At 32.6% G+C, this 72,089-nt stretch overlaps 2 protein-coding genes across 2 annotated transcripts; both read left to right on the top strand.

The window, feature by feature from the left end:
- The first annotated feature begins 10,808 nt into the window (after nucleotides 1-10,808).
- Nucleotides 10,809-20,847, top strand: LOC141535160 (uncharacterized). Its single transcript, XM_074254984.1, has 5 exons — nucleotides 10,809-11,352; nucleotides 11,929-12,204; nucleotides 12,344-12,493; nucleotides 19,437-19,714; nucleotides 20,002-20,847. The coding sequence occupies exons 1-5, from the start codon at nucleotides 10,809-10,811 to the stop codon at nucleotides 20,845-20,847; spliced, it is 2,094 nt and encodes a 697-aa protein (XP_074111085.1).
- A 16,966-nt stretch (nucleotides 20,848-37,813) lies between these two features.
- On the top strand, nucleotides 37,814-40,070 carry LOC141535066 (uncharacterized). Its single transcript, XM_074254839.1, has 5 exons — nucleotides 37,814-38,473; nucleotides 38,612-38,789; nucleotides 38,868-39,081; nucleotides 39,163-39,342; nucleotides 39,419-40,070. The coding sequence occupies exons 1-5, from the start codon at nucleotides 38,388-38,390 to the stop codon at nucleotides 39,574-39,576; spliced, it is 816 nt and encodes a 271-aa protein (XP_074110940.1). The 5' UTR covers nucleotides 37,814-38,387; the 3' UTR covers nucleotides 39,577-40,070.
- The last annotated feature ends 32,019 nt before the right edge of the window (nucleotides 40,071-72,089 follow it).

Consider the following 72,089-nt stretch of genomic DNA (forward strand, 5'->3'; position numbering starts at 1 on the left):
ACTTTGTTTCTAAGAAGTCATTAAAACTTTTGAGATCTTTGATCTGCCGTATGATTTTCTTGACAAAAATATTGATTTATGGTCTACTGATAAGAGTTATAATGAAAATAAAGAATTTTCGCACAATTGAAAGTTGTTAATGATGTGGCAGAGCGAGGTGTCGCATTAGTAAGTGAATATAACCAATGCTTAACGAAAGACGAAGAGCAATTTCAATTTTTATTGCAAGTTGTAAAAGAGCATCGAAAAAACTACCCTACTTGCAACAAAAAATTGTTTGAAAATAAATAGCTCAGTTGAAAATTGAAATAAAAAACTTTCTTATAACTAATTGGACATTTTTTTCTCTAAAACTGAAATCATAATATATTTATAATGAAAACTTTGCTTTTTTTATTGATAAATAATTAACTAAGCGATAAATAACGTACAATTTATTTTTTTAAATGTAGATAAAAATACATACACATAAAAAAAAGCTTGAAAAACATTTTGAAGTTTCTCAGTTGATGAAAAAAAATTTTTTTCGTGTAAATTTTCTCAAAACTGATAGATTAAATTGAAATTTTTTGATTATTTAATCAAAAACTCTTAAAATCGATATACATGAAAGTTTGATGGTGAATTTCTTTTGAACGATTAATTTAATCACCAAAACATAAGATACCATTTTTATAGAGCAGTTAATTTGCTACAAAAATTTCTATTGCCCATTCAATAATAGCCATTTCTTGTCGAGTTATAAAATTCATAAACAAAAGTGACATTTGACTTAAAATAATCAATCTTAAATCTTCAATATTAGTGAAATGGTGAGGTTTACGGAAAAAACATTAGATACCTTTTTTGTAGAGCATTAAATTTCCTACAAAATTCTTAAAAAATTTTTTTCTGTACGACCAATTAATGATAGAGGAATGAATTTTTTTCTATTGGACTGAGAAAAAAATGAAAAACTGCGACGCGGAGGATCTTCCTATTAAAATTAAGAGTTCATATTTGGTGAGAATTTTTTTAAGGTGCCTAGTAACCCATTTTTACGTATTAATTGTAAAAAAAAAAATAGTTGATTTTTTTGACTCACCCTAATGTTCATGCATCACTTGAGAACGGCTGGACCGATTGAGCTAATTTTTCTTTTGTTTTCAGAATTTTTAGGCAGAGATTTGTATGTAAAAAAATTTTCAAAAAATCCTCCCTCAAAGGGAATTGCGAAGGCGTTAACAATGAATAATTCCCGTTTGTAAACTATAGCTCATATAGCTCCCAAATTTGGTAGAAATCTTTCCTGAGAGATATATAAATAATCTATGAACGAATTTTACGATAGCTCGCTCCACAGGGGGTTGCGTGGGTGGATATTATCAATGAAAATTTTTAACTTCCAAATTGTAGATTCTACAGACGGCAAATTTAGGTGGAGTCTTCTATATGTAATGCGGAAATGATCTAAGAGCGGATTTTACAACAACCCACCCCCAATCACGATTATGGGGGTGGGTGTTAGAATGTTAAATTTCTATTTCCTCACTGTAACTTGTAATATAGACTTTAAATTTGATAGAAATCTTTTATTTGACGATAAATAATGCAAAATTTATTACTTATAATTTTATTAATTTTAATTATTGCTCTAGATTAATTATTTTTGTATTAAACTCATTGTTCGAACTTAAAAATTAAATGATCATTATAATAAAATAAAAAATTATAACAAAAACTTGAGTCATTTTGACTGAGGCTCAGCGAAGTGGACCGGGATGCTAGTATATATATAATGAAAATAATAATAACGTAATTTAAGAAAGTTACTTTTTAAATCATTTTTTGTCTTGGAAAAAAATGCAGAGATTCTTAAAGTCCCAAGATACAAGAATTAAATAAAAAACGAGATAAACATAAATATGTGATTAGAATACAACTCTAGATCCATGAAATTATGTCAATATGAAATAAATATGTAAATTGTCATTATAATAATTACAAAAATAAATATCACTGATTAAAATATTTTATTAATTATATTATAGAGCATTGAAATGAAATCTACTTCTATTTTGGCTGCCAAATGGCATTTTTATTTTATGAGTTCGCAAAGATGAAAACCCCGTAGAGGGCCCCTTGATTAAGACAATCGATCTCAGAAATAATAATAATCATAATTTCCACTTACTATTGCGTATCTTGACTTTAACGATGATTCTTTGTTTGATTCGACTTTTATCTTCCTCCTGCTGGACTGGAGGTTGAAGGTAGAAGGTTGGGTAGTGGGTAGCTTCTCAATTTATAAATGATGGAACACTTCGATTCGGGTTTTTAGTCTATATACTCAGTTTAAAGGCCCTATGGAGCAACACCTCTTAATTTACACAAATCATTTATTAACTATTGTGACAGTCTTGCTTTCCTATCTAATTGGCCTCAAATCAATTAATAAACAAACTAAAACTTTAACAACGGACTACAATAAATATTAGGACGCCACCAGGTTTATTATAACGGTTCCTGGAACCGGTCCAGAGCAGAAAAAACTTATCTTAGTATAGAAAGAGTGAAGGAAGGTGCTGTTGAACAATAAAAACTTAATTAACAAATTGGCAAATATTTATTAACAATGAAAGAAAACTTACTAATATCGCGACTTATTGAAAATAACAAATTTTACACTTACTCACTTACACTGTCCACACTTAACAATATCCTTATTCCCGTTGTACCCCCGTCTGGGCGTCTATACAATGGTTTCTAAAGCCTTATACTCGATGAACCCCATTCGGCGTCTACCCGTCGATTTCTGACACGTGCCGTGTTATGGTTGGTCTATTTGGTAGTCCATAACCACATATACGATATCCATAACACGTGCCCATTTCGGCGCCTACATGTGAGGGGCTCCTTTTGGCGTCTAACCGTATAAAAATTAATAAACTAACTAAACAAACCAAACTAACTAAACTGTTTAATCACCCTGCACAGAGACCAATCGTATGCAATGGATCGTTGACTCGGCTCACAGGAATAACAGCCCAGTGACCAAGCGTAAACCTAGATACTCTGCAGCTCACACATAACCCATACTAATCATACACACTGAGACTACTGATTGACTTTATTTTAAGATTTAATATCATGACGAATTCTATAAATTTATTTTGATCTTTAAATTTTTAAATTAAAATATTCAATCATTAGTAATTTAATAAAACAACTTATTCAAATAAACGAACTAATCCCAAAATAACTTTGAACTAAATATTTTTAATTTTTAAATTTCAATTTCTGATTACTATTCTTAACTAATTTGTTGCCATGGTCTTAATGATGCAACAATGAATATATTATTACAAGAGGTTTTCCTGTCTTGAATTCATAGATTAAAATATGAAGACAGAGGTCTGTATAATCTGCCGACATAATAATTGTTCTGTCTGGGATTTTACAAGACTTTTTTTCGACGAATTAATTTAATCTCAATAATAAATTTTAATAACTAAATTCAAAAATTATTAATTTAAAATTAAGAACGAAAATTAACTAATTATAACCAAATTTTCCAGTTAAATTCTTCAACATGAAGTAACTAAAATTCCGAGGCTTAATGTCCACGATGATAATTATCAATTTTTCGTCATTAAAGTAATTTGAAATTGTTTAAATTCCACAAACTTAAGTTGAAGTTAATTAACACATGATAAATTAACTTGCAATACAAAATAAGTTCCACTGAATATTTCTAATATAAATTTCGACAAAATTCTATGTAAAAATTATCAATCAAAAAAATCGACAAAAGTCGAACTAATCAATTTTTAGACGGTAGAACATTCGCTAGTTTAGCTATTTTGACCATGGGTCTTGGAATTATTGCGACGTAAAATATCTACTGACGCTTCACCAAAATTCCACAAGAAAACACTTTCCGTTTTTGTTTTTTTTTTAAACACAAAAATTAATCATTCGTTTTTTACCGAATTGATTGTTTATGAAATTATACCAATCAATAAAAAAAATTTCAGATGTTAAATTGATTAATTTTAGTTAATTAAAATTTCTCACTAAGAATGTTAAAAGAATTTATCCCTCAAGGTCGACTGAATGACTCTCGGGTATAACCCCCCTTGAAAATCACTCAATCCAAACTAACGAATATTATCAAATCCTGATTAATCAAATAATTGTCTATTAAATGTGTTATGTCCACCCCAAAATTTTTTTCTTTAAATTTAAATCACCCGCGCAGATGGAAGACTTCTCCATGCGCGAAAGCCATAATAAAATATAAGCTACGCGACTGCTGGTTGACTAGCGGGGACTTCTGCAATCTCAGCACCGCGAGTATTTAAAAAGGCGATCAACAGCCAACGCCTTGTCTTTGAGCAAGTAATTTGATTTCCGCGTTTACTTGACGGGCCCGTGCCTTGTAAAAGTCACTCATCTTAATTTGCGCTACACTTAAGACGAGTTCAGACTCGGTTCAACCGGCAGGCCACGTATTGGTCTTTGAGCAATTAATTCGATTTCCGCGTTTAATTGACGGACCCGTGTCTTGTAAAAGTCCCTTATCTTAATTTGCGCTGCACTTAAGACGAGTTCAGACTCGGTTCAACCGGCAGGCCACGTATTAGTTATTAATTAAAAATCTAGAGAACCGGAATCTCAAAGTTCTAATTTGCCCTGCACTTAGGCGAGAATCCGGGCAGTAAGTTTAAATAAAATATCTCTAAAAAGCTAAATTTGCGCACTTTACCCTACGGGGGACTGGAGGACGTTAGCTCAAATAAATAAAATTAATTAATATAATTTCGATTAAATAAAATTTGTGAAAGTGTAAAAGTTTAGGTGTTTATTAAAATAAATCTTAAAAAGAAGTGAAATTCCATTCGAGTTCGTTAATTTCGTAAGATAAGAAGCCCTTAGAATAAGCAGCCCAAATCCACCCTACTCCATCCGCTGCGAGAACCAACCAAAGGGCCCAATCAAGGAACAGGCGCTAACGGCTGCCCTAAAACCACGGATCTGACCATCAATAAAGTTCCTGTAACAGTAAGTACATCTACTCTCATAAAAATCTGTCAGTCTCAAACGAAGGCGTGGTAAGTTCGTATCTCGAAAACGTCCCACATAAATAATTAAAACAACGGAATTAAAACCTCCGTTGCGTATTCTGTAAACTGTTAGTCCAAACCTCCACCGTTTACGCTACCGCTCTAAAAACGCCCTTGGACATAACAAATGATCCAATTAATAAATCGAAAGGAGAAGTTAACGGAATATTAGGTAAACCGCAGTCTACTTCTTTCCCACAGAGTAATAACTGATACCTTGACGAATAAAACGATGATCTAGCTCATTGCTTACGGATGAAGTCCTAGTTGTAATTGGCTTCCTTCGTCTCGTCACTACTCTACGGATCGGTATTTCTTGCTTTTCGTGGCTCTCTGTCTGGCGGTCATACTACTTCCTTCTTTTTCACTGCACAGCCGACTGGTAATAACCCAAAACTACCCCTTCCTATTCTCTCTTTAGGCCCGAAGATTGAGACCCGCCAGTGCTGCGTCGAATAATTATCGAAATCTGGCGACTTATCGATTTAGGATAATCTTACCCTGTTACTATATTAACAATATAAAATAAATGTTGAAAGTATAAGTTCGTAACCGGAATAACGACTCCGGCAAACAAAAGTTTGCCGTTAATAATTCACAAAGAATATAATATAATTTTGATGGTACCAGGTCACCGGAACTGCGGGAATCTTGAATATCGTAAATACGAATCGTGGCTTGAAGAATCACAATCACATGACTCGGGACTATTGTTAAGAAAATCAAAATGAATCGAAAGGGAAAAGTGACTAATTAATTTAATAATTTAAGTCTGCCTACGCGTAACGGGGTGTAGGACTCACCCGGGCTCTAAGGCAGAACTATTTCCTTGTAAGTCAGCTGACAATTCATGGTGTTCGCGGTTTTTATCACCTCGGTCGCAATTTACAAGAGGGGCTACTAATTAAACGATTGGTTCATTTCGATAAGGTATCAATGCGCGTTAATGTGGATTCTTTGGTCACGAGTGAGTTGTCGCGCAGTCCAGGTGGCTATTCCCTAAATATGCAAGCGCTCCACTTTTCAGCAGGAATGGGAGGCCCTGCATTATTGATGGTATGCCGGATATAACAGTGTCAAAAAATCAGCTCTTTTTGCTTTTTATTTTAAACAAATGTTTGTTAACAGTTAATAAATATTTGTTAAGTTCCATGATGTGAAAAAATTACTTGTTAACAGTTAATAAAGCTTATTAAATGTAAACAAATTCTTCTATCAGTGTATCTATAATAATGATATCTATATGTAGACTTACAAAATTATCTACTTATATATAAAATCGAATAAATGATTCAACGAAATTTTAAAGGTGCTCCGTTGTTTTAGAATTTATAATCATTTCAAAATTAAGAAAATACTATATGTAGAGTCAGAATTAAGGAACACAATTTTGATGGAATTATTTAATTAGTATATGGAACTGTAAATCGGTGGAGGGCCTGGGTAACAATTCTTAAACTTGACAAAACTATTAATTTTTGTGAAATTTAATTTTCTTATAAGTTAATACAGTTTCTATTATTTCATTCGCAAGATACTATAGATTAAAATATTATTAATCATTGGAGGGGCATTCCATGCGAAGTAGGAAAATGACAAATTTTAAAATTTCTCTAGTTAATTCAGTCTTAATTTATTATTAAAAGTGTATATTTTACTAAATTGCAGAGAAAATTTTCTTCAACCAATAAGTAAACCGATTTTTCTCTCCTAGTCACTTTTCAGTCGTACTAAGTAGTATCCAGGCCAAATGTTGTTTGAGTCGGTAACACATATTTTTAATCATCTTATCAATTCCAGCTTGTGACTCATTTTATTTAAGAAAAAGAATTGAATAAAGAAAAGAATTACGTTTTATTCAAACGAAAAGATAGGTTAGTTTTTGTATCTTTAGTATTTAAACATAAGATTATCACATGTAACCGGTACGTTTTCTATTTTTAAAACAACTAATTGACTAATTTCCCGATTCGAAATTTACTCGCCGGAGTCCAGGGTCATAAGCGGGGATTATATAAAAAAAACACTGTATATACACAAAAAATTTCATTTTAAGGGTACGCAGTAGCCTATCGGATCCAGCCCTTGCTGTCCAAAATGCATTGGGCCGGGTTCGAGTCCGGCGTACACCAATGAATGTTATCAATATTCAAGTGTATTATTCTGCTGAGCCCAAAAAGATGAAACAAATTTCAATCTCAAAAAGTTTACCCTCTACCGTAGTCGCTCATGACCTTCGTCGTTTATGCGATTTTGAATAAACAAATAAGAAAAAAAACTTTATTTTAATTAATAAATCAAAGAAAGAAAATCTATTTATTGACTTGATCATGTTAATCAACAAGATGAAAAATATCATTAAATTAAACAATATAAACAATCCATAAGAACACTCATTACACACATTCGCGGTTCAAAATCAATAACGCCGTTCCAAAATCAATAAACAATATAAACAAAATAACCAATATAACTAAATACGATAGAACATTGTTTTTCAAACATACACGACGGTATTCACAGTTCAAAACTCAAAACACGGTCTATACACACACACTAGTTTCTACATAACAGCTCCCCCCCCCATCCCAGGGTGACTAGCCGTCCGCCCTGGGCCTAAACTCTTCTCCGAAAGCGTTATTGTTATGACGAGGTCATAATACAATAATGAAAATTAGTGAATAAGCGTCATAATAATCATAACAATCATTTCTATTAAATTCTAACTGATGAATAAAAATAACAATGACTCCTTCTAAAAAGATAGCAAAATTATTTCTCCGACCTCAAATCTGACTTGTTCAATTTTTTTTTTTTCGTAGAAGTAACGATTAACATGATAAAAATGATTAAAACTTTTTGTAACTGCCAAACAATCCGAAATATAATTTTCCAGATTATTTAAGATATGTTTTACCAGTCACATGTGGCTTACATTCAATGCATCATAGAATTTAGTTCAAGTATTGAAATTTATCGCTTTGTTTCTCTTAGTGATCTTCCCGAATTCCCTAATTCACTAATTTAGCGATTTTTCTTGCTGAATTTGCTGGAGAAAGAATTTGCTGAAAGAAGTGGGCCGCGGTTAACCTAATACTTGGTTGACGTCTCTTTTAAATTTACTAATTTGACCATTTAATCGACAAAAGTTATTTATTTAATTAATCAAGATTTGATAATATTCGTTAGTTTAAACTGATTGGTTTACATGGGGAATTATACCCGTGAGTCATTCAGTCGAACTTGAGGTCAACAATCTCTTTTAACATTCATAGTGAGAATTTTGAATTAACTGTAATTAATCAGTTTAATTTATTTAACATCTGGAATAATTTTATTAATTGAGTTAATTCCTAGAATTAATTAATTTAGTAAAACGAATGATTTATTATTACACATGAGAAAAACTGACAAGTGTCTTCTCACGAATTCTTGATCGAGCGTCAGTAGAATTTTACTTCGTGGTTAATCCAAGTACCCAGGTTCTAAACAACCAACTAGCGGATGTCTTGGCATCTACTTTACTAACGCAACTTTTGTCAATTTTTATGATTGAACATTTTTTCGTAGAATTTGTTAAAAGTTATATTGAGAATTATTTTAATTGAATTGATTTTATGAATTATTGCGAATTTATCTATGTTACAAAGCGCAGACTATTATTATTGAATTAATCGATTTTATTGGAAATTTATGTTGTTGAAATGTGTAAATTATAATTGTTGCTTATGCGAATAGATTGTAAGAAAATCGATTTTAAGTTGTTTTTCATTATTAAAATTGTTATCGAGATTAAAATAATTATCGGAAAATAATTTGTAAAATCTCGGACAGAACAAAGACTGTGTCGGCAGATTATTAAGACCTCTGTTGTCATATTTTAATCTATTCTGAAATCGAATTGAAAATTAAGAATATTAATTTCGGAGTTACTTCGGGATTAGTTCATTAATTTTGAAAAGATATTTTATTGAAATACTAATGATTGAATATTTTAAATGAGAATTTTCAAGGTTGAATTAAATTTATAGAATTCGTCATGATTATAATTTTTAAAATTAAAGCCAATCAGTAGTGTCAGTATATAAGATTGGTATAGGTTATGAGTGAACTGCAGAGTATCTTGGTCTACGTTTGGTCACTGGGCTGTTACTGCTGTAGCTGGAGCGGGTTATGAGAGTGTGCTTCAGAATATCTAGGTCTACGTTTGGTCACAAGGCTGTTGTTCTGTAGCAGTGCGTGAATAAGCTGCAGGAGTATCTAGGTCTACGTTTGGTCACTAGGCTGTTACTCCTGTGAGCCGAGTCAACGATCCCTTGCATACGATTGGTCTCTGTGCAAGGTGATTAATACAGTTTAGTTTGGTTTGGTTCTGGTTAGCCGTTAGTTAGGCTATAATTTTTAAGTGATTATAGTGTGAGTGTGTGAGTGCTTAAATTAAAATTTGTTGTTATTAATGAATATTGGCCGTGTTAATTGAACTCTTGTTATTCAACAGCCCCTTCCTTCACTCTTTCTAACCCTAAGATAAGTTTCTCAGCTCTGGACCGGTTCCAAGAATCGTGGAAAAAAAACCTGGTGGCGCCTTAATAATTATTCTGGTTGTTGTATATTTTTCTAGTCTTGTTTATTAACTGAGTAGGGACCAATTCGACAGAAGACAACACTGTTACAAATTATATATAAGTATTAGGGTGCTTTTTTTTTGCGACTATTTTTTTTTTCGCTCCCATCCCGAAATTTTGTTGGAAATACACCCAAAAAAATTCCCTGAAAGTTTGAGCCCTTAATATTAATATTAAGTACTCCTACACAGCGTGTGAAGATTTCCCATTTGAAATATACCAGAACTTTCATTTTTTTTTTTTTTAATTTCTATAGCTCAGTGGCATTTCATAGCATCGCTTTGACCATGGACGGGTTTTTTTCAGAATTGAATGCTCTACAAAAGTGTCCCTTGTCGCGAAGTCGTAACTCATACTGGTGGGGTAGTACGGACCGCCAAACCGAATTTTTCATAGAATTCTTGTTTTTTCACTCATTATCTCATAAACAACAAGACATACAGAAAAAATGTAAATGATAATTTTGTATGAAATTCAATTCTCTACAAAAAAGGTCCTTACCACCAAATCACTAAGATCGATATTTTCTGAGATATTAGTCATTGAAGTTTACGTAGCATTGAATTTCCACAAAATGTTGAATCAAATCTTAAAAATATTGATTTTTTTATTCGTATCATAATTATAATTAGTAATTACTTATTGATTAAGTTGCAAATTCAACGAAAAAAATTTTTAATTGTATTTTTCTGAAGTTTTTTTATTTTTAAATAAATTTCTCATTTAAATCACACCATAATATTTGAATTTATCATTTAATAATACAATTTTAATGAAATTCTAGCTAAAAATATATTGTGTATGATCATTACGAAGAATATGGGATGTTTCTTTGTTGCTGTGTATTGTGATACTGATTAATTGCGGTTTATTTTTATTGCTCTAGTAGTACTACTGAGCTTTCACTTGACCTTGAATGCGTTCAACAAATTTCCCCTTTAATTGCAGCGCTTTCTTTGTTTTCGCGTACTAATTCCGCGAGAGTAACAACAAAGCTTAGTGTGCATTGATCAGTGTGACGCCGTTGTATGTATACTTTGTTAAATTTGAGGTTAGATCAACTTTAACGATCATTAAAATGAGTGAAAAAATTGGTAATAAAACTTGGAATTATTTAATTGGATTTGAAAGAAGCCAAATAAATAATAATAAGCTGCCTTCGTATCGTGATTTACTGAATTTGTTTATGTATAAACATCAGTCTTTAAAATTAACTATTCGAAATAGTGCTACTAGTGTTATTAACGATACTAATACTAGTTGGGCTAGTTTCAAGATTCCAACTATACGTCCTCAGCACAGTCTTGCGAAGTTGGAAAAATTTTATGCCGAATATATAAAAGTGAAGACACATCATAAGAGGGAGAAAAGATCGAAAGCACAAAAACAGAATGTTGAAAAGTTTAACCAAAAACTAGATAAATTGTTCGATATTTCCAATTCCACAATGGTTAAGAATTTGCCAAAAGAGCAGCAACAATTTCTGAATGAGTGTCAAAAGGGAAAAAGCAATCTTCACTCGCCCGTTACTACTTTCTTGCCGGTGGAAACTTTTCAGAATAAATCTGATACTGAACAAGAGATAGCAAATGAAGATAATGAGAACAATACAGACGAATTTGGTTAGTTTCTTCTCACATATAACTATAAATTATCAAGCTCAACAATCAATCATTTTTTAATAATCGAAAACAATTTCTTATAATTTAGACTCATATTTTTTCTACTTACTTGTAAAATTTAATTCGCATCAAAATTCTAATTTTCTTAACCTCATTTTCTGAAAATTGAATTCTATATAATTTTTCAATATTTTAAAATTTGTTTCTAGATTCATAACTTTTTTTTCTAATTATTAGTCTATCATTTTTGGTAAAATTTCTATCAAGTAAATTTGAATAAGTGAGATAAATCAAAATTTATTTAATTTAATCTAACGCGTCAAAAGAAGAATAACTTCAAAAAATTTGTTTTCGATTTTTTTGCAGTCGAAAATCCCCACGCTATAAAAAATTGAAGTCACTGTAACCAATAAATTTAAAATACATATCATTTTATCTTATTTTTATTGGGGAAAATTGACGGAAACTCAATTCAAAGAATATCTTTGCTTCTGAATAACAGAAGCTGAATATAAAATTTGAAAAATGTTTTAATCGATTGGGTTTATTTATTTAATTCTGAAAAAATTGTTTTAGGCATGAAATTATCGCAACATTCGATGCCAGCAAGTTTTTGTAGTCTATCATCAAATTCCAGTGGGTTGAAACGAACATATTCTGATTTTGAGAATGAACTCCCTGTACCTCGTAAAAAGAAAAAAATCAATATTTTAACTCTAGAACTTGTATCAGCTTTAGATCGCACTGGAACTAGTAATAGAGATGCAATGTTTATCATTGCAGCTGTTATAGAAAGTCTGGGATTAGTTATTGATAAATATAATGTGAGTTATTCTTCTGTTCGCAATGCACGTATTTCTAAGAGAAGAAATTGTCGATGCAATTAAAAAAGAAGAAATAGACGAATCTTGCGTAGTTCATTGGGATGGAAAAATGCTACCTACAGGATAAGGAACATCAAAAGCAGAACGGCTCTCGATACACATTTCAGGAATAAGTGGCGAAAAATTTTTAGAAGCTCCGTTGCTTTCTGACGGCACAGGTATAAGTCAAGCTTCAGCCGTATTTCAGGCTCTGACGACACGCAATATTTGCGATAATATTAAAGGAATGTGTTTCGATACGACTGCTTCAAATACAGGTAAATTGTCAGATTGTTAAATTACATTTTCAAACCTACGCTAGTCATAATAATTAAAGGATATAATAAGAAGTCTAAATTTTTGGGTGTTTTTCAACGAGCTGTAACTTCGAATAGAATGATTGTAGAGCAAAAACAAAAAAAAGCAAATAGTAGTTTTAAGTGTCTAGTTTTTAGATACGACCATGACAATTTTTTTAACACGTTTGAGTCTGGAGAAATGCTGAGGAAACTACAAGAAAAAAAATTTTCCAAATTTTTTCTTGTCTAAAAAAAGGTCTACGGGTTTCAAAAATGTTTTTCCATTCTTTCACTCAAAAACGCTTGCAAAAATTTTAATGTCCTTTTATTTGACAGAGATAGAAAGCCTGTGCGATGATTTGCCGCGGAGTTATCGTCAATCAAAGCAAAGAAGTTCTTTTTAACTTTGATAATTAATAACTCTGGGAATAATGGTCGTATGAGAAATTGAAGGAGAGTTTTAAAAACTACACGATATTTTCTATGAGATTCAGAGAATGGCTTTTGACAAAAAAATTTTTTTTTAATTGAAAATCCAAATCTCAATGAAAAAGATTTTTTTCTTAAGAATCTTTATTTTTTCGATCAAAAAGATTGATTTTTTAGAAATTTGAAAAAAAAAAACAAAAATTTCAAGAAAATAAATAAAAATTGAGAAATTGCTCACAATGGCGATTTTTGCGAAAACAAAAAATTTGAAGCTTCGGGACACTATGGAACAAAAAATCGCAGCACTTTGAATTTTCCAGGGATTTTAGGAGATACTTTAAGGTTAAAAAATTACCCATGAAATTTTTCGTTCATCCATTTTATCCAAAGTTATACCAAGTTATCCAAATATCTTTAATTATGCAAATTTTTGTCTTTTTTTCAGTCAAAATTTTCAATTCAGAAAAAATTTTCTCGTCAAAAACAATTCACTGTATCTCATAGAAAATATCGTGTAGTTTTCAAAACCCTTTTTGATTTCACATACGATCATTATTCCCAGAGTTATTGTTTATCAAAAGTAAAAAGAACTTTTTTGCTTTGATGACGATAACTCTGCGGCAAATCATCTCACAGGCTTTTTGATTCTGTCAAATAAACGGGCATTAAATTTTCTAAAAGAGCTTTTGAGTAAAAGAATGAAAAAACAGTTTTGAAGCCCGTAGACCTTTTTTTAGACAAAAAAAAATTTAGAAAATTTTTAAAGTGAAACTTTTATCTGATCGTCTCAGATTTTTTGGGCTGTGTGTCGCATGTCGCGTTACGGTCGGCCGCGGAGTAGGGATAAAGTGAAAGGCGCTCTTCAGAGCAGCCAAGGCCAATATGGCGGTGCCTACAGTTTACAGCAGATGAGCGTGTAGTGTATAGACTAACACTTATATATTATTGTGCCAGTGATCCACGCTATTTTGTTCGTTTTAAATTGAAATATTTATTTTGTCAGTGTTTAATGTTAATATTGTTATTAAAAAAACTGATCAACGAGGAAAAAGCAAAGAATAGTGCAAAAATGAATGGTGATAAATTATAATGAAGATGAAATTGATAATATAATGGTTGAAAATAATTGAAAAACCGATCAAAATCACTCAACTATAATGAAATATAGTTTTCAGTTTTTTTAATAAGTGTATTTTATCTAAATAATTGTTACGTATTATGTATGTCGTACTCTAGAATCTTAGCTAACACACAGAATGTAATAAAAATTATAAATCAAATGAACTTACCTGTAAGTGAAGTTCGATTATAATTATATGAAAGTCTCGTTCGAGATGATTACATTGTAGTACCGCTACTTTCCCTTAGATTTCAACCACAATATTCAGAGTAACTAAAATTTACGCGGGCTCTCGACCCGCCCTCCACCGGTGAATCTTCATATAGTTTAAAGCTAAGAATTTTTAAATAAACAAAAATCTTATTCAATTATTTTAATCAAGTATACTTACATGAGACCTGAGGGTGGGGAGTGTTCCTTAAAAGGGAACCAGGGTGGGTTGTAATCATCTCGAACGAGACTTTCATATAATTACAATCGAACTTCACTTACAGGTAAGTTTGTTTGATTTATAATTATATTTCAAGTCTCGTTCTTCGAGATTACATTATAGATGTTTAGAGTTTCTAACTAATAATCTTTTGAACCTTTATTTTTGTTTATTGTTGTATTACTTTACACACCTTGTTATAATTATTATTTATTTGTCTTTTTCCTTATCTAGAAATAGTGACGTTACAAAATTACCTTGGTCAATCTCAATAGGTCTTTTGTAAAATTTAGCGAACGTCTTAGACTGTTCTGACCAACCTGCTGTGCTTTTAATGATGTTGACATTTATTCCTTTAATTTCTGCTGCTGACGTAGCAGCATGTCTGGTACTATGGGCAGTAAAGCGTTTATCTATGCCTGCGGATATTAAAGACAGCTTGATCCATCGACTGATCGATTGGGATGTGGCCTCGTGATGGGGTTTTTTGAATGTGATGAACAAATTATCCGTTTTACCTCTTAAGTCCTTTGTTTGTTTGATATAGAAAATTAGGACTCTGGTTACGCATACTGGTTTTCTACTATTTAAAAATGGCAGGATAAACACTGGTTGTGCGGCTCCGACTCTTGACGTTTTAATATGATCCGTTATCCTGACTTTTGCTCCACTTTCCGAAATGCCAATATTTTTTAATTTGATCAGCGACAATATTTGGACCGTGTGAGTTGTCGCTAACGCAAGTAATGAGACTAGCTTGAGAGTTAGAAACTTCAAGTCTAATGACTCCAGAGGCTCCAGTGTCTCTGCCCAGTTAAGAACTGTCTCCGAGCTCCAAATAAAGTCATATTTCGGCTTGAGTGGACGCATTTTAAACACGCCCTTAAAGAAACGAGCTATTAACGGGTCATTACCTAAGTCTATTGAACACAACAGGTTGATTGCTGATCTTTCTGTATTTAAGGTGCCATAAGCTGCCCCTTGTTCAAACCTTACTGCTAAAAATTTTAGCACAGTCTTAATCTCTGGCTTCAGCGGATCTAATTGTACTCCATTGCAGAAACTCCACCAATTTTTTAATGCTGAGCTGTACTGTTGAATAGTCGAATCAGTTAAAGAAGATGTTAGAATGTCCAAAGCTTCTTCTGGCAGTCCTCTCTGTTGGTATGCTTCCCTGAGAGCTTCCCTGCAACCAAGGTAAGCTGTTCCGCCAGTGGATGAATCAACGACCTGCAGGGAGATAATAATAAGTTAGTCGATGGTGAAAATATCAATGGGTTGTCGATTAACATTTCCTTTAATAATGGGAACCAGGGTTGTGTTGGCCAAAGAGGCACAACTAGTATTCCCATTGCTTCCTCTAACTTAATCTTTTGTAGGATTCTTGTGATGACTGAGAAGGGAGGAAAGGCATAGAAAAAATATTTTTCCCAGTTAATTGTGAATGCATCAATGACTAACGCGTCTGGGTCTCTTTTCCACGAGCAAAAGTTTAAAACTTTTGCATTATTTCTAGACGCGAATAAGTCAATATCCGGTAACCCCCATCTGCTTACAATTTTATCAAAATAAGACACACCAAGTTCCCACTCAGTGTCTATATTGGTCCTTCTGGACTCTCGGTCTGCCTCTGTATTTTCCTTAGAAGGAATGTAAGATGCGAAGACCCAGATTCTCCTTACTTCACACCAATTCCAAATATTCCTCGCTAATCTATTTAACATTGGATACTGTACTCCTCCCATTCGGTTAATGTAAGAGATTGCCGTGGTGTTGTCGACTCTAAGCAGGATCTCACAATCTACATATTCTTTAGCAAAACATTTAAGAGCTAAAAACGCGGCGATGAGCTCTAAATGGTTAATAGGGAGTATTCGTTCCTGAATTGACCAGAACCCATGTACGCTAACCTGGTTACAGTGTGCGCCCCAGCCAGTAAGGGACGCGTCAGAAAAAATTTCTACTTTGAAATTAAATAATCTAACGGGGTTCTTGGCCTTCGGAATTTTATTCAACCACCAATTTAGGTCATTATTTACGCACGAGCTCACTAGCATTTTCTTATCAAAGTCCTGGTCATTTATTATTAAGGCCTTCAGTTTTTCTCTTTCTAAGATCTTTGTATGCAGCATGCCATACGGTATCGCTGGGCAAGCTGCTACCAGTAAGCCAATCAACCCTGCTAGTTCACGAATTTGGCATGCCTTTTTTCTCGAGAACTCTATTATTGCCTTTATTATCTTAGTTCTTTTTTCTCCCGGTAACGATAGTGTCATATCGACTGAATTTATAACAAATCCTAAATATTTGCAAGATTGGTGCGGACTTTGTAAGCTTTTATTTTTATTGATAATGAAACCTAGTCTATTTAGAACCTCTCGAGTTATGTGTACATTTGTTTGACGAAGGGAGCTGTACAAAGTCCAAAAGGTAAGCACGTAAATTCAAACAACTGGCCCCTGAATTTAAAGCGTAAGAATTTTCTGCTTTTCTTGCTTATTGGGACTAAGAAATATGCGTCCTTGATATCAAGATTACATAAAAAGTCATTTCTACTAATTAATCTTAACGCAGATCGCAAATCCTCCATTTTAAAATGGTGAGTTTTAATAAATTGGTTTAGAAACTTAAGGTTTAAAATAAATCTTTTGGATCCGTTCGGTTTTAGTACTAAAAAGAAAGAGGATAAAAATTGGTTTTCTACTGGATTGCATCTGACTATGGCTCCCGAAGACAACAATTTCTCTATCTCTATCTCTATAAACCTTTCATCGTCCTTAGATAATATTATTTCTTTAGAAAAACTTAATCCTGATGGTGGAATCGTGGAAAACGGAATTTCGTAGCCGTTTATACATTTTAGGACAAAGCTGTCATTAGTAATGTTTTCCCATTCGTGAGAAAATTTACTAAGCCGTCCGACTATCGGGCTCACCTCGTTATTTATTTCTTCTTGTCGCCCTGCAAAAAGCGGTTGGGTCTCGGCTGGTTCGCTGAGCTGCTGGACGTCTTCCTGCTGGTGTACTGTCCTGATCTGGGGTAATTCGTTTGAGAAAATTTCTGGCCCTGATGCTGAGTCCCCGGTCTCGCATACTGGTCCCGCCAACTAGATGAAGGCCTACTAGATGATGGTTTTTGAACTTGTTTCTTTGCATTAAATGAAGACGTTGCTGATGATGATGGAGTTTTCAGTTCTCGGCCAATTTTTTCTACCGATTTTGCTGTCTTTATCTTTTCTGATAATTTTTCTCCGTAGAGTAAGGTTCCTGGTTTCGTTTTTTGCAAAAGCTCCTTCATCTGCTTGGTGAGAACTGGCGCGATGAAGGACTTCCTGGCAGATAACACTTGGAAGTGTAACTGTGATAGCAATTTACCTCCATCGGATAATTTCTCTAGCAATTGGACTTGATCAACTGGCTCCTCCTCATCCTTTAGGATCATGGTAATAGCTTCTCCCAAGGCTGATAAAGCTGAACCTGCTAGGTTCTGTTCTGCTACGAAAAGCTGATCTCTTTTCGTACTCGCCTCGTTCAACGTAGACACAATTTCTTCATTGAGCTCGGGAGCCTCTAGGCGTACGTTGCCGCTGAGCGGATATTTTTCTATCAACTCTTTCTTCGTGTCTTCGGGCAGCCCTTCTGTAAGCCATGTTGACCATCTTGGAACTAGGCTAGGATGCACGTTGACTACCTTCTTTTTAGGATTAGTCGGGTCTTGACCTAGTACACTCTCCAGCTCTTCATCAAGTGTTACCACTTCGGCTGTAGATTCCACTTGTTTTGTAGGATCAGCCACTGACGTGGCAGGTTTCGTAATATCTGATGGAGATTCCCCAGTCTGTTGCGAATCTGATTTACCTGACTCCTCTACGGGGTCAGTAATATCTGCACTGGGCGTAGCAGGATCTTGTGCATTCTCAGCGACATTTTCTTTATTGGAATGATCATCATCTGTAAAAATCAAGATGAATGTCAATGGCACTAGTGGTTATTGCCTCCTTCGTGCAAAATTTACTAGCCCTGATCCCACGTCAATGTCTCATTCATAACGAGTACATGACGCCGAAAATGAAAAGTCATAATGATTATGCTCAATAATAATTAAACAATTATTTACATTTTTTAGATGACTTTGTTTTTTGAGAATCTAAAAATAATTCCATCATTTTTTCTAATCTACGTAACCTCTTATTTGTCTCGTCCTTCTCTCTTTCTCGAGATCTGCTTCGTTTTTTATTTTTTGTCATTTTTTCGTTGTAGCTGTATTATTGAATATTATTTTTATTATATTTAAACACTTAATTAATTTTTAAATCGATAAAAAATTTTTACAAAATTTCTAAACATGTGACTTTGTCTAGCACAAAGAACGTTATGGAGATTCACGGGTGGAGGGCGGGTCGAGAGCCCGCGTAAATTTTAGTTACTGTGAATATTGTGGTTAAAAACTAGGGGAAAGTAGCGGTACTACAATGTAATATCGAAGAACGAGACTTGAAATATAATATTAGTTGGAGACTTAGTCTACTTTCATTATTTCCCATTATCATTCCAATTTTCCAAGTATAAAATTAAGATTGATAAAGCAATTTTTATACCCTTAACGGAATATTATTCCAAAAATTTTTAGTCAAATGTTTAGTTAAATGTTTCACTTTTACCGTGGTTTCATAAAACCACACAATTTTTTTTTTTTATAGTTTCCTTAGGATTTCTTCAGACTTAAACGTAATAAAAAATTGTCATGATCGTATCTGAAAACTAGACACTTAGAGCAACTATTTGCTTGTTTTCTGTTTTTGCTCTGCGATCATTTTATTCGGAGTTACAGCTCGTTGAAAAATACCTAAAAATTTAGAATTTTTTTATGTCCCATAATTTTTGTGACTAGTGTATATTTTTATCAACCATTTCAATCAAAACAGATAATGTTTTTTTTTTAAGGTGACACCAAAGGTGCTTGTCCTTTACTAGAGAAAAAAATTGGTCGTGATTTATTATACCTTGCTTGTCGTCATCATACGTCAGAGTTGATGTTACGAAATGTAGCAGAGGTTGCTTGGCCAGCCACAAATGGTCCAAATGTACCTATTTTCAAACGATTTAGAGACAATTGGGATAACATTGATAAAGTAGTATATGAAATCGGTTCCAATGATGAACATATTACCGACATTTTGAACGACAAAAAAAAAGACATTCTCGATTTTATTGACAATCAATTAAAGGTATGAATTAATTCAATTTTACATTAATAATTGTGTATTTAAATGATGAACTAGTTTTTGACACATTTTTGTGTGTATTAAGGACTTATAAGTTTTTAATTGATAAATTTCAAATATCTTTGTGCTCTAATATTTTACAAAGTGTATTTTTTCATTAACTTTATTTACAAATTTAACTAATTACATTATCATTCACTATTAAAGAAACCCATTTGGTTGCTGATAATGATTACAGTTTTCTCACTTTTTTATTTTTCTTTCTTTTCATATTTTTCAATAAGAATCATCATCCAAGAGACGACTATAAAGAATTACTGGAACTAAGCAGTATCTTTTTAGGTGGTGGAGGTGATAAAGTTCAATTTAAAGCCCCTGGCGCTTGTCACCATGCAAGATGGCTTTCAAAAGCTCTTTATTGTTTCAAGATATATTTATTTCGTAAGCAGTTTAAAGTACCAGCGAAAGAAACAGATGCTTTGCGAAAAATTTGTGTTTTTGTTGTGATATTTTACGTGAAAATATGGTTTACTGCTCCATATGCGATAAAAGCCCCAAACTCAGACTTACAATTAGTAAAAGATCTTATCGAACATCGAAAAATTCATCCGGAAATCGCTAATGCAGCTCTTGAAAAATTATCTAAACATCTATGGTATTTGCATGAACAACTTGCTTGCTTGGCGCTGTTTGATAATACAGTATTACCAGAAGAAAAATTGAAAATTGCGAAAAAAATTAATGGTATTCCCGCTGTAAAGCAATCGAATAAGCATTACTCACAGCCTTACAAAACAATTACTTCACTCAGTGAAAAAAACATCAGTGATTTTGTGACACCAAATTCAGTTTTCATCTTTAAACAGTTTAACCTTTCATATGAATTTTTAAATTCTGAATTTCATACATGGGAATCAAATTTTGAGTACCAAAAATGTTCTGAAACATTCAAAAAGTTAAAAGTAGTAAATGATACTGCTGAGCGAGGAGTAGCTCTGACTCAAAGATTCAATGAAGCTTTCACCCGCAATGAAGATGAACGACAAAAAGTTTTTCAAACAGTACAGCAACACCGTTCGCAACATAAACTGTGTACTAAATCAACTTACAGCATAAAGAAAATGGTGTGAAATATTAAATTTATCGTATTTGATCATACATGTAGTTGAGTTCAAAGTTACATAGACCTGATATCTTAGTAATTTATTTACAAATAAAAAAACTTCAGAAAAATACAATTAAAAATTTTTTTCGTTGAATTTGCAACTTAATCAATAAGTAATAACTAATTATAATTATGATACGAATAAAAAAATCAATATTTTTTAAGATTTGATTCAACATTTTGTGGAAATTCAATGCTACGTAAACTTCAATGACTAATATCTCAGAAAATATCGATCTTAGTGATTTGGTGGTAAGGACCTTTTTTGTAGAGAATTGAATTTCCTACAAAATTATCGTTTACATTTTTTCTATATGTCTTGTTGTTTATGAGATAATGAGTGAAAAAACAAGAATTCTATGAAAAATTCGGTTTGGCGGTCTGTACTACCCCACCAGTATGAGTTACGACTTCGCGACAAGGGACACTTTTGTAGAGCATTCAATTCTGAAAAAAACCCGTCCATGGTCAAAGCGATGCTATGAAATGCCACTGAGCTATAGAAATTAAAAAAAAAAAAAATGAAAGTTCTGGTATATTTCAAATGGGAAATCTTCACACGCTGTGTAGGAGTACTTAATATTAATATTAAGGGCTCAAACTTTCAGGGAATTTTTTTGGGTGTATTTCCAACAAAATTTCGGGATGGGAGCGAAAAAAAAAATAGTCGCAAAAAAAAAAAGCACCCTAATAAGTATATACAATAATATATAAATTTTTTAACCCGGATACATGAGAGATATGTAATTCTCCTTTACATTTTAAGTGATAAATGTATTAGATTTTAAAATTTTAATCTTAATACTTAGAGTTTCATTCAGTTAACTCAATTAACATTTTTTTTATTTATTCATTAAAAATATCTATAAGAAAATGAACTGCATTTGTCATTGAAGTATCTTATTTGCTCTGATAGAATTGGGTGAAAAATGTGTATTGAAAAGTCTTATATAAAATGACAAATATGGTCAAATAATCTGTAAGATTTTCATCACATGAAAATTATGATTCCAACTTCTAAATCTTACTTACTGAAGAGAAAAATTTTTGTGATTGAGATTGTATAAGTATAATCTTATACCGATAAACTCAATGAGTCTCATAAAGAAGGTGTTAAAAAGAAACTTACATAACTTTATAACAGTAAAACTTTTTATTTAAACTCATAAAATTCGATGGAATTAACTTGTGAAATATTCTGACAGATTAAATCTTAATCATTCTTAGTTAAACATTGCCGGAAATTTCTGATACTAAAATAACTCAATTCTATACTGATAGATTCTGTTAAAAATCGCTATCAAAAAATTTTTCGATTCTTATAAATTCTTATAAATTTTGCAAACTTATAGATTCTGATGAAAAATTTTTAATATTTTATAAGAATTTATCAGATCTTTTCCTCAGGGATGGCTTCTCATGAGATAGATGAAGAGATTAGTTATTTATTTTATTTATTTATTTAATTCTCGTTACAAAAAATTTCTATAGAGGTGCGCATGACACCTGTGGATAGAACTAGTACATTCTGAATTATAAAATTTTCTTATCATTAATAGATTAATACAGTAAATAGTAAATATATTAAATCATAATACAGTGCGAGCTTATGAGTTTCAGCCGAGCCGAGTTTGACAGATCAAGGTTTCCCCTTATTTAGATTGGTTTTTATAAATTTTATAGAAAATATAATACTTATAGTTAATATTGTTCTAAACATTATGTTAATATCACTGTTACGTTACCAAATTTTGGGTGTAATTAATTTTTAAATTTAAATAATTTATTTAAATGTCCAGATTTTGACCTCGTTAGGAAGTCGATAGACTCTAGGTGGGTCATGTCACTGATTTATCCGCGAAGTACTTTTTAAATATACATAATTTAATAATTCTCATTTTTAATTTATAAATAAAATATATTTTAATATTTTACTTTTGTTTTACCTGCCTACAGGTAGATAATGGGTAGAGTGCCTAAACGCTGGCTAGCGCTCTGGGCAATTTCACCAGGGTGAGAACAGCTAATAAGCGCTCTTACCCTGGGGGTAATAGTTAGGATATTTTTGGATAGGATACCCGAACGCTGACTAGCGCTCGAGGTAAAGGAACCAGGGTGAAACGCTGATAAGCGCTCTCAACCCTGGTTGAAGGTTTTAATAAGTACCCATTTTAATCGATTGACAATTAAAAAAGAAGTATTTATTAATAAGGAATTGGCAGGTTCAGCCTCGGACCAGCAGAGATTCCTCCTCTGCTAAGTCCTCGGACTGACTGTTCCAGAGGAAGTCTGGAGACAGAATGTATCATACAATAATAATTACAATGAGTTTTATAATGAATTTAAGCAACGTTGCATCTCAGGTTACCCTATGAGAACATCAACGCAGTCCAAAACCCACAACGTAGACTGTTTAGTCTACTAGACTGCGTTGACGTTCTATAAATCTGTTATCTCGAGGTATTTCCGTTACGAAATACCTCGGATAATAATTAAATGATTTAAATAATTATTTAATGATTTTTAAAACAGATTTATAAAACTTTAAATAAATTTAAAATTTACGAGAACGTAACACCTCCCGACTTAAGTGAGTCGCAGCGCTACACAAAGCGGTACGACTCCAAAAAAATAATTCGATACAAACCAAAAGAAATAGTAAATTTTAAATCAACATATTACTTATCCTAAACCTGAGATGTAACGCTAACATAAAATTTTTTATAATTAATACAAAAATGAGAGGTCCTTAAGAATGCCTCTTAAAATTAAACAATTTTGATTTGACATTTGGCGCCCTCCCGACTTAAGTCGTTTATAAAATTTTCAAATTATAAAAATTAAATGATTTTAATTAGTAATGTTCTACTGGCTAAATTTGGTGTTATTTCGTTGGTAAACAATTTATCGTTACCGCAATAGAATAATAAAAATGAACATACACATTTTGCAAAAACCGATTTGGGTAGCTGATGAAATGAATGCATAACGACTTTCCACTTCGCTCTTGAAAATTATCACCCAAGGAGGTGATTAATTTTACCATTATTGCTGTCCTCGAAGGGGAGGTTCTATGCAGATGGTGGTCCAATCCTACCTCAAATACGGGCACTGCAGCTTGTTACTGAAGTTGATCTTCTAACCATTTTTCTCGATAGCTGGAATCTTCCTCAAATTATAAGAGACGTACAACAATCAGAGACATACGAGTAGCCGATGAAATGGATGCAATACGACTTTCCATTTCAACCGTAAAAATATTACATAATTTTCCCATTACTGCTATCCTCGAAGGGGAGGATCTATGCAGATGGTGGCCCGGACCTACCGTACTCGATGTTGTAGCCCAAAAATTTGAGGTCGATCTCACAACCATCTCGAAAAATGGCAAAAGTTTTCCTCAAGAATTTAATATTTAAGTTCTCCAGGATGAGTAACTTTAATAGTTACTCACCTGAGAAAATTAATTGCAAACAAAATAAAATCGCAAAGATTAAATTATAAAACAACCAGATTAAGCCAGTAATGTGAAACATTTTTAAGATTTATTAAAGAAATCTTGACAGTTGTTATTGTTTATCATATTTCAATTCAAAATTACGTAACTCAATTTTTATTAGATTGAGAACAAATTTGAAAAACTTTAATTATTTTTAGTTAATATGAACGCCAAATTTCAAATTGGGAACTTTGAACCCAAAATTTCATTTCTGATAGATTATTTTATCAGAAAGTACTTAACTCGAAAATATTATGAGATTCTAAACTTGACGTTAGAATAATTTCATTATTAAATTAAACATTGAATTTACAATTACCTTTTCTTTTATAAAATTTCGAAATCATTTTGATGAAAACAAATTTAAATTAACAATTACGTTAAAGATAATTAGAAAATTTTGAAAAGTATAAAATCACAACTAATTAGTTATAGAATAAACATTCGGAACAGTAAAATTTTATAATTTTACTGGCGTAATTGAATTATAAATTTTTTTTTATATTTAATATAAACTTTTATTGACTCGATTAATCTACTGTGATAGATCTACAATGAATTCAAGTCATTTATCCTGATCATTAATAATAATAATGATTACTCTAGGATTAAAAATTTAATCTATTGAGATAGGCATTTTTGCCACCTACAATGTAAATGAGACATGGATCCTGATCATTAACAATAATAATGACTATTCTAGGGTCTCAAAATTTTAATCTTATTGAGATAGATATTTTTATCGATCTACAATGAATTTGAGGCTTGTATCCTGACTATTATAAGTATTAATAGCTATTCTCGGATATCAAACCTCTACCGATTAGCTACATAAGAATTATTCTACTGAGACAGGTTTTTCCTATCAACAATGAATTCAAACATGTTTCCTGATCATTATTAATAACAATGACCACTCTAGGATATCGATTATACGTTTAGAAATTATTTAAGCAAATAATTCGTTATAAATTAATTTAAAAAAACTGAATTAGATACTTGAAATTTAAGTATCAATTTTATAATGTAAGAGAATTTCATCGCTGATTTACGTGCAATGAACAATTTATGAAGAATATTTTTCTCCATGTTAAATAATAATTCGACGAATCAAAACAGAAAATTAATTAATTCAAATTATTTACTTATTACTCAATAAATTTAAAATTTTTATATCACAGTATAATTTCTATAAGAATTTACTGTTAAGATTAATTTAAGAAAATCTAATTCAAAATTATTTTGAAACGATTTAAACTATTAAAAATATTAATAATTAATATTTAATAATTTACAATTCAGACAAAATAATATCATACTAAAGATTTACAATCCTCGTGATAATTATCCGTAGCAATAATTTTAATATTATTTGTCATGAAATATGACATATTTTTTATAATATTTTGGAGTAATTATAGATTAAAATTAAAACTCTCATGTCACATAAAATCGCGAAATTACACGAAAAGTCGTGATTAAAAATTTTTTTTTTTTTTTTTTTTTTAGAAAATTAAGACGTTAAGACTTTAAGAAAATTACTTCCGTGAAAATATAATTAGAATAATCTTACTTTAATTTGTGTCCAGTGAGTTCCCAGTTTTTTTGAGGCGATCTGCACGTAGATTTGGTGCATAATAATGATGATCACTCAACAAGAAAAAACATTTGATTAACATCACTGTATCATACATCAAACAAAAAACTTGATTTATGTAAAATCAATAGTCCGTAGCAACATACTGATAATTTTTAAATTTTCATTACTGTTTAAATTAACTCCAAAAACTTCATTGAAGTAATTTATCAACTGCAGCATGAAAATCACAATTTAATTATATGAAATAATAAAATATTCCGTAGCAACTCTTTGTTTGAATTATTTTAATTTAATAATTCACAGTAATTTATTAGAAGTTTAGAATTAAAATATTTTTAAATTGTATCATCACTGTTTTTATTATATTAAGTTAAACTTAACTTCACAAACATCGATGACATCACTGAATCACGATATTACGCGAAACAGTTCAATTTTTGCAGAATAATGGTCCGTAGCAACACTTTTTAATTAAAATGAAATTTGAAAAATTCAATAAATTTATATTGAAAGTCACTTTTGTCAATTTTTAATAGTCACTTCGCGAATTCACCATGACATCCTGGTCACAACACCACTGTTACATCCCAGACTTTCGGGTTTATTAATTTAAATTTCCCAGGTGGGTGGAGTTAGGTGATCGATAGATCCCTTTAACACCCGTCACAAACAAGCCCTTTCGTAATTTCATTAATTGTTGGTTAAAAAGACCTTACCTTTAAGAGCCCCATAATTCTCCTCATATTATACCCTTCTTTTCCAACCAGCGGGTTTTTGACCGTAGCGAGGATCGTAGAATGGATGGTTGCACCAGGTGGTTCCGCCTTGAGTGGCAGGTCGGCCTTGATAATGGTCCAATCCCGTTCGACGTTGGTCTAATAGGCTGGCAGCCCTTGGTCCTAAACCCTCCGAGCGATTGGACTTCCTGACAGCGACGACGGTGAACCGGGCGAATCGTCGAGGAGGTTGATACCGACCGGTGATTTGACAACGGTCACTCACAGATTCACTCACCAATCGCGGAACATTATCCGAACAATTTGAGAACCTTTATTGGACCGAAAGACCTGATTCTAATTGGAACGTCTTCCCCGAGGTGTAAATTCGATTGGTTAAGAGGAAGGAGAGTACTGCTTAAAGGGGGAACAGCTTAAAAGCGCTCGCCTCTGTGGGACTAATAAAAAAAATGGCACGAACGTAGAGTTGGGTTATAATAGGTTTATTAAAAATTTGGAGGGAGAGGTCCGGTCAGCTGAGCAGCGTTCTGTGCTCTTTAAAGTCTCACTGATTACTGACTGGATGCTCTCGTTAATTAGTTTTTATAAATTAGCATCAGCCATCTTTGATCTCAGGTTGCAGCCAGAGAACGACGCTGAGGCCCGGTTCCCATGCTGACGCATATGCTTTGTCTAGCTCAGGCTGCAGCGTCTCCTCGGAGTCTTATCTCGTAAGATTTCCGTTGCCTCGCTGGTGATAACCACCTGCGAAACACCGGAATTTTTATTGCATTTTTTTTCGTGGAATAATAATTTAATTCTAAAAAGATTAATTAAATTTTAAAGTTAAATTTTCTGGGACGTAACAATCACATTTTTCAACTAATTATCTATTTTTATCCATTCTCTCAGTTTTTTATATATTAGTTTCTTCCTATAATTCATAGTTTTCATCTCAGATGGTAATTTATTGTAATATTTCATTGCTACATAGTAAGCACATTGTGTATAAATTGTTTTACTTATCTTTGGGAGAGACAATTGCTTATGTCTTGTACAAGTTATTTTATCATTATATAAATTTAAGCAATTTTGATAATAGAAAGATAACGCAGTGACAATGAAAGTCTTTCTAATCCCGAGGGGAGTGCGGCTAACATTAGTTACACACAATTAACTAATAAATCTATTTTGCATATTTGATATAATTTTAATTGACTTGTCATAAGCTCCACCTCAGGCAATAATACCATAGTTTATTATGCTTTCGAGTAACCCATGATAGATTATTTTCAAAGTTTGGGAATTTAAAATTCCTGCCAATTTGTAAAAAACAAAAGTGAAATATTTAAGTTTTTTGAATAATTCCAGAGTGTGATGGTCCCATCTCATGTGATTATCAAAGTGTATACCAAGATATTTACAATGTTTAACTCTTTTCAACAGCTTGTTATTAATATGTATTTCAAAATCTATTCGGTAACTATCTTTATAACTCCCAAAAGTTATAAACGTAGACTTATCTATATTGAGAGAGAGTTGATTCTCTCTAAGCCACCAATCAATTTTATGTAGCCATTCAATTAATTTATTCTTAACTATGGGCCAGCTTTTTCCTGAGCATAATATAACTGTATCGTCAGCATAAGAAACTATGGCATTATTCGGTAATACATTAAAAATATCATTGATATATATTAAAAATAAAATGGGCAACTTTTATCTGCACTTTTTAAAGCATTCGGCCAACAACCATTGCTAATGCAGATATTAAAAATGTGTTCTAATGGATGACTTATATATTTAGAAATAGTTTTAAGTACTTTACTGTTAATCCCATCGACACCACCTACTTTATTTTTCATATCACGTATAATAGTTTCAATTTCATTTTGGTTCGTTGGTAGTAAAAAGAGACTATCACTAACATTTTGGATGTTCTTCTCTACATTACAATCAATAACATTTATATTACTAGCTAATTTGGCACCTATATCTGCAAAAAAATCATTGAAAGCATTTGCAATGACTTTTTTTATGATAACACCTCCTCATTACATACTATAGAATTAATTTCAGTCTTAGTTCTATCATTGTTGCCTAACTTACTATTTACAAAATTCCATAATTTCATACTATTATTGCAGCATTGTTTAGCCCTTTCGCATTCATAATTATTTTTTGCTCGCTTAATAAGTTTATACAATATTTTACAATATTCATTATAATCATTTTTCAGTTTATTGTTGTTTTTATCCCGTTTGTAAATGTTATATAACAGTTCCCTAGTTTTACAAGAATTCATTATGCTTTTGGTAATCCAGTTACTACGTGCTTTGTTATTATTTTTATTTATTTTTTTAGTTTTAGACGCATCTTTTATGAATTGTTTTAATTTAATAATAAAGACATTGAAGAATTAATCTGGATTATTAATCTGTAATAAGCTAGCCCAATCAACCATCTTATTGAGAAATTCTAACTTTTCATAATCTAAGACAGTGAACTCTTGATTAAAAAATATTATTATTCTTAATAGAGACCCCAATCGTCATAAAAATGGGAAAGTAGTCAGTAAAAATATTAGTATACGTAAAAGATTTTATGTCCCTGTAAACTGACTTTACAAAAATATTATCGATACATGAGCCCCCTAATTTACTTGGCCTCGTAGTTCCATTAAAGTATGGTTGATACCCCGCTTCAAGAAAAGTAGATACAAAGGAATTAGTTACAGAATCCATGCTAAGCAAGTTAAAGTTAAAATCACCAGGTATGATGTGAATTTTTCCATGTTTATAATTTACTAAATAATCAGACACTAAATTAATGAAATTTTCTTTACTAATGTCATGACATCTGTAAATCCCAGACAATTTTATATTTTGATTATTTTTTAACTCAATAACAACTGAGACTATTTTTAAGTTATCAATAATTTCAGTCACAGAACTATATTTTAATGACTTTTTTACTTATAAAATCGCCCCATCAGCTCTATTTAAGGAGCTGTGGTTACAGAAGCAATCATAATTTTCAATGGCAAAAAACACATGACACGGTAATACCCATGTTTCAGAACAAATAATTATGTCCGGTTTCACAGTTAAGTTTTCAATAAACAGTTCAAGTTTAGTAAAGTTAGAATTTAAACTTCTCACATTTAAGTGCACGATTAATAATTTTCCCTCCTGCAGTGAACCATTCAGACTATCTAAATCACTGTAGATCTCTTCAATTTGCATACAGTTATCGTCCATTGAAAATGATAAATGTCCGATAATTTAGGTTACTGCTTTGGTGTAACACCAACTTTACCTAGGTGAATCTGTATAGTAGATTGAATAGGATAGTCCGTGGAACTGATTATGTTATTAAATTTGTAAACAAGATACGGGCAGCACGTGTCATTTGCACTGTGGTCAGTAGGTCTATTTTTATGAAACTTTTCATAATAAAAAACACAATTTAAGCGCTTTTTCTGTTGCACCTTACACAGCTTAGCATGACGATCTCCTGCACATATCATACACTTTACAGAATTATTACACTTGTTATGATTATGGTTAGCTCTACCACAATTGTGACCCAAATTAATAGTAAAGTAATCAAAAACACGACATCGCTGATTTCCAATGTAAATTTTAAAATCATTGTTATGCAACAGTAGGTACATTTCAGGTATAACCTCCAAAATTAGTGTTCTCTTACCCGTTGTATTTTTATAATCGACAATCATATTGAAAGCACAATCAAACTCACGATAATTTCTATTTCTTATATCCTCACATAGATCTTCTTTTGATAAGTCATTATCTACGTTTATAATTTTAACCTTGGGTAAATTTAGATGTTCAAGTTTCACCTGATAATCAACACCGATCTTATCACTTAAAACAGACTTAACTCTTGCTACATCATTATTGTTTTTGCATGTAATGGAAAACAATCCATCTGTATTTTCTCGTACATTATTTATTGGAATTGCCAAGTCATTTGTGATTTTATACTTAACTTTTACCAAGGTCTCTCTATTATTATTGGTTTGAGATTTCACTAGAATTTTCGGAATTTTAGGTTTAGGTTGCAAATTATTTTTTACAATACTTGCATAATCACTTTCAGTTTTTTTGACAGTTAATTCATTGTTAACAATAGCATCTAACAATTTATTTCGAGCTTGTCGTTCCACGTTGATCTGTCTGAGTAGCTCATTTTCCATTTTTGTGGCAGCTAATTCATCCAGATCTGGAGCACTAATTTCAGATAAATTTTTAGATTGATTTAGCGATAAATTATTATATAGTTCACTTGTAAGATCCTCTTTTTCATATCGTTTTACTTGCGTAATTATTTTTCGAGCATTTTCATCCAACATGTTTTCAAGTCATAGTCCAATTTTGCGGTTAGGTTGTCTTCGTGGTGTTTCGGACAGATTACAAGCATTCCACTCACAAATTGACCTTTCGTATATTTATTAAAGTCAGCTTCATGATACAGATTTTCACATATCAAACAGATAACTATTTTGGAACTTTAGACATAGGATGACACTTAAAAACTTTGCACGTATTATTAGACGCAATCTCCTGGTCGTCAATCTTATTTATATAATATATTAAAAATAGATTGAATTAAAATACTAATATTTATATAATTGATTGTATCGATTTTCTCTATGTTGTCATGATATATCCACAACGTTATTTACAAAAATTGCTTTTTTATAAAAAATAGCCATTAATAGATTGAAAAAAAAAATTTTTTTTTAGTTCAACATCAGTTTGAAACGTGATGTCGTTTGCTCGTTGGTCACCCCTATTATTTATTAAGAGCGCCACTGGATTTTTGGACTCGGTATCCAGAACTGGACCAGAACACGAAGTAATAGGTCAGGGTCGTGAAAGATAGCTGAAAGGAACCAAAATTTAAACGCAGAAATTCGTTTTAGAAAATTATTCATGTATCCAATCTTTTACAATTTAAATACTGGCCAAAATAACAATTAATAAAATTTTATAGAATTTAACACACTCATACTCCACTCTCATACAGTATATTTCGCGCTATCCAGCTGGGCCATCACGTGGCTGCAGTGCCCACTGTCCTCTGGACACTCACGCTACTCTAACTTAGTTCACATGGTCTCACGGATCCTCACGTCACTGCGCGGGACCCTTACGTTACTACACACACTGTCCACACAGTGCACGCTGTCCCCCAAACCATTACGTTACTCTAAGAGAATTACCTCGAAGTCAGAGGAGTATTCCATGAAACCGAGGTAGACTCTTTAATCACACAACCATACTATTTTCCACTTCTAATAATAACAATACATTTTCCGATTAATCAATTTTTCAATATGGTTTCCTAATTAATATTTATTGACTTCTAATTATCATTTACCTAATTACTAAATTACTGCCGTGTTTTTAATATTACAATGTTATGTCCGGATTAATTATAATTAAATAATTGATTGGTAGAGTGGGCCTTGAGGAGGCTCGGACACGTTTTAGATAGATTTTCTCTCGTAGAGAAGCTACAAGAGTTGTATTTTTATTGTAGATTTCGAACGCCTCCCGGTAACCAGGAGTTCGAACGGCGAATTTAAAGGGAAGTCGGTAACAAATACTGAACTCACATTCGTCCTTTATGAATTTTCTAGTTGATCTGGATTTGATTTGGTCGATCGGTAGATCCTGGGATTTCTCCTTTTTTTCTCGTGGTAGAGATCGGTGTAGTTAAAGGGGTTCAGGATCTTAATTTAAAAAGAAGTAAGCGAGAAGTTCAAGTTTTAGAATTTATTCAATTATTTCCCCTATGGGCTAGACGCACTCAATGTACACTATTTCACTTATAAACTATCACTTATTTCTATGTCTTAGATAAGACATAGATAATTATATCGTCCAAATATACAAACAAAGAGATACCCTGCAATCCCGTTAATACCGTGTCCATTAATCGCTGAAACGTAGCCGGAGCATTTTTTAATCCGAACGGCATTCGACGATACTCCCAATGTCCCAAGGGTGTCGAGAAAGCAGTCTTTTGACAATCTCTCGCATCCATTTCTATTTGATTGTAACCAGAAGCTAAATCGAAGACAGAGAAATATTTAGACCCTCCCAGTTGATCCAATATGTCCGCAATGTTGGGTAAAGGGTACGCGTCAGTAATTGTTTCTTCATTTAACGGTCTAAAATCAATTACTACCCGCCACCTCTTGTTTCCCTGGGAATCTGGTTTTTTTGGTACAATCCACACTGGACTATTATAAGGCGATTCAGAAGGTTGAATGATGCCTGAGTCTAATGATGCCTGTACGTATTTGTCTAGTTCAGTCTTTAAGGCTTGGGGAATTCGATATTGTTTTACGGTGATCGGTCTGTCGTTGTGCGTCGGTATTCTATGTCGAAAGTTTTTAGTAGAACTTAGAGGTTCTCCCGGTAAATAGAATCGATCCGCAAAATTTTTTATTAAACGTTCGACATGGTCCTTTTCCTCTTGGACCAGATAATCTAACCGTAGCAAGGATTTGACTTGTTCAAAACGTTCGTTGTTTTGGAATTCAGTCTGTATAGTATATATTCGCTTGGTGATGCCAAGGCTTACATGCATGTCTATGGGGGTAGTTATTGGATCAACGATGGGATGTTCGTCTTCCTTAACCCTTTCTACCTCGCGGAGAGCTAAAGTAGGAATTCTTACTTGTACTTCCTCTTCGGTAGTGTTATAGATTTGTAAATAAGCGCGACCGTTATTACTTGAAACTAAACAATTTCCTGCAAAAACACCCCTACAAATTTTTAGCTTAGGAATGAATCCTTCCTTTATTTCTGGATTCGATATATTTACAAAAAGGTGGATTCACTCCGAGCTGGAATGTACATAACCCCATTTTCGACCCGATTAGGTTTCTTAAAGGGGTATTTACAATCGCCGATTTGTAGTACACGGTCCTTGTAGTCAATCTTAGCCTCATGGGTAGAAAAATATTCCGAACCTATTAAACCTGCGTGGGGTATAGCTAAGGTATCGGGGACTACATGCGCTATCGTGCTTTTACCGAAGAGTTTAATCTTAACACTTCCTAACGTCGTAATAGGAATGTTCGCGATCCCGTGTAATTCTATTTTATCTTGATTATTTATTAAACTAGAATTTTTAATATATTTAAGCTTAATTAAAGTGGGTGAAGCCCTGAATCGAGCATCATAACGACGTTTCGACCGGATACCTTACCTATTATGGTATAGGGTAGGTTATCCGGGTCTAAATTAATATTAATTTTATTTACTCCGAATCGTCGAAAGTTACTTCCTGTGTCAGGTTCACAGGTTGTGTCGGTCGATTGTTTCTCCCCCGTCCCGTAGAAAAGAAGTTGTCGCTTGACTTTGTTTATTTAAAACGTTACATTCGCTAGTGTTGTGAGTGGAGGTTTTATGGAGAGAACAATACTTTTCCGCCCTTTTCGTTACGTTCCCGTTTATCCCCGCGGTCTGTTTTGGTAATGATTTCGCGTTGGGATTCCTATTGCAATATCTTGCGGAATGTCCTTTATTTCCGCATAATTGACATTCTACGTTTGCGTATTTATTTGGATTAGGGTTAAGTTGCGGGCAGGTCTTTGCTATGTGACCTGGCGTAAAACAAATTTGGCACGAAAGGTTTGTGCAGTTTTTCGCGAAATGACCGGATTTTCCGCATTTTCGACACGCTCCGTAGGTGTCACCGTCATTTGTTTTGTTATTCTTGAAGTTATTGTTGGTGTTTGTTTGTCTCGCGTTTGAATTTCCGGCAGTTGGATTATTAGCGACGAAATTAACGGGTCTATCGTTATTGGGATGTCTTTCGATTTTTTAAATTCCTTTTTGTGTTCCGCGTTTGGATCGCGGTGCAATTCTTTTCGTACTTTTAATTTTTTCGATTTTCATCGCGTTAGTTAGAGCTTCTTCAACTGTGTTACAAACCGGCATACGCTGGTCGATTTCATTGACCAGATTTTGCATGAAACAGTTCGCGATAGAAGAATCGATTTTAGTTTTAAATTCTCCTAAAGCAGCAGCGATCGCGTCAGGGTTTTCCGCTTTGTGACACTCCACGATTTCATGTCCTTTCCTACGCAACCGATTTACAAATTCTATTACCGGTTCGTTTTCTTTTTGATAAATACGACCCAACTCCCCTTGTAATTGAAAGAGTGATTTGTTGGGTATATAAATTTGTTTTAATTTGGTTGTTAGCTCTGTGATTGTTGCGGGTATTACTGAGTTCAAGGAAGTTTTTATTTTTGCGCTTAACTTTATTCCGTAAATTAGTTTAGTTAAATTTGCTTCAGCTCCATCAGGTAGGACAGACTTGGCTTCTTTACAACAATTTAGAAATTCTAAAAGTTCACTGGAATTACCGTCAAATTTAGGAACGAATGACAAGGCGTCGCCTAACGAGATATGTTGATTTGCAGGTAAAGCCATGTTGTCTTCTTCAAAATTTTCTTCGCGTAAAACCGGTATTAAAATCGCGTTCGCGACTGAATTTAAATCTCGATTATTTATTGGAGGATCTACAACTTGACGATTGTCTATTGGTTCTGGATCGACAGGAACGATAACTTCTGTTTGATCCGCGATTTGATTAATTAATTTTGTTTTATTTTTAGGAGGCGAGTCTGTATCGGATTCGTCGGACGTGATTTCTGGTGAAATCACTGATCTACCGACCCCTGAATCTGTAGTACGGTCTGCAATTTGAAAACGCGGTTTCCTTGGTTTGTCCACTAAACCTTGTGGAAAAGGGAGGTTACCGTGTTTCCTTAATGAATAAGATTTATTCTCGTCATTCGACATCAAATGTTTAAAAATAATTTTAACGTTTGCAAGGTCTACGATAGAACAATATACCAAAAAAAAAATAAAACAATATTATTTGATCAGAGTTTCACAACCAATTATAATGAATTCTGTTTTTACGTTTCGTTATTCAAATTTACCATTGTTACTTTTGGATTTATAATTTCAGATTTTACTATGCAGGATAAATAGAGAATAAATAGTGGATAATAATAGCGAGACCATGCATAGGGAAATAGAAATTAAAGCATTTTTAAAAAGTAATAGTTTGGAAATTAGAAAATTATCATAAAATATTAAGGTTAGAACGAGGTTCCCGCGCCAGAACTTCCAATATTTAACAATAAACAATTTAGGATTAAGAGAAATGTTAGCAGATCAGAATTTATTTAACGAATTAAGTGTTTTAATGTAAACACCCGTATATTATTCCAAACAAAATCTCATGTGTCCCTGTTCGAGCGCCAATTGTTATGTCCAAGATTAGACTTATTGAAATATAATTTTGGTCCAAGTCTTGCGACCTATAGACCGGGATCGTGAGATTGTGTTTGGAATGTAATAATGTTTAGATGGGTGTTTTACTTTTGTGGTGAATTTATTTTAACTATAGATTTACAAATTCTAAATTGAAAGTCTGAATATAAAGGTAACTCAATTTGTTAAATATTATAACTTACAATAACCCGATGATCCCTGTTGAGTTGATCCTTGATTGGATCCTGCTGTATGTTTTATCAGGATACGGGATGTTCACTTGTCTCAAACTACCGAAGTCGTTATTTTTGTGTTGTTTCACGTTTTCCACGATATGAGGAGAAACAAAGTGTGCGGACACTTGAATGAAATCAGGAAAAATGTATTGACTCAAATTGAAAGTGAACGGTTATTCTCAGTTACACGTTTTCCTACTGTATGTAGAGAAAACTAAGTATGCGGATACTTGAATGTAACTATTAAAATTTAACACTTGAAAATGGTATCGATTTACCAAAGTTTAAAACAAGTAACTGATAACTAACTGTTGAGAGAGTTGAACTAGGACTGAACTCGTATTGGAGATTAGAAAAAAAGTAACGAACTCTTAGTTATATAAGTGTTCCTTAATTAAGGCTCCACCTATTGGGCCTTGAGTTGGGGCACAGCATTTTCCAATCAGGGTCAGTTTTCAGGGTATCACCCCTACTCCGTAACTATTTTGGGCAGGTAAAGGACCACCCTGATGCTAGCTTGTCAGTGTGCACACCCACTCACAAACTAACATTTCCAAATAATAATAATCATATTGTTAAATAATTATTTAACTAAAACTAATTATCTCTATGTTAATGATTATTAGCAATCTTCCACGTTTTAGTACTTATAATAATGTTTATTTATTAACAAATTTTTCTTATTGATTCTATTACAATTATATTATTGATTTTTATAATTGTTATTCATTATTAATTTTTAACTGTTATAATTAACAATTCTAAAAATGACATATTATAATGAATATTAATATGTCGAATGTATATTAGTTTATAAATTTATTAATCTGTATTACTTTATTAATTTATTAATTTGTTAGTTTGTTATTTTATCCTCATTTGGTGTACACGTGGCAGTATTACAGTCCTGTATATTTAACCATTGGATTTTCTTTTAACTATTTTTAACTAAATCCACTTTTATAATTTAGATGAAAAATATGAAGCAATGAAAATATATACAAATTCCGCAAACTATTCGTAATGTGATTGGTTAAATATATCAGAAGCATGAAAATATACATAAACGTTCAGTAGTGTTACTAGATTGATAATAACGCTACCTCGTGGATGAAAGTGTGGGTTATTGTTACGCGGGATTGATTCAAAGTGTTTACAATATTAAAATATAATTCCTTATGATTTGAGTATACATTTAAATACATACACACACAAAATACTTATAGCTTATAAAAGTATTATAAATTATAATTAAAATATATCATTATGATTCTATTAATTATTAATTCTAATATTTATTGAATTTTACTATGATTATTAAACTCGATTCTTATATTACTAACTAATAGTTATTATTAATATGTTGATTTTATTATATCATAATAAATTTTATTATAAATATAATTATTGTTGAATAGTAAACATTAAACATAAAGGTTCAATCAATTAAGACATTTATTTAACATGTGGCTCCTGTTATGGTTTTTATACCAAAAAAATATTGGATGTTACGTTATATAGAATTTTCAAGTGTTTATTCAAAATTTATTTATCAATTGCCTATTTTGAGATAGACTATTAAATATAATTTATGTACCTTGGTATATTTATTAAAAGTGTTTAAAAGTTATATCAAAGAATACAGTGCCCCTTTATGGGGCAATGCAGTCTTTGGTTATAAATATATTAATTTTAAACTAAGTACTCGAAATAAGCGCTTAAACATCAACAGCGACACCTGATATGTCTTCAGACATAACACGTTAATATATTAAACTAAGAAAGACAATCTCCGTAACTTTAGACAACTTTCACTGTATTATATATATTACAAATACTACATACACTATATATTACAAATACTACATACACTAATCGTACATTATCATTCTTTTTGCTTCTTCAGCGCGTCGTGTGCGGGTCTAAATTCGATATCCATACCACGTTTTTATAAATTTTCAGTTTAAATAAATTAATCACAATTGATTTAGAATTTTGATACTTTTTCAATAATAAAAAATAAAATTGATTTAGAATTTTGATACTGTTTCTATAAAAAATAAAAAATATATTTTGCTATTTGTAAAGTATAAGCATTCTTTAGATAATATAAGTAAACATGGTTACTATGTCACGTGAAGAACTTGTGGAATGGTTTTCATCCAATGAGGAAATTGATTCGTATCATGTTGGCGACGATACAATGTAAGTACATTTTTGATATTATATTTGATTAAATCATTCAGTATTGATAAACATAAATAACACATCATTTGATTCATTATTATATTAAAGAATTTAATATCTGGATATATATTGATTAATAATGTTCTTTATACATAGCGAACTATGTGGTTTCATCGACTGCTTAGAAGGCACACAAATGGTCGGTGTAGCGTTTGCTTCTCAACCAACCCCACTATTTAAAATGTATGTAAGTAATGGAAAGGGAAGAAAAGTCAAGGTAGTTATGTGGAACAAAAATGCAACTAAATGGTCACCGCTTCTTTCTGAAAAAGCAGTATGTATTAGTAATATATTATTATTAATAAATATTCGGTGTAGGAACTTTATTGTTATTTTTGAAATATTATTGCAGATAATTCGCATTAGGAGGGCAAAAGCCTGTGTCTACAACGAAAAATTTCGCACTCTACGTGATGATACGAACTGCAAAGTCGAATTGAGTGTTCAAGTAAATACCACTATTGATTGCAACTATGGTTCATTCGACGAAGAGCTCACTGATGAAACTTCCAGTTCAATAACAGACGTGCTGTTGTGCGATGTCAGTTCATCAACAGGAAAAATTCGTACGTCAATTAAAAATTCCAAATCATTACGAGATAAATAATTTTTTGTACTGACTGTTTATAATTAATATTTATGTTAAGGCGTTGAGGGTTGGATTAAAGTCCCTTTCGAAATCATAACATGCTATGGTGGAAGTCGAGGATCAGGGGTCATCGTCGACCATCATCATCGTATGCGTGTTCATGTTTCCGTATTTCACGCCAGGCCAGAATTACAACCAGGTACTCGAGTAGCTGTAACTTGCCAATATAATCCCGAAAGTAATAAAATTTTTTATTAATATAACCTTGTAATCAAGTTATATTGATTATTATTAATGATAATCTAAATTTTCAGATGGCTCTGTATTGGAGTGTAAAAAGTCCAATGATATCGTGGTTTTGGAAGGGCAGTCAGCTATCGCTGCAGGTGAATTGCGTAAAATGGGTCTTATTACACCAAAACGTATCGCTGAAGAGGAATTGAAATCCCCGTCGACCAAGAAGTCAGCTTAAATTCATTTTTTACACATTTAATGTGACTTAAGAGATCGAAGAGCCTTAATATGTGATACTAAAGTTATATAGAAATATGTTTAACAGTATTTTAAACACTATGATTAGTATAGATCTCTTTGACTGAGGAACTATCTAAGTTCTATGCATATCGGTCCACAGTCACTAACATTATCAAGTACATTTATTTTTTATTTATTCAACTTGAGTAACATCAAGTGAAATTTACTTTATTTTTATTTACGAAAAAAAAATTCATTAAGCATTCAATCATTTATAAGTGTGAGTAATAGTATAATGTCAATTATTGAGTTAATCATTGTAATCGATATTGTGAGCAGACAGCAATCGCTGAAAGCGAATTACGCAAAATTAGTTTGATTACATCAAAGTACAAGGCTGAAGGAGATTTAAAATCCCGATTGGCCAAAAAGTTTGCTTAAATTTATTTTTATACATGTTAAATGTGATTTAACTTAGTTAAGTGATCGAAGATCTTTAATATGTGATGCTAAAGTTATATAGAAATATGTTTAACAGTATTTTAAATACTATTGTTGTAACTTATAGTTAGTATATAATGTTAATCATTAAGTTAATTCATTACATTTGACAAGATTATTTAAGCAATATTGAATGTTTCATGATTTTACATCACACATTCGACTTATTTTTTATTTTATTACATGTTAACAAGACTATAATTTTTAGTTTGATTTAAAAAAAAAATCATTTTGTTATTAGTTGACATGTACTCGATATCTAAATTTTAATAAGTGTATGTAGTGAATATTTATTGCCAATAGATCAAATAATAATGAAGGAAAATATTAAGATTTACTATGGTTCGCGGTGGCAAGCAATAACTTTTGTAATAATTAATTATTATTATCTCTTAAACAGAATGAGTTGAGTATGTTTTTTCTATTATTGTACTCAAATAGTCACGGAAATCTTTTGGCAATATTATTTTCAACTACTAAATTAAATACTATGCATGAATAATGTTACAAAGAATATTTAAAAATATTTTATTTTTTTTCCTAATTACATGTTAACAAGATTTTCAATGACTTAATATTATTAAAGAAAATAGTGTATTGTATTCGATTGAACAAATTTAGTAAATGTTCGTATTAATCATAATAATTGTCATTGCATGACAAATTTAGCGTTTTTGATTAATAATATTTTGGTTTGATGTCATTGAAAATTCAACTTCATATCTTTTTATTTATTTATTCCTAATTACATGTTAACAAGATTTTCAATGACTTTATATTATTAAAGAAAATAGTGTATTGTATTCGATTGAACAAATTTAGTAAATGTTCGTGTTAATCATAATAATTGTCATTGCATGACAAATTTAGCGTTTTTGATTAATAATATTTTGGTTTGATGTCATTGAAAATTCAACTTCATATCTTTTTATTTATTTATTATATTTAATGTAATAGTTCATTACTATCATTCATAGTTCATAATTTATCGTACCTATATCTAAAGCATTTTATATGTATACATGAAAAATATTGGATTGTAATAAATCAACGATAAATATAATAATAATTTATCAGTTAAAAAAATTTTATTAATTGTATCATTTTATTCTTTGTTTATTATCATTATACGTAGCCTTTGTGACTGCTATGTAAGTATCATGTAAAGATAGCCACTGAGATGACAGAGTTGTCACAGTGAATTTCAATTCTAATACCAAGTATAATACGGTTTATTTATGACAACTAGAATTGAATCTACGCGCGTAAACATGCGTCTTAAGACAAATATAATTTTTATATATTATTTTTATTATTATATTTTTATTATAAAAATTTGATTTATATATATTTTTGTGCTTATTATAAATTTAACCAATCATATGCGAGTTTTATTATAGTATCTAAGAACTGTATTCATGAAAACTACCCTAAGATTCATTTCTCATTCTCCAGCTACGCAAACGACAAATTTACGCCTTACTTCATTGTTTTATCGTCGTTGGAATACCATATACACCATTTTAATATTTAATTTTAATACTTGAATTATTATTTCCTTTTCATCAGTGACTCTGGTTTGATTTATCATTAATTCAAACACAGTTTTTTTTTATCTGTAGACACAAAGTTTAACGGAAAGTTGATAATTAATACTGATCAACAAGAATAAAAATTTAAAGTTAGGTTATCGATAGGTAAGTGTAATTATTATCAAAAGGTTATCAATAGATATCTTATAAATAAAAAATAAATAAGCATACGTAAATTTTCACACTTATGACATTTATATAGTTTCCATTCAAAACCATAAATAATAATTGACAATTTCGATTATACATTTTTTCTTAGAACTTGTACATTTTTCCCGGTTTAATTTGATCCTATCTTTACTTTAATTTTAGTCAATTTTTTAATCTATCCATTTTTCTTTTTCAGGTTCAGCCAACAACATCGATGGTGTGAATGACCATCAAATAAACTATGTATTTATATACGTAGAAATTTAAAGAAAATTTGAAATTTATTAAATGACATTGAATTGATCTGAAAATTGAATAGATTGAGTATTGATTTATTGACATTGAATTGATCTGAAAATTGAATAGATTGAGTATTGATTTATTGACATTGAATTGATTTGTAAATTTCATAGATTGAGTATTGATTTATTGACTTGAAAAGTGATATTAAGAGGAAAATTAATTGATATTATATTGTGAAATAAATTTTGAACGTTATTATTCGAACTAAAGACAAGGCATTATAGAGAAATTTAAATTGAAATGGCATTGTTGAATTAATCTAATATAATTGACTAATTATCTGGATATTGTTGAAATATATTTACATTTCTAGATTAACTGTTTTTATTATAGTGAAATTTTTATTTACGTATGTTGAAGACAAGCATATTATATTCTCATATAGTTAATAAATGACCCGTCAAGAACTCATTGTATTATAATATTTGTATTATTCAATGTTTCTGTAGTTTTGTAAAAGTATTACTTTCATTAATAAAATTTATAAATCGTATTAAATTTTGATTCAATTTTCTACCAATAACTTATTCATTGCATTTTTTTTTATATCCTTACTAACAAATCCCGTATCCTATTTTTATCATTTATTGTTGTATATAATAGCAATGGGTCGAAGGAAACTTATCAGAACACCTGCTGAAGAAGAAGAAATTAAAAGAATACGTCGCGAAAAAGAGAAAATAAGATACCATAATAGAAAAAATAGTAGAAAAAATGAAATGTATAAACACCTTGCCGATAAGTCGTCTTCATGTAATTCGGATTTGCAACACGGTAGTAATAATCTAATGTCGAATAGTGATGCAACACAAATAAATTTAAATTCTTTTACAAATTCTGCATCTTACGATATTTTAAACAATATTATAAACGTTCCTTCTACATCGAACGATAGATTTTTATTCAGTTCTAACACTATACCAAAATCTGCTTTATCTTCACATTCTTCTACAAACGAAAGACCTATCGAAATTTCACGAAACGAGAGTGTTAGTTGTGTTTCAGACAACAATTATTGTTCTTCATCGGCACATATATCATCTTCAAACTTTTCACAATACCAAACCGAATTGTCTAATCAAAATTATCATCATAATAATGTAGAATATCGTCATACAACTTTTACTAATAGTGAAAATTCGAATCAAAGTGAGACTTTGAATCAATTTGGCTCACATAATATTGGGAATGTTCATAACATTCAAGAACATTACATTGGTAAAATGACAGTTAGTTGTCAGCATTGCAATGCACTACATTTCACAGCTGAAATGGTAGCTAATAAAAACCGTTCTTTTAATGACTGTTGCCGTCATGGAGAAGTTTCGTTGGATCCTCAACCAGATCTTCCACCATTATTAAAGTCTTTATTCTCAGGGAGGCATGAAAAATCGGCTAACTTTTTTGAGCGAATTCGAAATTTTAATAGTTCGTTTTCTTTTGCATCATTTAATGCCAATTTAACTACTCCTATTACACAAAGACGTGGACCATACTGTTTCAAAATTCAAGGACAAATATACTACCAAGTTAACACATCATTATATCCATCTGAACATGAATCTCCCAGTTATGGACAACTATTCATCATAGACAGTACTGAAGCAGCACAGTATAGATCTGGCAGAAATATAGAAGGTGATGTTGATCTGTTGAAAGAAATAGACCTCACATTACGTCAGTATAATATTTTTGCAAAATCTTACCAAATGATGAAAGATGTTTTAAAGGATAACTCAACAACGGATGTTGATGGCAATACAATTGAACCTGAATTAAATTTAATTTTTACATTAAAGCCCGGCATGGACGTACGACGTTATAATTTTCAGAGAGTAAACGAAGTTGCCGCAGTTTTTTCAACTACTGCAGATGGTGAAATTCCAGAATCATACGTTACAGTCCAAAATAAAATAACAAAATCTTTTCAATATCTAAGTACAATGGATCCGAATACTGAACCCTGGGTTTATCCGCTTTTTTATCCACATGGAAATCAAGGTTGGCATGATTCAATACCTTACACAAAAAAAACTAAACGAAGAGTTACTCGTGCAGACTATTATAAATACCAATTAGCCATTAGAGATAACTTCAATGTCTTCTTAATGGGCCGACGTTTAACGCAACAATGGGTGGTTGATAGTTATGTTAAAATCGAAAAAGATAGATTAAACTATTGTCAATTCAACCAAAAAAAACTTCGATCTGAATCATATAAAGGTTTGATAGATCATTTAATATCTAGAAATACAAATAAAGATAGAAATTCTGTAATAGGTAAGATGATAATTTTACCATCGAGTTTTTTCGGTTCTCCACGTAATATGTTACAGCACTATCAAGATGCAATGGCTATTGTTCGAAAATTTCGCAAACCCGATTTATTTATTACTATGACATGTAATCCCAAATGGACTGAAATCACAGAAAATTTATTACCGGGATAAGTAGCATCAGATAGACCTGATTTAGTGGCACGAGTGTTTAGCATTAAAAAGGATGCTTTAATCAAAATGATCGTAAAACAGCATCTTTTTGGTCAAGTTGTAGCATATAATTGGGTTATAGAATTTCAGAAACGCGGATTACCACACTTGCATATGCTGATAACACTATTGAACAAAGATAAAGTAACGACAGTGACTCAAATTGACAAATTAATCTCTGCAGAAATCCCAAATCAGGAAAATGATCCAATATTATTTAACATAGTTACGAAAAATATGCTACATGGTCCTTGCGGTGATTGGTGCCTTGTAAACAATATTTGTTCCAAAAAATTTCCTAAAAATTTTCGAAATGAAACAGTGATGGATGAAAATGGATATCCTTATTATCGTCGACGAGATGAAGGTGTCACATTTGAACGAAATAATCACATCTTTGATAATCGATCTGTTGTCCCTTATAATGCTACTTTATTAAAGAAATTCAATTGTCATATTAATGTTGAAATAGTATCTTCAATTTTATCAGTCAAATACTTATACAAATATGTATACAAAGGTCATGACAAAGCAGGAATAACAATAAATGGAAATATACCAAGCGAACGAGTAGATGAGTCAAGACAATATAATCATATGTCTAACAATCTTAATGATAATAGTACTACTATTGATAATAGTACTAACGATAATAGTACTACTCATGATGAGATTCGCAATTTTGTCGATGCTCGCTACGTTGGACCTGTTGAAGCTGTTTGGCGCATTTTATCAAAAAATATGCAAGATAAAAGCCATTCTGTAATGCGTTTACCAGTACATTTGCCGAATGAACATACTATTACAATTAGTAATGATTGCAATGATGCCGAAATTCAAGAAGCCATACAAAAACAATCTATGTTAATCGATTATTTCAAGCTAAATGAAAGAGATCCAAATGCACGACAATACATTTACAGTGACATTCCATTTCATTACGTGTTTAAAAAAGATGATAATACTAAAATGTCCTGTTGGCAACCACGTAAAAAACAATTCAATGTGATTGGGCGTATGTACTCTATAAGTCCTGTTCAAATCGAATTGTTTCATCTTCGACTATTATTAATTCACATTAAAGGAGCTACGAGTTTCGAAAATCTTAGAACAGTAAACGGGGTCGTTTGTGATACTTTTACGTCTGCATGTTTAGCCGCTGGTCTTATTGAAGATGATCATGAGTGGCGACGAACCTTAACTGAAGCAGTTGTTTGGATGATGCCCCGTCAATTACGTTGTCTATTTGTTCGCATTTTAATACATTGCCAACCACTTCGACCAGACGAGTTATGGAATGAATTTAAAGAATCTATGTCTGAAGATTATAGTAGAAGTTTCGGAATTGAAGCAGGTCAAACAAAAGCATATATTTACATTAATTCTATGCTCAATCGCGAAGGTTATGATCTCTCAATGTTCGCAACTATGCCACAAATCAGCGAAATTGATGATGACTTGATAAATGAAGAGATATCACAATCTCATGCACAGCAAATTGACCCACTATTATATTACAATAAACTTAATGTTCAGCAAAAAACGGTGGTAGATTTTATTCTAAATTCCGTGAATAATAATATAGTCAATACTCCTTCTAATTGTATTTATATCGACGGACCTGGTGGTTCTGGAAAGACTTTTATTTACACAACATTATGCCAAATGTTAAAACAAGTCGGCAAAAAATTTTGTACTATGGCTTATACCGGAATTGCAGCAATACTTTTACCTAATGGAAAAACAGTGCACAAAACTTTTGGGTTACCTGTACCGATATTTTCTGATTCAACTTCACGTATCACACCAAATTCTAAGCAAGGACAATACTTAAAAAGTATAGATGTTTTTATTTGGGATGAGGCTCCGATGGTGCCAAGATACGCTCTGGAGATAGTAGATCGAACTTTACGAGATATAATGCAGAATAATCTCCCCTTTGGTGGAAAATTAATGATTTTAGGTGGCGATTTTCGTCAGTTACTTCCTGTGCAACCCCATGCCAATCGTACTGAAATAATCAATCTTTCCATTAAATTTAGCTTTTTATGGAAAAATTTCCGGATATTTTCATTAACACAAAATATGAGAGCACTGGCAGAAGAAAAAGACTTTGTCAAATTTTTGTTAGATACCGGTAATGGAATTTTCAATAATATAAACGATGATATAGATTTACCTGACATGTGCTTTATATCAAATGATGATAATATTGTAGAAAATATATTCGGTAGAATAATCAGGGGTAAACGTTACGATGAACTTATGACAGCTGTAATATTATCAGCTAGAAATATAGATGTCGATGCAATAAACAAACAAGTAGTTGATCTGCTAGATCCATCAACAGAGAAAATTTATACGGCGATTGATAGCACTGAAAACTGTGATAATGGTAACATGGATGATGCTATTTTACCTGAATACCTGCATACTTTAAATCCTGCTAATTTTCCACCTCATATACTTCAATTACGAAAATATTCAATAATAATGTTAATCAGAAACTTAAATTTAAGTGAAGGCCTTTGTAACGGAACGAGATTGATCGTTTTAGAGTTAGCAGTCAATGTATTAAGATGTAAAATTTTATCCGGTGACAAAGCCGGAAATATCGTTTTTATTAATAGGATTACCTTATATTGCGAAAACGTATACCCTTTTACATTTAAAAGACGTCAATTTCCTATAAGAGTGGCATTTTGTATGACGATCAACAAAGCACAAGGCCAAACTTTTGAAAAAATTGGGATTGATCTTACTAAGGATGTTTTCAACCATGGTCAACTATACGTTGCATTGTCACGTGTAAGATCGTGGTCAGCTTTACAAGTATATTTTGCAAAAGATAAACTTAGCAAGTCCGTTAAGAATATAGTTTATAAAGAAATCTTTGCCTAAGTTACGTCTTTGGTCTATGATAATCGTCAAAATGATCAGAGTTAACGAAAAAAAAAATTCATGCAAAATTTATAATTGAGTTGAACGTGATTGTAAATCATAATAACTACCCAAGATTAATCATTTTAATTAACTATTTATAACGTAAATAATATGATAATCATCTGAAAACGATCACGAAAATAGATATCTAATATTTTTCTGATGAAATTCATGAAATTTCGAGTTGTACGTAACAATGGCACAAAGTGAGCTTGCCAGTGCAGATTTGACTGTAAAATTGCATGTATTATCATGGTTGCGTTATATATTTTAGAAATCACAGTACAAATAAATTCACTTTACATATATTTCATTTGAATTTTACTATGAGGATATTAGATTTACGATGGGACTTTCCGTGAGTTACTGTCCCTTGAAAAATTATTACCTATAGGAGTGAGGAATAAACATTTTATTTCAATCTAACAACAGTTAAAACACATAAATATATATAATCGTTGTTATTCTCAAAGAGATTGTTATAATAATTATGTAAATCAGTAATTATATTCACATACGTTGATTTCCATAAATTATCATTGAAAACCAGTCCGAAGGCGCGCGCTTGCGCGCGCAAAATAATTCTAGTAAGTAACAAATTTTACATTTTAAAAGATTACAAAAAAAATACCTCAGACGATTATAAACCCTTATTCCTAAATTTATTTTAAATGGTTTATGGATCGTTTAGTACCAAGGTTTTATGTTATCTAAGAACCTTTTTGGATTATAGTAATAAAAAATATTAGAGAAAATAAAATGCATTAGGCTATTTGTGTAGGTATTTTTAAGCAAATAACCTAAGTACTTTTGAAATAATATTACTAATATTTTATGGTCTTGCGTTTTTTTTTTATATTTTTATTTTTTTTTCTTTTGACCATTAAGAAAGATAAAGTTCTTATCGGTTTTACTTGGGATTTTATGAAAATTTTCCCTTGATAGAAAAAATATATAAAAATTTGGCCAGACATAACAAGATATTTAATACTAAGAGGTCTTCGTATCACGTATTAATAGATTAAAATCTGACGACAGAGGTCTTAATAATCTGCCGACAAAATATTCGCTACGTCCTAGTATCTTACGAATTTATTTTACTTTTGTCGATTTTACTTTGCCATATTTTATTATAATATGTTACTTAATTATTTTCCTTAATTTCCTTAAAAATAATTTAGCTTCATTTTATTAATTGTTTTCTTCGAGTTGAATTTGCCGAATTTTGTAATTTTATTTTATTTACTTTACTTGTTTCGATTTTGTCCAAATTATTTAGTCAGAGTTAACGAATTGATTCATTCAATTTTAATCTTCGAATTAAGAAATTGACAATTGATTTTATTTTATTTAATTTTAACTAAATTATTTTATTTGTCTCTGAATAACTGAGTTTATTTTATTTTTGTTAAATTACTTTATTTTAGTTTTGAGTTGTTTGAAACTTGAAATTTATTTTATTTTAATTTAGGGGATTATATTTCACTTTACAACGCCTTGAGATTTTTAGTCTCGACCTTGTACGTCCTTTACTCAGCGTTTTAGCTCGAAACAAGATGGTGGACCTTCTCCCAACTTTTGTTGAATTTTTCTTCAAGTGAAATTTTCCACTGGTATATTTTCTATTTTTATCTAAATGATTTTAACAATTATTCTAACGATTTTTTGTACGATTCTAATTTTACTTCCATTTTATTTCACACAACCTAAAATTGTTCCAAATCATTCATGTTGATTTGAATTAATTTTAACTTCTGATGATTTTACTAAAATATTTTGCTAAAACTATTTTAATGATTTTAATTGACACAAAAATTAACTGATTTTACTCAAACTCAATTACCAGAGATCAAATTTTTCACGTGACACCAAAATCATGAATTAACAAACTGAAATAATTCCTAGTAAGATTAATGCAGACTCTGCCTACGTGTTTAATTAATAACCCGAAATAATTCCTGGTATTATTAATTAAATATTTAGTTATTTTATTTCTAACTTGTTCTTAAATTCGTTCATAACTTTATTCAGACTTTAGTTCAAGTAACGAGTGCTTAATTATTGACTAAACCAATTGCTTAAATTTTGACAAGTTTAATTAATTAAATTTTTATTAAAACTAATGATTGTGATCGAACGCGAAATGGCGATAACCTTCAGCCGACTTAAGGCCTGACTGATGCCGCTTCACCGAGAATCTATTTAGACGTATTTATTGTACCTGGAGTTTCCTTGGGTTTTTCTTTGTCAATCCCTCGACGCTTTTACTCCCAGATTTCTCGTCTTTCCTTGATGTTCTCCTCGTTGAAGTCTTATTGGCGGCACGATCCTGAATCGCCACTTCGTAATTTAATTCTCAGGGAATATTTTATTCTGGAACAAGAAATTGGTATTAGAATATTTCTTAGATTAATTAAACTTAAGCGAGCTGGCATTGGGCCTAGCACGCATTAAATTTAACTAAAATTTATCGCCTCGTTCCACAAGAAACAATAGAATAAAAATAATTACCTGAGTGAGATCTTTGCGATGTCGATTCTTCGATCGTTCGAACACAATAAAACTTACCAAAATTTGTTGGTTCGTTTCTTCTTGGCTCTGTCTTCCCCACTCTCTCTCTCTCTCTCTCTCTCTCTCTCTCTCTCTCTCTCTCTCTCTCAGCGCCGGCGCTACCCTCTCGGGGACTTACTCACTAGTTTAAGGCTATTGGCGCGAGTACTTCGGAGCACAGCGCCCTGGGGAATTGGTCGATAATTCTAGTTCGGATCGAAGAACTTCACCGGAGAAAGAAGGTCCCGTGTACTCCGTTACAAAATAAATTTTAGCTTTACATTTATTTCAAAGGAAAGTCATAAAAATACAATAAATAGAGCCTAATGTAAAAGGATAAGGGAAAAATATCTCTAACATTTTGTGTACTTAGGTTAAGAAATAAATAGTTACAGTGAAGCATAGAATTTATCATTTCCGTTGGTTGCTCCTTATTCAAGAATTCTAAAATTTACTCAATAAAATAAAGTTTAAATAACTTGAAAATAATAAAATTTAAGTAAAAATAACGAAACCTTACTGAAATAAAATTTTAATAGTAAATAGTAACTAATAAGAGTCTAGATACAATTTAAAATAATTAATAAAATAGATCCCAACAATAGACTCAACAGTAATCGATAAATAGAGTAAATTTTAAATAAATAATATTAAAGGTAAAGTTTAAAATTATCTATTAAAAAGAAAATAATCTAATTAATAAGAAGATAATTAAAATAGATCAATTAACTATGAAACAATTAGTAAATACAATAAGTAACAATTAATTAGCTAAAATAGAAGTAAAGTTAAATAGCATTACTATCAATAAATTTTATCAATAAATAAAAAGAATGTGTAAGTGGATGTGTAGGTGCGCATACCCATCCGCTTGCATAAGGGCGTGACCTAGCCGCTTTTCTTATAGAGAAGGGGACCTGGAGTGGAAAAGTCCTTTTCTATTGGATGGAAATCGTTCCTTCTAGGACCCACAAATTAGGACCCCCATCCAAAAAAAAACTAAAACTATGGGACTCTCCGGAGAATATTTTTTTTTATTAGTCAGTACATTTTCCGACTCCGATTCAGACTCAGACTCATTTTTAGTTTTCTACCAGTGCATGCCTTCCCACTGTGTAAAGTATTCTTTTATTTCTTTTGTGAACTTTGAATTAAATAGTGATTATGAGTCGATTTTCAAACAAATATTCATCTCCAGAGATTGTCCAAATAATACAGGTATTGTAAAGTTCGTTACATATCGATCTCAAAGCGTTTAGTCAATAAGCCGTCAAAAATTTATGTTGTTAAAGATTATTTCTTAATATTGTGTCAACTAAACTTTGCATCACGTTCTTGATGTTTTATTAGATTTTGTAATACGTTTATATTTTCACTAATTTTGTATCACGCTCTCATTTTTATGCACTTTTGTGGTACGTATTTAATCGTACATCCATTTATTTGCTTGTATTTTACAATATATGTATTAATCGTAACTAAATTCTTATTATTTCTAAAATTTAAACCAGCTAAAATACTCCCGATCCCAATCTATAGATCTTAAATGATCTGGATTAAAATTAAATAATTTAAAAGTTATGCTAAGACGTAACACATGTATTCGAAATGCATTGTGTACTTATGAATTTATGATCTCCATCTGGTGTGATTAATTACATTAAAAACATTGTGATTTCCAGATCATTACCAAAGTTAAGCAGCCAAGACGATGATGGACCAAATTCACACACTCATTACATAGGAGTAGCACATTTTGAACCAATTCCACATGATCATGATTTTTGTGGAAGAGTCGTAATTAATGTAAGAGTTTATTAACTTCTAATTTAATTTCACAAATATTAAAACACTACGTTTTTATTTATCTTAAATATTTAATTATCTAGGCCACTAAACCTCGCGGATAAAGAGTAATCGCCTTGATTTCTTAAAAATTGGGATTCGCTGCCCTGGGATATTCTGCTCCCGTGAACTAATGATTGTCTTTGTTTTTCGGTAAATTTATTATTTTCGGACAGAAGTTTCCACGCGTGCCAGTTAACTTGTTTTAATTACTTACAATTTTCAACTGCAAATATGGTCCTTTGTCCCTAATTGGCCTTTTGGCTAGTTGTAGACAATTGTGCGAAATAGACGTTGGTAGTTTTATAAATAAATGTTGATCGGCGACAAGAATGACAAGAAACTTAACTTTATTTCATTAAATCAACACTCTTAAAAAACTTATGATATCTCGGTAACGAAATACGATAAATTAATTGTATAAATGGATTATTTATACTTAAGATTATGAATAATTGATTATTAATGATGAACGTGGTAATATCCACTTAACTCAAAATAATAATAGAAGTAGGAATTATATCAACTTATTAATTAAATAATAGACTTTTATAAATTTTAGTAATTTTTGTGAGTAGTCACCTGATAGTAGTAATAATAGTATATAAATTGACTCAGAAATCTAGCGTGGTGGTTGACACCGGAGGATAGATCGAAGTGTCGATCACCACTTAAGTATTGGGGTTTGTGACCGTTTTCCCCTCCTCGTGTCGTCTTGTGGCGTCACGGGCTTACCTATTAATTTAGCTAGTGTTGGTAACGAAAATTTCGGATGGTAGTTCGCCAGGCTGATAAAGTCGGGACGTTTTGTAGTGTTCCAATCCTCCCTGCCAAGCCAAGACTACCCCGTCAATTTTTGAACCGAGCTAGCTCTTTAAAAGAATTAGTGAATCGTCACCAGGTATAGAGGTAATAGGATGATAGGGTTTAGGGTTGAGTAATCACCGAGGAAGGGTATCTTAATGAAATGATAGTGATAAAAGTTTGGTTTGGTGAGTAGTCACCTATGGTGGTATGATGATTTGGTGAGTAGTCATCCATGGATGAGAGGTTGGTGAGTAGTCATCTATTAGTGGTAAATAGAGAGTTTGAGGAATTATGGGTTGGCGAGTAATCACCTGAAGAATGGATGCATGGATGGACTAGTTATCACCTGTAAAGAGAAAAAAAATTATTAATTAAAATTAAAAAAAAAATTTTTTTTTTGAAAACTTGGTGAGTAGTCACCTGTAAATGAATAATGAATTTATTAGTAAGAAATTTCCCTGAGCGAATGTTAAAACTCCAGTCTAGACTTCAATCTATTAGGCTGTAAAAGAAACGAATTAATATTTTTACAATTATTATATAATTATAGCTGGTTGATTTTTTTTTTATTGTTCTGCTGCTGTAAATAAAACAAATTAAACTGGCAATTATAATTAAGATGGTATGAATGATATTATGGTGATTTAAATATTAATACGAATGATTATTCGGATTTTATTTTTAAGCAATAAACATTTTGAATTTTATGACAACTGACATATTATCAGTAATGAACATAATAATAAAAAAATTAAAATATATAGAAAAAAAAGTAATATAATAAAAAAAATTATTAAAGTAGTAATGAAAAAATGGTTAATGCGGATGAGAGGCTTCCTGAACCGGAAGAGGAGGGTTTATTTCTTCATGGCGCGAAGATGTGCCTCGTGGAAGATTCTTAGAGTCTTATGTCCTCTTAGGTATACTCGGTGCTGATCCAATCCTTGTACTTGGGTCAACGCCTGTTACAGGCCCGGCACAGGGGGTCGAAGAATTGGATGCCAACTCCACATCCTGGACAGCGTCCACGGAAGTGGTTCTTTAGTTCTTTTTCGTGGGGACGGAAACAAGTTTCCGTTATGACTTGATCTTGATAGCCGACATGGCACATGTCTGGCCTCCATGGCAGACAACATTCGGCAATCTTGTGGGTTCGTTGCCGGCAGTTCTGGCATCCCGAAGAGAAGAACAGTGACTAAGCCTTAGTGGTCACTATCTGGGTCCAAGATTCCTGGAGCTCTTGGTGGCGGATCCTTGGCCGAACGGCAGCACAAGTGCTGCGGATTGCTCTACAGAAAGTCTGGTAGTCCATGAAAAGGATTCCGTTATGTATGACTACCTGGTTGGCGTTTGCGGTGGCTGGTGATGGTGTTGCTGATTCAGTGTCATTCAGGAACTGCTGTTACGCAGCCTCTAGTGATAGGGGCGCACTGTACTCGGGTGCTGATGTTGTCTGAGAGTACGGCAACGAATGGGCGTACGTTACCATTGCTGTCTTTGATGGTGTACTCTTCCTGATAGCTCCTGTTGCGTGGAAGGGGTTCGATTGCTCCTTGGTGAGCTCTTCTCGAGCTTCGCTGTAGGCCAGTAATGCTGATGGAGGATCTTGAGAACTCTCTCGGATTGGTCTGGACGTTGATGTGTGAGGCTTGAGTCCAGCATTCGGTCGACATGCTGTTGCTGGCTGGCTGGCTAAGGCTGGAACCACTGCCTTGTTATTTAGCGTAATTCCGATGTTATAGACCGTCCTGGTGGTCTGCTCCTTAGTGACCTGGAAAGATAGGGCTCCTTCCTGGTGAATTTTTTGATGGATGTCTTCACCTAGCTGCTTGATGGTAGGCTCCATCGTTTCGAGTCGATGGTTGACGGCAACGACTCCTTCGGCTACGTCATGGAGGTTCAGACGCTGTTGGTTGGTCGTCTTAGATAAATTCGTGACATCGCATTGTAATGACTGGATGTCACGTGTTTCTTTGCAGCTGCATGCGCACGTGCTCGATACCCTCGAGTATGTCGTTGACCCAGGAAGGTCGTCCGTTAGCGATCCTAGCTGTTGGCTGAGCTAAGGAGTCTAGTCGGCTTATAAATGCTGAAGCAATGGTTTGTTGGCTAGCATCAGTGACTGAAGTTGTGGCTGCCTTGCTGCTCGTGGATGCCGGTGTAGGCGCTGCTGAGATACTCTCCTGCTGGTTAGCAGTATTGACTGGAACTGTAATTAAAATGCTGGTCACTGGTGTCGATGCAGTCACTGCTGGAATAGCTGCTGTGGTAACTGTGCCCGGGCTGAACTGCGAGTGGCTTGGGGATTCGGCCGAAGGTGAGCTGGACAGCTTCTTCTCGAGTCAGGCTGGGCCTAGCCATGGTCGGTGACGGTGCTGGAGTTACAGATGGCAGTTCAGGTGATGATGATGATACAATATCATTTTGATGAGATGAAATGGTGTCTTCGGAAGCTAGAGTTTCAGTCAAGGGATCGAGAATTCAAGATTCTGAACTCGCATGTGAACTAGCTTTCGACTCGCTGCTGATGATTGATAACATTGTTGTACACTCAGTGTTGTATTTCTGTAACGAGATTTGTCTGTTAGACCTTTGTGGAATTTTGAGATCATTTAAATAATGTGTGCCGAGGCCATTGCAATTTAAATCTGATAATTTCACGACCATCGGGCTTAATATTTCAGTAACTACCGCGGGTCCTGCGTATTTAGGTGCTAATTTCGCGCTGTAGCCGTCGACTTTTTGACTTAATTTTTTATTTAAATAATAAACTCTATCTCTGACTTAGAAATCAATTATTTGTGTAGAAAATCGTTTTTTGTGTTATTTTCGCGTTCGTTCCCGAACTTTTAACATGTAGTGTTCTGTGAAATGCCGAAGTTCGTCTATTCTATTTATGTGAGATTTCTAAACAGTTATGTCGGTCTCGTCGAAATTTTCAGTAACAGGTGTGTCTGATATAGAGTGTAGGTCACGGCCATTATTTAAATAAAATGGAGACTCACCTAGTGCGGTGTGAACTGCAGTGTTATAAGCGAATTTCAGGTCTGGTATGTGGAGGCCCCAGTCTCGTTGGTTTTGTCCAGTAAATGAAATTATCATCGATTTTATTGTGCGTTCTACGGGGTTTGCACACGGGTGTCCTATTGGGTTAGGTGTAAGTAGGATATTTAATTACTGTTTAATAAGGGCCAGAACGTCTTTATTTATAAATTATTCACCATTATCTGAGATAATATGTTTTACTGGGCCCCAATGGGTTAATACGGGTAATACTCGGCGTAAATGTTTTATTATTTCTTTGCCAGTTTGTTGTCTTAATGGGAAAATCTCTAAGTATCGAGTGTAAATGACTTCAATTACTAATGCATATTGGAAACCGAATGAGGATTTAGTGTAAGGTCCTATGGTGTCCATGAAGATGATAGCCCATGGCTGAGTTGGTGGTCTGGTACCGATATAGCTTTGCGGTTTAGCTTGGTTACTTTTCGTTTTAACATAGCTTAGCTCTCGTAAGAGTTGACATAGATAACAACGTCTCGGAGCATACCGGGCCAGTAATGGGTCTCACGTATACGCCAATAAGTTTTATCGATGCCTAAGTGTCCCGATTGAACATCGCAATGCGCTTTCTCGAGTGGGGGTTTGATTTCAGGTTCTGTGAGGACGATTTTCCACGCAGTAATATCACCTGAAATTTCTTTAACTGCTGTTGGGCGGTAATAATATAATTTTTCGTCTTTATACTTCCATTCGGGATATTTTTCCGGGAATCTCTTGACTACTCGAACCTTTTCATCATACCACGAAGTATTAGGTTCCGTAATGCTACGATTTTGGATCGATAAAAGTTCTGTTAGTCCAGGATCTTCATAAAGGCGTGATAAAGCGTCTGGAGCTTCGTTTTGGTTTCCTCTATAGTGAATAATCTCAAGTTTGTATGCTGATAAATCAATAGCCCACCAAGCTAAACGACCTGGTGAATCTTTTAAATTGCAAAGCCATTTTTACGCGGAATGATCAGTATAAACTGTGACTGGAAGACCTTCTACGTATTCACGTAATTTCCGTAAGGCCCAAACTACCGCGAGGCATTCTTTTTCTGTCGTGGTATAATTAATTTCAGCTTCATTCAGAGGTCTGCTCAGACACATAATTAAATTTTCTCGGTCTTCTTTAACGTCGTACTGAGTAAGAATCGCGCCTAGTCGGGTGTTACTAGCGGCAGTGTCTAAGCAATAAGGGTGGTTTGGCTCAAGCAAGGCTAATGTAGCTGCTTGTAATAGAGATTTCTTGGTTTCAACAAATGCTTTTTCTTCTATGTCAGTCCATTTCCAGTCTACACGAGTGCTTGTTAGTTCATTTAGAGGATCTTGAACTTGTGCAATATTTTTGAGGTGTTTGTGGTACCAGTTTACAAGACCGTTAAATCTACGAAGTTCCTTGCGGTTAGTAGGTCGCGGATATTCGGCTATCGGTTCAAGTCGCGCTGGGTCTGGACTCATGCCTCCTTCATTAATGATAAAACCTAGGAATTTAACTTCGGAACGTCCGAACTGAATTTTTTCTTCGTTCATTTTAAGACCCGGGATTTGAAATGCTTCAAAAACAGCTTGTAAGTACATATGTTCCTCTAGAGGATTGCTACTAATAATCCAATCATCTAAGTAGGCAAAAATTTTTTCTTGGGCGCTGGGTAAATATTTTCGAGTCTTTTTCCAAAGAATTTGCATTAGAAATCGGGGGACTTGGTCAGTGAGAGCTTGGTAAGTACTAAGGGCGTTAACAAGTCCGAATGGCATACGAATCCTTTCAAATTGGCCACGGCCATCGACACAAAATATAGTGTCGACTACTTTCTTCAACTAGTACTCGATGGAAAGCGTCGCTGAGATCAATAGTAGAAATAATTTTTGCGCCTCGGAGGCTGGATAAAATTCGGTCCGTTATCGGTAACGGGTACGCCAATTGTTTGGTCTTTTCATTTAAAGGACGATAGTCGATACACATGCGCCAGGTATTATTTTTCTTCGCGACCATAACTGGTGAACAAGCCCAGCTACTATTTGAGGGTCGAATATACCCTTTCTCGAGTAATTGGTCAACTTTTTCGTGTAATGCTTTAATTACTGGCTGACTGCGTCTGTATGGTTTGCAGCGTACTGGGGTTTCGTCAGTTACTTCCATGCGATGTTGTACTAGGTTAGTAACTCCTAACATGGTAGATTTATTTTTGTTAAGTACTGTTGTGAGGTAGTTACTCAATTCTGATCGTTCTGATGAAGAAGGAGTGTTTAATGATAGCGGTTTAATTTTATTTGTACGGGAACGAAATTCATGTTTCATAGAATTAGCGCCTAAATACCAAGTAGCAGCTTTTGATTCTACATGAACATCTGCGGATTGCCAAAAATCTAATTGGGGTAGATAATTGGGGTAGATAAACCAGGTAATACACTCAGCCAGGTAAAAATAGTTTTTCCGTTGAGCTCTACTTCAAATGGCGCACCTCCGTGGGTGTATATTGAGGCAGAGTCGGCTAATGTTACTCCTACGGTACTAGTGGGATCTGGGCTTAGTTCTTGAAGTTCATTGCCTCGGATTCGGTTGTATGCGATCTAACATGGCTGTCTAACATGGCTTCAATGTGAAAAGGTCCTATGGTAATATCAGTAATCATGCGACTTACGAACGTTGGTGCCTGCGTATGCGATAGATATGTTCGATTCTGATGATTGGGACCGTATATTTGCATAAGGCAGTCGGGTGTTTCGTCATGGTTTGATTTAATTTTTAATTCAGTTGAATTGATGGGAAACTCCGATTCTGAGTCTGATTCATAGTCACAATCGTCATAATCCTCATATTCCGAGTCTGAGATATTTAATTGCGAGGGGTCCTGTATGAAATCTGATATTTGGGAAGTACTAGCTTTACAGTTGTCTTTAATATACCGAGATATTAGCTGGAGAAATAGATAATACGTGAGTTTGACTAACTGGTTCAGTAATACTAGTTGTCTCTACTGCAACGGTTTTGGCCCTGGCTGCTGTAGAGGGATACACCAGGGCATCTACTCGTTTTTTGGATCTGGTTTCTCGGCAACGATAGTACACCAGCTCTGGCCCGAATCTCATCGGTGGTTTTCGCGCAACATTTGTCGGCTGTATGTCCATTACGTCCGCAGCATGTACAGAAATCGGAAGAAGGTGGTGGAGAGAGAGTCTATTGTAAATTTTCAAACATGCCTTGTATCACGGCTTGGAGATTGTTTATTGACGATACGAGCATGTCTGAAGTGTCGTCTTTTGGCTTTTCTTTACTTGAACTAGATTGTTTGTTGGTTAAAACCGCGTCTAGAGTTGTTTGTTCGTTGTCTTCCATGCTTGACGCGTCTTGGTCGGGGTCTGTATCGGTAACAGCATTCATTCGCGTTTTCGATTTTGTGTACTCTGATTTTGGATTTTTGGTTTACCCGATTGATCCGGTTTAAGTGGATTACAAGTATCCATAATCGATCGCCATGCGCCAATGCGTTGATATAACATTGAATAAGTGCTGACATGATCTTCAACAAATTTAAATAAGAACTTGGAGTTAAATTTTTGAACAATTATTTTAATTTGTCGGTTTTCGGGTAGCGGCTCTTCTAATTGGGCAAATGCGCTTTGCATTTGATTAATAAATACCGCTCCGAGTTCATCGTCAGCTTGTCGATATGAATAATTTTCTTGTAACAGAGTTTTGTCTGTTTGGTGAGTCTGCCATACTTTGAAATATGTCTTCAAGACCGACCAGTCAATAAATAAATACTCGTTCTGATAATGCCAGTCTAGAATATTACCAGTTAAAGTTGAGGGGTTAGGGGTACTCAGAGGCCTGAAAAAATGATGATTTTCAATAATTTTTTTTTGTAGTTAATTATTTTATTTGACAAAAATAAAAACATAGCTTTATTAGAACACGTTTCGATTTGACTTTACGAAAATTTCAAAAAAAAAATTAATAATTCAAAAAGTTATCGCTGTTTTTGTAGAGCCCGTTCCTCCCGAAGTCCTTTGCGGTGATCATCATAAGTCCTTGGAGATTCATCTAAAATCAATCGGACAAGAAAAATTAGTTTTATTAATAGATAATCTTGTACCTGATCGAAGCTTTTTTTTTTCGAAATTAACAAAATGGCGGCTTCAGGAAAATTTTCAAATTTTCGAGAAAAAAACCAACAGTTTATTGTTAAAAAAAAATTGAAATTTTTGAAAAATAAAAAATCCTTCGATCAGGCACGAGTTTTTAATGTTTTTCAAAAGTACAATAAATTTTATTGAAATCTTTACATACATTAAAATGGGGAGATATTGATGACAATGAAACCCGAAAGGACGGTTGCTTGCAGCTGTTTCTGGCTACCTGCTCTCGAATGCCACGTAGCACCCGAGTGTCCTTTGGTCATTGTTAAATAACTCGAAAAGAATTTGTCGGATTCACTTCAAATTTTCACACAATATTTTTAAAATATTATACTTTAAGAAAATGCAAAAAAAAATCGATTTTTTGAAAATTCTGACTACTCTTAACCCCTTAAGGCAACTACTGGCCTAAAATTGTCTAACGGTATATCATTATTGACCATTCGCTGTTCTAAAGTCTTAATAAATTCTTTAGCATCTAATTTTACAGATGAATCGCGCGAGGGAAAAAATATATTCCATGATTTTGCAGTCCGGCAGATATCGTTAGTCCGTAAGGGTGTGACTGTACTCGGGTACATGTAAGAGTGAGCAGCGATTGGGACCATGCCTGGGACAGTGTGTATGTATGGCTGTGTCTGTGACGCAGGCACATGGCAAGAGGCGATCGGTGCTGTTTAAGTATGCCTCACGTGAGGTACAGTAGTGTGTGGCTGTATATGTGTGGCTGGTACATAATATGGCATCGGTGGTGCTGTACAAGTTATGAGTTACATGCGGTAACGTGGTGTGTGCTTTATACGTGTGTAGCTGGTAAATGCTGAGACATTGGCGGTACGAGTGGTGAGATATACAGATGCGAGTACATTAAACGCGCAGCCCCACTGAACGTCGAGTTTTGTACTGTGATAGAGGGAGGTAAGCGAGGTGCGGGCGGAACGAAGTGATGTCCTGCCGAGAAAATTGAATTTGGAAATAATTCCCGCGGCTGGAACGCATATGTGTCGTTGGCAGGATTATTATTATTATTTACAGTATCGGACGTTGTTCGAACTAGGTTACTAGCAGAGGGTGGCATTCATTGATAATACGCGGCTTTCTAGGCTGCTGATTCAGATCTTAACTGTCTAACTACTGCCTCAACGGTTTGAGTCGCACTGTTTGTATTTCCAGGATTTTGTACTCTATTTGCATAGTTATTATTTACGTTCGTTGGGTCTAGTGGGTCTTGTACACTGTTTGTCTCATTACCGCTTATATTTGCGGGGTTCGCTAAGTCTTATACTCCGCTCATGTTATTATGAATTATCTGAGCGAGGTCAGTATTGCTGTTGTAACCTGTACTATTGTGTAGGTCGTTTTGTGAGTTGTCTAATCCAAGTAAATCGTCTGATAATTGTGGATAAAGACTTGAACTTGGGGCTTGAGTCAGGTTAAAATTTAGTAAATTCTGGCCTGATGCGACTGAATGAGGACCCTGTAGGATCTGATTCGCATGATCGATTAAATTTTCAGAATTTTACTTCATGGTGACACACCTGACAGAAAATTTTAATCTTAAATTTTTCAATAATTATTTTTCTCGGTGACGCACTCAAGATAAGTTCTACAATCCCGGATTTATTTGATAATTATCCGATACTCGGTATTATTAATTTAATCACTAAATTTAATATTCGACAATGAGCTTGATAATTGATGACAAATAATTTTAATATTATTATCTAAAATTCGCGCTGTAAAATTAAATAAAGGAATTTATTTTAACGGCAATGTTTAATTTTAGTGCTTGAATATTTTCTACTAAGAGTTTATTTTGGGTAATAAAATTAAATAAGAGATTTAGTTTCGACTTAGCTGGACAAAAGTGTTACGTCGAAAACGCAACTAAAATTTAATTATTTTTATCCTAGCGGTTAGGTTAATAGATAAGGATCTGAAGCTTTATGGGAAGGGGTTGAAGTTATAATATAAGAAAATGAATTCAATTTAATAAATATATTATAAAATTATCATACAAAGATTTGAATTATTAAAACAAATGTTATGTCGGACTCAACGTCCGACATTTTTATTTTATAACAAATAGAATTTAATTATTCATAAATAATTTTATGTTCTTACAACTAATTACATACATTTATTTTATTTTTAAAATTTTGTTATCTTCAAATTTATCAATAGTATTTTCAAAAGAAACTTATTTGAAAAATTTAGTTTTAGTTGGGCCTGACCATAATAAGGGATTTGAGCCTGATCAAATACGCTAATGGAATTTTAAACTTTGTCGAGATCCGAAATAGAAGTTTTCGATAACAAAATAAATGTATATATAAACAATAGTTTAAATAAAATAAAAGTAAATAATGATAAAAGAAAAAAATAGAAAGGAATGTTATGATAATTCTAGTATCAACAGAAAAAAAAATATATGTTGATAATTTAAGGAACAAAATTTAATAACTATAATTTAAGTTTAAACAAAAAAATAAATAAATGTTTTCTTTGATTTTCGAATAAAATAACGACTTAAATAAAAAGAAAAATTTAGATCTAAGAAACTAATGATAATTTGTAATCTATGCACAAATTAATTTTTATCTAACTAATTTAATATGTTATGTCCAAGGGCGTTTTTAGAGCGGTAGCGTAACCGGTGGATGTTTGGACTAACAGTTTAAAGAATACGCAACGGAGGTTTTAATTCCGTTGTTTTAATTATTTATGTGGGAAGTTTTCGAGATAAGAACTTACCACGCCTTCGTTTGAGACTGACGGATTTTTATGAGAGTAGATGTACTTACTGTTACAGGAACTTTATTGATGGTCAGATCCGTGGTTTCAGGGCAGCTGTTAGCGCCTGTTCCTTGATTGAGCCCTTTGGTTGGTTCTCGCAGCGGATGGAGTAGGATGGATTTGGGCTGCTTATTCTAAGGGCTTCTTATCTTATGAAATTAACGAACTCGAATGGAATTTCACTTCTTTTTAAGATTTATTTTAATAAACACCTAAACTTTTACACTTTCACAAATTGGTTTTTAATCGAAATTATATTAATGAATTTTATTTGTTTGAGCTAACGTCCTCCAGTCCCCCGTAGGGTAAAGTGCGCAAATTTAGCTTGAAAGATATTAAGTTAAAAGATATTATACTTCTTGACCGAACTCTCGTCTAAGTGCAGTGCAAATTAGATTTTTGAAAATTCGGTTCTCTAGATTTTCTTACTGGTCAAAATCTCGCTTAAGTGCAGAGCAAATTAAGACTTTGAGATTTGACTCTCTAGATTTTATCTACTTATCGACCTCTCGCCTAAGTGCAGAGCAAATTAGAACTTTGAGAATCCCGACTCGTAGAAAATTAAAAGTAATACGTGTCCTGCCGGTTGAACCGAATCTGAACTCGTCTTAAGTGCAGCGCAAAGGGACTTTTACAAGGCATGGGCCCGTCAGTTAAATGCGGAAGTCAAATTAACTGAGCAAAGACAAGGCGTTGGCTGTTGATCGCCTTTTTAAATACTCGCGGTGCTGAGATTGCAGAAGCCCCCGCTAGTCAACCAGTAGTCGCGTAGCTTATATTTTATTGTGGCTTTCACGCATGGAGAAGTCTTCCATCTGCGCGGGTGGTTTAAATTTAAAGAAAAATTTTGGGGTGGACATAACAAATATAAAAATTTGGTCACAGTAAATAATTTAATGTAAAATAGTACACATGTATGTCTTTGTCTATGCATAAATGCGCTTACGTATACACAAACACATATATGTATAATAGAGCATAAGAGTAAAGGTGAAGCGATATTGTACTCTGACCCAAGTAGAGGGGACTCATGCAACATTATAGAAAAATCTAAGAGAGATGGCAAGGGCTCAAGGAAATAGAAAAATAATTGGATATTATTTCTCCCATCTAGTAAAAATAAGTAACGCCCCAAAATTCGACACCTTTACGATTTTCAACAAAAATATCTCTCGTTGTCCTGACGTCCTAGTGTTAACATCGAAAAAGTTTTTATAAGTTTCAATGAAACCACGCATCAGATTAAAAAAAAAAAACAATTGTTAGTAAAGTAAATTTCAATTATGTAAAGAAACGGTAAGTTTTTTAACAAGAGTTATTTCTAAAACTAACTGTGGAGCAGCCAGTCGTCGAAAAATCCCGTCCAGGTCGCCCAAAAACTTTAAATTACGATAAATCCCAGGCTGGATTAGTGCACAATGGACGCCAGTTATTTTTTTTTTTGCAGGAAATAACAAACCTTATTGTAACCAGGGCCTGTCCGCAGATATTTTTGAGAGGGTAGGAGAAATAGAGGATAGAGAGAAAGAATAGTAGATAGTCAGAAATAAATAGCAGTGCGATAAATTAAAACCAAATAACGGTGTTCTCGGTAGTCAGATTCAACAAAATTATGCTGTATTTAACAATTTAATTGTTTAAACAATATTCGTGTATTTATAAAATTCATTACCAATTAACGTATTATTAATTATTCATTCATCGGTCCACCGAATCTTCGACGGTGGGACCAACGTCAAAATTCTAACATTATTGGTTTAACTCTTAATTTATTCTAACATTAATTATTAATATTCTTGTGAATTAATAACCAATTGGTATCTTTACAAAATTCACCAAACAATGGTAATATAGCTAGTTACGTCGATTAGCATTCCAGCGGAAACTTAATTTCTAAATATTTTACTAGTTTGCTTGTTTATCGATATAAACTTAATATATAAATAATTGTTTAATCAAATTGTCAAAACAATAGGAAATTAGTAGGAATTTATCTTTCGACAATTTCTATCAACTACGCATGGTTGTTGCCGACGCCGATAGTGAGGAGGTACAAAATCTGTATATTTATTAAATTATAAATTAATGGTCATTAATTAATCATCATATTAACTAAAAATAATAATCGTGCGTCCACGGGACCATTCCCACGTGGAGACGCTTAAAAGAAAACAAACAACCTCAAAATGGCCGGCGGCAACTATCTGACTACCGGGAGACCGCGACACAACCAAACAAATGCCAGGACTCACCCAATTACAGCTCTCACGGTTCCAGAGGAGGTCACTGAGCTTAATTCCAATAGTGCTTTACTTGCACACCAAAAAAGCTTTTTTTTTTTTTAATTTAATTAATTGTAAATGTTTTACTAAGACAAGATTTCTACGTGATACACGCCACTTTTGCTACCGCCAGAATGACCCCTCTCCCCGCGACCCTCTACCCATCGTGTCCTCATGCCACGAGGCGAGTCAAATTCATAGTTTTTGTACATGTGTTGTATCGCGGATCTCCCGTCAGAAAGTCCACCGACGATTAAATTATTATCCTTTTGAATAAATATATTTTTTAAGAACTAAATAAACAAATCTGGAACGATGATTAATTAATTTTGTAAGTAACAAAAAAAATTTTACTAAGTGTCGACCAATTCTTTCTTAGCCTCGCGCATGCGCATTGCTCTCCCAGTCCAGTCCATTTTTGGACAGCACTTTTAATTAAAATTAAAATATAAGAACTCTCTTTCGGCGTGCAACAACCCTCTCATAAATTACAGAATAGATAAGAGAATTTATTTCAATTAACAAGATGATGATTCTCAATCTATTATTATTTTTAAATTAAAATCGAAACTTAATAAATAATCCCACACACTGGGCCTGATAAATCAGCTCCCGGTGTGTGGCGGACTCTGGCGGCGCTCAACCCAGCGACCAGCCCGGGAGAAGATGACGCGGGAATTCAAATAAATTCCCGTGACAGTTTCTTTACATAAGTGTTCATTTAAGTAAGTTCTTAATTGAGATTTTTATGTTTGTTTTAATAATTCAAATCTTTGTACGATAATTTTATAATATATTTATTAAATTGAATTCATTTTCTTATATTATAACTTCAACCCCTTCCCATAAAGCTTCAGATCCTTATCTATTAGCCTAACGACTAGGATAAAAATAATTAAATTTTATTTGCGTTCTCGACGTAACATTTTCGGGGGCTCAGCCGGGATTATGAAGCTTATGTGAAGGTTAAAAAAAATATTTACTACAAGAATTTACATTTTTCTGTTAATTTCAAAACTAGTGGAATAAGAATGATTTTTACAAATCTCACAATATAAATCTAATCAGATGTTTTCTAAAATCGTTAATTAAATTTTTTCGGAATAAATTATTGATTTCATTTAAAAATTTAAACAAGCAACGAAAAATATCTACTACCCAGGTATAACTTTAATTATTATAATTTTGTCAACGATTTTAAATATTTCTAAAATATATTAATGTGAGTGTCAATATCAATTTTTTTTGTTGTTTTTATAACATTGTGATTTTTGAAATATTATATTCGAATTCAGAAATTTCGAAACTGATACTTGATAAAAACATTATTTGACGAAATTTTATCTGCATTTAAAATTTTGTGTTTGAAATCTTACTCAGTTTATTGGCAGATTAATTTGATTTTATTACCACTTACGTGATTCGGAATTTTGAAAATTCTATTACTGATGGTCGAAATATATCAATATTACGAAGTTTTAACAATAGAAGTTTAAAATTTGATAGTATTACTGAAATTTACAAACGATAATTTTAATAACTTCAAGATAATAAAGTATATGGTTGTTGAATTTCTTTGAACGGACACGAGCAAGCACCCTTGCAGAGGGTTTACCATTAAACACTAGGAAAACTGAAAAATAAATTAGAAAAGAACGACATGGAATTAACAGACAACCAAAACATATCGTTACATAACGCACTAACCATTGTACCTCGTGTTGACGGAGACTCAAACGAATTGATAAATTTTATAACTTGTTGTCGAGACGCGAAACAAATTCTGCCAGACGAATCTTGCAAAATTAATTTACGCCGCGAAATTTAGTACTAACGTTAAACTCTCTTTAGATTACAAAATGCCTGTTTCGGTTGAGGATTTGATAAAGGCTCTGAAACGATTTTATTTGCCGTCGAAACCAATTTTTCAATTGCAAGTCGAAGTAGGATATATGTATCAAAAAACAGGAGAACCAGTAATAGATTTCTTGAATCGGATAAAAAGAAAGAGTCGAGAAATAATAGAATGCTATTCAGGCAACTACTTTAATTTGAGTGCGGAAGCAATCTTAAATTTTGAAACTATGATAGATGCCGGAATTTTAGAAACTTTTACACAAAATTTGAACGACGAAATTTACGAGCGAATGCCGATTTATGATAATATTGAAGACGCTTTAACAAATGCTTTAAGAATAGAAAGGAAATTGAATTTGCGACGAGAATTAATGAATGAAAAGAAAGTATCGGTAGTTAAACATAGAAAAAAGGAAAATTTTTGAAATTTAATAGCTACAGTAGAACCGTGTCAGATGTGTAACAGTATAGATCATATTGCGAAAGAATGCTCAGAAATCGTTCAATTGGGAATTTATGCGGAAGTAGTTAACTTTGAAAAGGCAACACTTTTATCGGAAAATTTTCAAGAACTCGACTTTAACATTGGATACGAGTCGTCTACTAGTGAGTCAGGAAACGCGATAGGAAAATCAAAAATACAGATAGAACACAAAGTAACAGATGGTTTTGAAAACTCTGAGAAAGAAAGTAGAATTTAATAGCTTTCAGGAGTCACAACTCCTAGAAACTCGGCTGTCACCGGTTGCTGATAGGCCCAAATCACAAAATACACAGAATAACCTAGCACAAATAGTTGATTCAAACGAATTAGAAACTCCTAAATTTCGGTTGTCACCGGTTGCTGACAGACCGAAAAGTACAGGGATAGTCTCCGGACAGACATGCAGATTATCTAAGGTACGGAGGAGTAGACCACGCAAGCATCGGGCGAAATTCAAAGAAAGGAGGATCAGCCCTTACGAGGTGACCTCTTCATTGGACCCCGATATAGTTTCGGAACCGGACTCCGCGATTGGAGAAGACACCTCCAGCGAGTCAGACGACTTAACTGAAGACATAAATAAACAAACTAGCGAACGAACAGATAAATCGAACATTGTAACGAAAGATCTATAACGGATTAAAGACAATACGGTACAATTTTTCAACAAAAACAGACAGCCTGATGACAAGGGTTTACAGACACAAAAATTAAACAACACACGACTTAACATGCAGTTAATAGATACTAAACAGGTGTACGGGACAAAAACGACGAACGTGGATCATTTTGGTTTAGCAATCTACGAATGAGGAGCTAGATCGAAATTCGGAAAACCGACTGTAAAATTGAAAAGAAATTTAACAAATTTGCTTGCTCTTGCTGCTATGGCGGCTTAACACGTAAAATGATATAGTTCATTTTCTCACTAGTCAAAGAAGAACGTATCTAACCGTAAATGATGATAAAATCGAAAAGTTAAATGTCACGAAATACAGGTATTTAAAAATTCACCTACGTTAAATTTAAAAAAAAAGAATACCAAATCAATTTTGAAAACATAGTAAAGTAAATTTGTAAAAGATAATTAAAACTATTTTCTGATCGTATAGTAACAATAATTTATGAGTTGAAAATTAATTTCAGTTTTGAGACCATAAGAAAATAATTTGTAAACGAAAAATTTAAATTAATTTTGAGAATACAGAAAAATTAGTTTGTTAATGTGAATTTAAGGTAATTTTGAATAGAAGATAAAACTTATGTGTGTACATGAAATTGAAAAGTATATTTATAGACGAAAATTTTCGAATCATTTTTGACAATATATTAAAATAGAGTTGTGAACAAGAATTTGAAACTTAACTTTGAAAAAAAAAAAAATCGAAAAATCTACATGTCAAAAATTACAATCGTTTGAATTTGAACTACTATAAATTTTAATCAAATGATCGGAAGGAAGACTGAATTTGACTTTAATTATAATTATTAACAATGATTTCTTTCAGGTACTATAAAATTAACATTTTTAAATAAACTTACACTTTCAATTACAAGATACATTTACAATTATCCCATCTGGATATTAAAGTTGTCGTTTGAGACAAGATCAGATAGATTTAAATAATTGATTTCACTCGAAGTGTGTAAGGTGGCGCATCACTGGCACTCTTCGAGTTAATGTGATAATTGTTGATGGATCTAATAGGCCTTTTCATCATCAGACGAGCGCAAGCGTAACCGCCATGTTGAAACGGCGGTAATTAAAAAAATTCGTACTGTTTTAATCAACAATTGCTGGGCAAGGACTATTATCTCCACAAAGAAATAAATTATTGGAAAAAACCATCGATGGTGCTTCGCTTATTTATGATTCAGTTGAAGCTCATAATTGTGAACAATTGAAAAGGTGGCTAAAATGTCATGGGCGTCCGCAAAAAGGGAAAAAAAGTGAGCTGATTGAGAGGTTAGACATTGACATTTGTTGACTATGTAAAAACTTAAAAAAATAAATTAATATTTACAATTTTATTATTATTAATAATGTCAATTCATTTGTAATAATTGAAAATATATTTTAGTTAACATGAGTAATACTTACGAAAGTAATTAATGAATTAAGTCATTAATATTTTGAGGCTATACATGACATTATTAATTAGACAAATGTAAATATGTTTAGCAATTTTTTATCAGAAACAATATGTTTAATGCGACATAATAAATAAATTAATAAATAAATAAATAATTTACAGAGTCAAAAATGCAATTAGGAATAATGTACCAGTGGACCAAACAGTTGACAAAGGAAAATGGCTAAATATTGTAAATACACTTAATCAAAATCCAAATGTAGTGCAGAGTCCTAAAATAAATTATCCTAACATTTGGCAACCATTTCCTTCTGACAAAGTACCTAAGAATTTCACCTACGGATCTATGTACCATTATCTAGTGACATCATGCATAGATGACGACTATGATAACAGGATGTTGAAAATGGAGACAATAATAATCAAACTCCAAAGGCTGATTATAGTACGTCAAAACCGTTAAAAAGAGGAAAATTGTATGTAGAAAGCGGCCACGTTTTTGAAATTCTTGAAGGCGTAACATCTGATCAAATGTTTTGCATGAAGTGCAAAATTCAAGCTTCGTATAAGGCTAAAGAAATTCATCAAGTGTCAATTATGATCAATCCGTTAACTGCTCGAGTGATTCATGGTACATGTGATTGCAAAGCTTCTAGTATGGGCCGTTGTTCTCATGTAGCTGCTCTACTGTATGTACTATTGAATTATTTAGATGATTGTGACGAAGATAATGTTCCTTGTACAAGTAAACTATGTAGCTGGAATCAAGGTAGAAAGAAAAAAGAACCTCACAAAGCAGATGAGCAGCAGTATAAAAATAAAAATGACATGAGTAAACGCAGGTCATATGATCCTGGTCAAAGTTTAACAAGACCTATAGACAAACAAAAAATTAATAATTTTTTATCTGATTTACAATTAATAAATGCTAGTCGAAAAGCTCCTTCAATGTGGCAATTATTACTACAGCCGCAATACGAGGATTATGTATTAGAAAAACCAAGGAAAAGCCATTTAAAGACATTAGTTTATCGTCTAACGACTAATGTGTGCAATAATATAACTGGGCCTGTAGATATAACTGTAGGAGCTCAAAGTAATGATAATAAATGGTGGCAATACCGTAAAATATTGATAACAGCTTCTAAAATTAAAGTATTTAAGACTGAGAAAACGAATGACCAAATTTTTGCTCTAGTCAAATCTCAATTGTGGGTTGAGCAAAATATAACCACTGAGGCAATGCAATATGGTCGAGCGAATGAAGACATTGCGCGTAAAAAATATGAAGACTTTACTTCTAAAAAATTTTCATACGAAGTAAAGAGTAGTGGCTTGTGGGTGAATTTCAAGTATCCAGGATTAGGCGCATCGCCAGATGGCTTAATTTCAGATCCATTGAAAAATACAACCGGAGTGTTAGAAATAAAGTGTCCAAAAATTTTGGAAAAATATAATCCGACTGATTTACATCTTCTTACACCTCAACAGCGTACTTCATTTTGTTGTACTCCCATTACTCGAACTTCTATGAAGTTAAAACGAAGTCACCCATATTACTACCAAATACAAACCCAAATGGCAATAACTGAGAGATTGTGGTGTGACTTTGTTATTTGGAGCCCAAAGGGTTTCCATGTAGAGAAGATTTATTATGATCGCAATTTCATAGAACCTGTACTGAAGCATGTTAGTGCGTTTCATCAAAATATTTTGGCTCCGGAGTATTTTGAAATGGGAATTCCCCGTTGTTTAATACCTTTTGACTTATCTAAGTGATAAATATTTCATAAACAACTTTCAAATCTACAATTTACAGCATGTTTTATTTTTTTCTGTTTCTTAATTTATCACAAAAAGTATTCATAACAAAAAAAAATTAAATTAATATATTTTTACAATTAAAAAAAGAAATTACAAAAGTACACATATATACAAATATGATGTTTTACAAAAAATATAAAAATATAAATAGTATATTGTAACGTTACAAGTGTTATGTGTTTTGAAATTTTAATATATATATTACAATTATTTTGACTTTTAGTTTTTTTTATTTCCTACAACATACTGGCCTTAATTTAATTCGTCGAAAACTATAGGTGTTTGAAAGTTGACCAAGCATGCACAGATAAATATAATTTGTGACATGATAGGACGCATATTTAAAGGTAGAACGGTGGAAAGAAGTCTGAATTTTTTTATGCGCCCAATAACATGTTCAACATATATTCGTTGTTTTGCTATCTTCTTCGTCAAAATCTCCTCTTGAGCAGTTAAACGGTCTCTTCCATTCAAAAATGGAGGAATATTTAAATGTGCTTGCTTAGCTTCAACTACATCATGAACCGTAAAACCTCGATCTGCTAGTACTACATCTCCAGGTTGCAATAAGTATGCTATTTTTGATCGTTTAAATATTTCTGAATCCGATATTGAACCCTCAAATGCATCAGATACAAAACTAACATATCCATTAGGAGTACATCCTATCAACACTTTAAATGTGGTATGAGCTTTATAACTTGAATATAAATTACCTTGGTGTTCAAAGTTTGACGGTGATTGACAAAAAAATTCAGCGCAATCTACAATAACTCTTATGTTTTTTATAGACCGAAATATTTTAGGT

This window comes from Cotesia typhae, unplaced genomic scaffold (genome assembly GCF_013202065.1).
Source record: "Cotesia typhae breed Kobodo isofemale line unplaced genomic scaffold, CoteBio_Ctyphae scaffold_13, whole genome shotgun sequence".
In the NCBI taxonomy this organism is placed as follows: domain Eukaryota; kingdom Metazoa; phylum Arthropoda; class Insecta; order Hymenoptera; family Braconidae; genus Cotesia; species Cotesia typhae.

What these genes read in the sequence shown, in the direction of transcription:
- LOC141535066 (XM_074254839.1), top strand. Translation starts at nt 38,388, where the DNA reads ATGGTTACTATGTCACGTGAAGAACTTGTGGAATGGTTTTCATCCAAT. An exon ending in CATGTTGGCGACGATACAAT is followed by an intron (nt 38,474 to 38,611) that starts GTAAGTACATTT and finishes CTTTATACATAG; the next exon opens with CGAACTATGTGGTTTCATCG. An exon ending in TTGCCAATATAATCCCGAAA is followed by an intron (nt 39,343 to 39,418) that starts GTAATAAAATTT and finishes CTAAATTTTCAG; the next exon opens with ATGGCTCTGTATTGGAGTGT.
- LOC141535160 (XM_074254984.1), top strand. Translation starts at nt 10,809, where the DNA reads ATGAGTGAAAAAATTGGTAATAAAACTTGGAATTATTTAATTGGATTT. An exon ending in TACGACTGCTTCAAATACAG is followed by an intron (nt 12,494 to 19,436) that starts GTAAATTGTCAG and finishes TTTTTTTTTAAG; the next exon opens with GTGACACCAAAGGTGCTTGT. An exon ending in TCGATTTTATTGACAATCAA is followed by an intron (nt 19,715 to 20,001) that starts TTAAAGGTATGA and finishes TTTTTCAATAAG; the next exon opens with AATCATCATCCAAGAGACGA.